Source organism: Phodopus roborovskii, unplaced genomic scaffold, assembly GCF_943737965.1.
Source record: "Phodopus roborovskii unplaced genomic scaffold, PHOROB, whole genome shotgun sequence".
NCBI lineage: Eukaryota > Metazoa > Chordata > Mammalia > Rodentia > Cricetidae > Phodopus > Phodopus roborovskii.
This window is the reverse complement of record NW_026126540.1, coordinates 28,647,968-28,720,056: the sequence shown is the minus strand read 5'-3', so window position 1 is coordinate 28,720,056 and position 72,089 is coordinate 28,647,968. Positions and strand designations below refer to the sequence as shown.

General features: G+C 40.9%; 3 protein-coding genes and 1 non-coding gene across 4 annotated transcripts; 3 read left to right on the top strand and 1 right to left on the bottom strand.

Annotated features, from left to right (window-relative positions):
* The first annotated feature begins 25,923 nt into the window (after positions 1-25,923).
* LOC127232970 (olfactory receptor 5V1-like) lies at positions 25,924-28,986 on the top strand. Its single transcript, XM_051199283.1, has 2 exons — positions 25,924-25,951; positions 28,259-28,986. The coding sequence occupies exons 1-2, from the start codon at positions 25,924-25,926 to the stop codon at positions 28,984-28,986; spliced, it is 756 nt and encodes a 251-aa protein (XP_051055240.1).
* A 13,519-nt stretch (positions 28,987-42,505) lies between these two features.
* LOC127232969 (olfactory receptor 1052) lies at positions 42,506-43,465 on the top strand. Its single transcript, XM_051199282.1, has one exon. It carries the CDS (start codon positions 42,506-42,508, stop codon positions 43,463-43,465), a length of 960 nt encoding a protein of 319 aa, XP_051055239.1.
* Positions 43,466-57,414: 13,949 nt separating this feature from the next.
* LOC127233005 (olfactory receptor 5V1-like) lies at positions 57,415-58,374 on the top strand. The gene has a single exon (XM_051199335.1). The coding sequence runs from the start codon at positions 57,415-57,417 to the stop codon at positions 58,372-58,374; it is 960 nt and encodes a 319-aa protein (XP_051055292.1).
* A 5,337-nt stretch (positions 58,375-63,711) lies between these two features.
* Positions 63,712-63,783, bottom strand: Trnak-cuu (transfer RNA lysine (anticodon CUU)). Its single transcript has one exon. It is a non-coding gene; the product is annotated as a tRNA-Lys (tRNA).
* Between the last annotated feature and the right edge of the window lie 8,306 nt (positions 63,784-72,089).

The following is a 72,089-nucleotide window of genomic DNA, read 5'->3' as shown; positions in this document are numbered from 1 at the left end:
AACACTTATACACCACAGGAGGAATTGAAAGTTACCCTAACCACATGTAAATTTCTCTAAAAACTAAGAATAGAACTATCATATTACCTAACTATACCACTTGAGAGCATATACCTAAAGGACTCTAAGTCAACAGACTACAGAGACACTTGCATATTCATATTTATTACAGCACCATTCTCTATAGCTGTCACCCATGCATGGTAATGCACATCCACCAATCAACCTTTGGGAAATGGAGGCAGGAGGATCAGGAGTTCAAGCTCATTTAGGACTTCATATTTAGTTTGTAACCAACTTGGGCTACATGAGAGCCTGTTTCAATAAGTAAATAACAAAGCAACTTTCTATCTTATAGAATCATTCGAGGTGTCTGTAAAACATGAATGGATACAGAAAATTCACACACACACACACACACACACACACACACACCTTGTCACAAACTATAGTCATGTGGGAAGAGGGAACCTCAGCTGAGGAATTGCCTGCACTAGACTGGTCTGTGGGTTTAACTGTGAGACAATATCTTGATTAATGATTAACATGGAAGGACCCAGCCTATTGTGGGTCCTGCTCAGGACCACTAGGTAACACAGTCAATTGAGCAAGCCGGGGGAAGCAAGCCAGTAAGTAGCTATCCTCCATGGTCTGTCACTCAGCTTCCTGCACTGAGTTCCTGCCTTGGCTTTCCTTGATGATGGACTGCAACTTGTAAGCCAGATAAACCCTTTTCTCCCCCAAGTTCATTTTGGTTAGTGTTTATTTGCACAGCAACAGAACAGTAAAGTAGAACATATACAAAATATTTTATTTAACCATAAAAAGAATGAAATTATGCCATTATCAAGAAAATGGATGTAATTCAGAAAGATGATTTTTCAAATACATTTATTTATTTATTTTACAGCCCAGCTGCAACTTCCCTTCCCACCTCTCCTTCCAGCCTCTCCCCCAACAACCCTCCTCTGTTCCCATCACCCAATTTAGTCTTCCTTTTCTGCTTAGGAAAGAGCAGGTCTCTCATGAATATTAACAAGTTTAGAAAGGGGAAGGTCACCCATGAGTATCAACAAAGCATGGTATATCAAGATGCAGCAAGACTAAGCACCCCCTACCCACCCAAAGGCAAGGCAACCCAGCATAAGGTGTAGGGTCCCAAAAGTCTGCAAAAGATGTTGAGTCCTACAAGAGGACCAAGCCATGCAACTGCAGCATACACTCAGAGAGCCTCGGTTAATTCCATGCAGGCTCTCAGGCCATTGGCTCAGTCTCCGTGAGGCCCCATGACTCTAGGTCAGTTGACTCTGTGAGGTTTCCTGTGATGTCCTTGACCCTTCTGGCTCTCACAATCCCATATCCTACTCTTCTACAGGATTCCCCAAACTCTGTCTGATGTTTGGCTGTAGGTTCACACCTGTCTCCATCAGTTGCTGGTTGACGCCTCCCTGATGACAGCTGCACTAGGCACAAATCTGGTTGCAGGAGATAGCCAGTTCAGGTTACATATCTGCTACTTCTGCTAGGAATCTAAGTCCTCTTTGTGGACATCCGAGAAATTCCCTTGCTCCAGGTTTTACCTGACCCCAAAGTGCCCTCTCCTCTCCAGTAGTCTCAGTACTCCAACCTGATCACCCATGTTTCCATCCCCACCCACAAAGTCTCCTCCGGTTCCCCTTCCCAGGGAGATTTGGGTGTCCTCTCATGAACCCTCCTTATTTCCTTGTCTCTCTGGTTCTGTGGATTGCAGCATAGTTATCCTTTATTTTACAGCCACTGTCCACTTATAAGCTAGTACATACTATGTTTGTCTTTCTTGGTCTGGGTTACATTACATCACTCAGTATGATGTTTTTTTATAGTTCCATCCATTTACCTTCAAATTTCCTGATGCCCTTGTTTCTGACAGCTGAGTAATACTCCACTGTGTAAATGTACCACATTTTCTTTATCCATTCCTGAGTTGAGGGGCATCTATATTACTTCCAGGTTCTGACTACTACAAATAAAGCTGCACTGAACATAACCAAGAAAGTGTCCTTGTGGTATGATTGAGCATCCTTTGGGCATATGCCCCAAAATGGTCTAGCTGGGTCCTGTGGTAGGTTGATTCCCAGTTTTCTGAGAAACTGCCACACTGACTTCCAAAGTGGCTGTAAAAGATTGCAGTCCCACCAGCAATGGTGGAGTGTTCCCCTTGCTCCACATCCTCTCCAGCATGAGCTGTTGCTTGTGTTTTTGATCTTAGCCATGCTGCCAGATGTAAGAGGGAATCCCAGAGTTGTCTTGATTTGCATTTCCCTGTTAGCTAAAGATGTTGACCATTCCTTTAAATGATTCTCAGATTTCTCTATTGAGAATTCTGTTTAGATCTATATCTTGCTGTAGAATATTAGTTTAAGATGTGTTACATTTGTTTATGCTGTAGAATAAATATTCCTTTATGTTTCATTTGTTTAACTCTGTGAAGCTATGTTACTTTGCCTGTCTAAAACACCTGATTGGTCTAATATAGAGCTGAACATCCAACATGTAGGCAGGAGAGAGGGATAGGTAGGGCTGCCAGGCAGACAGAATAAATAGAAGGAGAAATCTAAGAGAGAGGGGGTGGAAGCAAGAAAAGGAGAAGGCTAGAAGGACACACCAGGGATCAGCCACCCAGACACACAACCAGTCATGAAGTAAGAAGGAAAGCAAGATACATATAATAAAGAGAGGTAAAAAGCCCAGAGGCAAAAGGTAGAAGGAAAATGGGTTAATTGAACTTAGAAACTCTGGTTAGAAATAAGCCAGGCTAAGGTTGGGCATTTGTAAGTAAGAATAAAAGAGTAAAATAAAAGAGTAAAAAACAAAAACAACTACAGTACCCCATTTTTAAATTGGTCTATTTGGTTTGTTGATGTCTAGTTTCTTGAGTTCTTTCTATATTTTGGGTAGTAGCCCTCTGTCAGATGTGGAGTTGGTGAAGATCTTTTCCCATTCTGTATACTGCCTTTTGTCCTGTTGATAGTGTCCTCTTCCTTATAGATGCTTTTCAGTTTCATGAGGCCCCATTTATTAATTGTTTATCTTAGTGCCTGTGCTATTGGTTTTCATATATATATATATATATATATATATATATATATATATATATTATAACCAAGTCCATTTCAATGAAAACAAACATTTATAGACAATATTTGGGAATTTGAGCGTCATTCTTTCCAAACTACTTCCTGCTGGTAAGGGGCGCTGTCATGGGGGATTCGAAGAAGATTCAGAAATCCTGGCTGTAGTCTGTAAGGCTGCTTTGTCCAGCTGTTTTGAATGTAGAATCACCTGGTACTCTGTTTCAGGCGGTCTGGCTTGATCAAACCACTTTAGTCTGGAAGGAATCCACATCTTTTCATTTTCTGTGGAAACAAAAATAGAAGTTCTTTTCCCCAGTAACTTATCCTTGAACTTAAATTTTGGAGTCAAGGAAAGGAAAACATGTGCGACCAGGAAGATTGAGCCTGGTTAGGAATAGGAGAGAGAGAGAGAGAGAGAGAGAGAGAGAGAGAGCATAAAAGAGGGAGCCAATATTGGTTTGAAGATAAAATTGAACACAAAGAAAGGTCTAGAGAACTACAAGACTGCTGCCAACTAACAATTTGAGCTTCTGTGGAAAGGCTACCATAAATGCCCTTCCCGGAGAGTGAGATCAGCAGCAGGGAGAGTGAGATCAGCAGCCCGGAGAGTGAGATCAGCAGCTATTGGCTTTCTATTCAGGAAGTTATCTCCTGTGCTAATGTGTTCAAGACTGTTTCCACTTTCTTTTCTATTAGTTTTGGTGTATCTGGATTTATGTTGAGGTCTTTGATCCACTTGGACTTGAGTTTTGTGCAGGGTAATAGATATGGATCAATTTTCATTCTTCTACATGACAACATCCAGTTAGACTAGCACCATTTGTTGAAGATGCTGTCTTTTTTCCATTGTATAATTTTGGCTTCTTTGTTGACAATAAGGTGACAGTAGGTACATGGATTTACATTTGGATCTTTGATTTAATTCCATTGATCCACATGTATTGTTGGGTTTTTGTTTTGTTTTGTTTTACTTTTAACTCTTTGAGGGGCCCGCTACCTAGTTCTTGAGTAATTACATATGGAGACTTATTCTTTCTTACGAATGACCAGCCTTAGCTTGGCTTGTTTCTTGACAGCTTTTCTTAAATTATTCTGTCTTTTGCCTCTGGACTCTTACCTTTCTCTATTTCTTTATACCTTTCTTTACTTTTTACTTCATGGCTTGCTGTGTAGCTGGGAGGCTGGCCCCTGGAGTCCTTCTTCTTATCCTGTTTCTCAATCTTTCTTCCCAAATTTCTCCTTCTACTTATTCCCTCTGCCTGCCTATCTTTTCTCCTACCTCATAATTGGCCATTCAGCTCTTTATTAGACCAATCAGTTGTTTTTGACAGACCAAGTTACACAGCTTCACAGAGTTAAACAAATGAAACATAAAAGAATGCAACACATCTTTGCATCATTAAAGAAATGTTCCACAGCATAAATAAATGTAACAAATCTTGAACTAATATTCTACAGATGTGTCTGTTTTTTATACCAATACCATGCTGTTTTTGTTACTGTATCTCCATAGTAGAGGTTGAAATCAGGGATGGTGATACCTCTGGAAGTTCTTTTATTGTATAAGATTGTTTTAGCTATCCTGGATTTTTTGGGTTCCCATATAAAGTTTGTGTATTGTTATTTTAAGGTCTGTAAAGAATTGTGTTGGGATTTTAATGAAGATTGAATTGAATCTGTAGATTGCTTTTGGTAAGATGCTCATACTATTAATCCTGCAGATCCATAAGCATGGGAGATCTTTGCAACTTCTGATTCTTTCAGTTTCTTTCTTCAGAGATATACACCAAGTATATTATTTGAGGCTGTAATAAAGAATATTGATTCTCTGATTTCTTTCTCAGCCAATTTATCATTTATATTTAGGAGGGTTAGTGAGTTTTTTGAGTTAGTTTTGTGCCTAGCCTCTTGACTAATGGTGTTCATCATCTGTAGGAGTTCCCTGGTAGAGCTTTTGGGGTTGCTCATATATACTAACCTATCATTTACAAATAATGGTATTTGACTTCTTCCTTTCCAATTTGTATCCCCTTGGTCTTCTTTTGTTGTCTTATTGCTCTAGCTAGAATTTCAAGTACTATATTTAGTAGATATGGAGAGAGTGGACAGCCTTGTCTTATTTCTGATTTTAGTGGAATTGCTTTGAGTTTCTCTCCATTCAATTTGATGTTGGCAATCAGCTTGCTGTATACTACTTTTATTATGTTTAAGCATGTTCCTTGTATCCCTGATCTCTCTGAGACTTTTATCATGAAGGGGTCAGAAACACAAATGTTGTATGTTTTCTCCCACTTGTGGGTTATATAGTTACGTAAAATACTTTATTTGTAAATGGCATGGAAATGAAGCAAGCTTGTCTTGGGGAAAGAGGGACTAGTAGGTAGGGGTAGGGAGAGAAGAGGGGATGAATACAGTCACAGTGCGCAGCATACTTGAGTGAAAATGTCTTTGCGGAATCCGTCACTGCAGACAATGAACATACACCAATAAAAATAAAAGAACGTATGATAGTCTCTCTGTTGTCTCCCCCAAAGGTCCTATTAACTTTCCTTATCTTCCACAAAGCTGGCCCCTGAAATTAAATTTAAGATATCTCAGGACTTTTATTGACATGTGGTTTTGTTTTATTTTCAGTGTCAGTAGGTACATGGATTTATAGTGGCACCAACTGTAAAAGCTCTGCTTATTGTGGATTGACATTCCCTATGGACAGCTGTCAGAACCCCATGAGAACCACTTGTGTGAAACTCATGAAACTGATAAAACCTAGAGGATATGAAGCAGATGCTTCCACATTTACTGCTTGGTAATAAGATCACTGAAGGGTCTGTCAGAACCACAACTTACACAAAGGCCCTGTGAACCTGGCACAGAAAATACCTCTGCAATCACATCTGTTCCAAAACTGTTCGTTTAACCTAGGACCAATGCTACCCACCCACCCCCTTTTTTTAAGACAGGGTTTCCCTGGGCAGCTTTAGAGGCTGTCCTGGAACTAGCTCTTGTAGACCAGGCTGGTCTCAAACTCGAAGAGGTCCACCCACTTCTGCCTCTCAAGTGCTGGGATTAAAGGCGTGTGCCACCACCATCCGTCTCCAATGGCACATCTTTAATAACATTTACTTTTATTTTTAGTTACATTTATTTGAGTATCTGTATGAGGCTATAAGCATGTGGGTGTAGTTGCCTGAAAAGGCCAGAAGAGAGCATTGAATCCTTTGGAGCTGGAGTTACAGGTGACTGTGAGTGGACTGATGTAGGTGCTGGGAACTGAACTAGGGTCCTCTATGAGAGCAGAAAGCACCGTCAGCTGCTGAGCCATCTTCTCCACATCCCAATGTCACTTTTTAAATGGATTCTTACAGCCAAAGATTATGTTTCAAAATAACTCATGTCGTCTCTCTCATTTTGCTTTGACAGTCTTCCCCTTGTTTCAGTTTCCTTGACTACACAGACATCTTTCCATGGTGTGCAGATCCCAGATGACCTGTAGCTGCCATTAATCTATGCAAATCTTTTCCCGAGTATTTCAATTGATATCTACATATCTTACGTGGTGATGATGATGTTCCTTTGTTTCATGTTGATGGTATTCCCCAGGCTCTGCCCAGGCCAGAAGTCTAGCTGTCTCCTCTAGGTTCTAAAAGGCTTGGAAATAAACATTCTTAATAATTCTTGGGAAGGTTTTTGTTTTCCATTTGTACAAAAGCAAATCTTAACTTGGTCAACCCACAGTGACTGGGATAAGTTACAAGAGAACAGTACTAATGAGCTATAAGAGGGCTGGTTTTCAAGAAATCACACTGGCTCACCTAGCTTCTGGTATATCACAGAAGCTGGTGATTAAACAATGTAGGATACAGGGCATCAGTGGTTTCAGAGGAGCAAGGTTGCTAGTGTGACATGAAGTGAAGGCACCTGTAGCCAAGCCTGATGACCCGAGTTTAATTCCCTGGGACCTTCATGGTGGATGATGAGAACCAACTCCTGTAAGTTGTTTTCCAGTCTCCATATGCTGCAAGTTATAGGATGTGTGTGTGTGTGTGTGTGTGTGTGTGTGTGTGTGTGTGTAATAAATGTAATAAATAAGTATAACTCAAACCTATGTCTTCAAATGATCCATGATGTTAACCAAAGGCCTCCAGTAGACTAAAGTTGCCACTGCTTTGTCTCTCTTGGTGGCCTCCCTTACTCTCTCTGGTAACTGTCACTACCCTGGCCTGTTTTTTCAGTTGTGCACACCTGTTTTCTGTTGCAATTCATCCTACCCTCACATTCTCTCATCTATACTTCGTCTTCAGAATTCTAGCAGAGAGTGTGAATTTTTCTGTGTCCAGCAAGGTGATCCTTAACAAACTGCTAGGAAAATGAATAAACAGCTTTCACTTTGTGAAATCTGAAAAGCTGATCCTCCTCATCTTCTCTTCCCTTTCCTGCTCCTCCTCCCTCTGCTCCTCCTCCTTCTCATTCTTCCTCTCCTTTTCCTCTTCCTTCTCTTTCTCCTCCCTCCCCTCCCCTGACACTCGCAGAGGAAGAGGACAACTTTTGAAACTCAAAATAATCAATTCAATAGCCAAAAGGAAATATACAATGCTTTCCAAAGCATTTGGACAAGTTATCGGTGTCATAGTTATCAATGATTTGAAACCTATTCTGTCCCTGTAATTAAGATGGCTCCAGGGGGACCAATAGAAATATTTTTTCTCGACATTTCTGTAGGCAGGAGAATTCAGGTGTGGATGGACCATATGTTCAAATATTCTCAAATAGCTTACGAGTTAGGAAAGTTCAGGAACTACAGATATAATCAAGATGTACCTCAAATGTATTCAGCACACCACCTTTATTCTTCTTTCTCTGTTTCAGATAAGTACAGCAAAGACAGACTTTCAGTAGGGAATGTGCCCTTTGATTGATAGCCAGAGGTCAGACTTCTGCAGCAATTCTGATGGGCAAGTGCAACTTCCTGTTTTATCTCTATTGTTTCATCTTAAATTCTGTAAATGAGATGACGCAGATGAGCAGAACTGCAGCTCCCTCTCATCTGCATCTTATTAACTTTATGGGTTTCCTTTTTTGCATGATATTACCTAATTACATCCTTCAAAGACACACTGACATACCACTCTCCACTTTCAATTATTCACTCCATCGAAGGGAATCATGAAACATCCACCCCCTTCCAGAAAATCCACCCAGCAACTGGGTCACTGTGGGAAAAGGATGATGGGAAGCTGAGACTGCGAGCCCAATTAGGAGGTCTCACAGAGAGTCTGGCCTTGGCCCTGTTTCCATTCATGCCAATTTTCTTGGCACACAGTAGCTCAGTTCTTAGAGCCACAGACGCCCACACAGTATTATTACCCAACTTCATTGCTCATGTTCCTGCCTGAGCGTATTCCAAAGCATCACAGCATCTTTGGGATGTTTTCAAAATCCATTCATTTACAAAGAATCCTATTTCTCCTGATGTTTCATGGAAAGCACTGTGGCCTCTGAAAACCTTTCATGGAAGGAGATCCAGGCCTGCTTTAATGGTGTAGCCTCTTAAGGCATCTGGTATACCACTTAGAGAGAGGGTCATCTCTAGGCAGTAACCTTAGCAACATGTATTGTGCTCCAACATCTTTACTGTCTTCTTTAGGATTTTTCCTAGCCTGCTGTGTGCTGCTGGGATAAATACCATGACCAAACACAACTTGGGGAGTGAAAGGTTTGTATCACCTTACCCTTTCAGGTTACAGCCCTTGTTAAGGGAAGTTAGGGAAGGGATTTACACAGGAACTGAAGCAGACAGCATGAGGAATGTTGCTTACCAGCTGACTTTCTGTCCCCTCCTTAGCTAGCATATGTATACAGCCCAGGTCCACCTATCTAGGGATGGTCCACCTGCAGTGGGTTGGGTCTGCCTACATCAATCACCAATCAGGGAGATATCTCTTGAACAAATGCCTACAGGACAATCCCAACAGGCAATTCTTCAACTGAGGTGTCCACTTTCCAAGTTAACAATAAAGATTCACCATTACTGTACACACCCAGGAGGCCTGTCACACCAGCACCATACACACCAGGAGGCCCATCACACCAGCACCGTACACACCCAGGAGGCCGGTCACACCAGCACCATACACACCCAGGAGGCCTGTCACACCAGCACCGTACACACCCAGGAGGCCTGTCACACCAGCACTGTACACACCCAGGAGGCCTGTCACACCAGCACCATACACACCAGGAGGCCTGTCACACCAGCACCGTACACACCCAGGAGGCCCATCACACCAGCACTGTACACACCCAGGAGGCCTGTCACACCAGCACCATACACACCAGGAGGCCTGTCACACCAGCACCGTACACACCCAGGAGGCCCATCACACCAGCACCGTACACACCAGGAGGCCTGTCACACCAGCACCGTACACACCCAGGAGGCCTGTCACACCAGCACTGTACACACCCAGGAGGCCTGTCACACCAGCACCATACACACCAGGAGGCCCGTCACACCAGCACCGTACACACCCAGGAGGCCTGTCACACCAGCACTGTACACACCCAGGAGGCCTGTCACACCAGCACCATACACACCAGGAGGCCTGTCACACCAGCACCGTACACACCCAGGAGGCCCGTCACACCAGCACCGTACACACCCAGGAGGCCCGTCACACCAGCACTGTACACACCCAGGAGGCCTGTCACACCAGCACTGTACACACCCAGGAGGCCTGTCACACCAGCACCGTACAAACCCAGGAGGCCTGTCACACCAGCACCGTACACACCCAGGCCTGTCACACTAGTGCTGGCACTATCATACCAAGCTTCCTTCTGCCTTATCCAGGACACCTTGGCATCTCCAAGGAAACATTTATGATTCAATTGTTTAAGTAGTCTAAGCATTTCATTCTATCTGCCTACACTTCCCCTAAGTATTGATGATGAGTATATAGTCAGTTGGCTTACTAAGCCCAGAGGTTGAGAAATAAAATAAAAAACACAATATAAACTAAATGTGATCATGCACAGCTACTGTAATCCCAGTAGAATTGTTTTAGGCTGCCCATAATGAATTTTATGCTAACTTGGGTTTTGTAGTGAGACCTTATCTCAAAGAAAATAACAAGCACAGCATCACAGGAAAATGTGGCTCTGTTATTTGATGCGTGTGGAACTCACTCTGCTAACTTGCTACTCTAAGCCCATGCTTCCTTATTTGTAAACTCTACTGGATGCATGTAAGCCACAAATGTTAAATTTGGAATCGCCTCACCCATTCCCTCCCTGGTTGTGTAGCTTTTAGTCATCTTTCCCTCTCTTCCTTGATCTTTTTATCTACTACTCGTCTGCCCTGTCCTTTGCTTATTATCTTATGATTGATTGTCTAGAAATCTGAACTTCACACATGGCTGTAAGCAGTGTCATCTCTAAGTGTAGCCTCCTTCTTTTCCAGTTCTGTTTTTGCTGATGATAATATTTTGTTTATTTCTTATAAAAAACAAAGCAGTCCAGGGAATGAATAATTGCAGGCTAACTCCAATGGCCCATGGAAAAGTTTTCTAGACCGTAACTAATAGTAGAGACCCCTTCACTGAAAGCACCTGGCTGAGGCGCTCAATGGGGAAGACCCTAAGAATACACGCAAATCTACCTCAGTATCTTGATTACGTCTTCATTTCCTGAAGGAGGTTTATGCAAGTCTTGGCCATCTAATCATGCACAATTGCTCTGTGGTCAGGTAAATCTGAAGATGCTAAATGAGGATAGCTCAGACATGGGCTTTTGGCACATCCCAAGTCAACCCCCTCTGCTGCTGGGGGCACATTACATACTCCTTGGCTTTGTCAAAATGCCAACAGTTCCACACAGTTCAGCAAATAGTCTTCAACATAAGAGCTTTCTAAGCTGCTCCTACAACTGGAGTCATTTTCATGGCTCTCCTTGCCAAGGACATATTAGATGAGCACGACCTGTCTGCAGCTGTGTCATAGTTGTCTGCCATCTGGTCTCCTCCTCCCTTGGTCTGAACATTATAAACCACTAAGACACCCTGAAGATAGCCCAGCACACTTACCTAAAAAACTAATTTTTTGGAAGTGTTGAACCCCTAAGGAACACCGACTACAACATTCAAGAATTTCAGAACTGATCATCATATCAAACCTAAGAATCTGTAGGATAGGAGAAGGGGCTGAAATATAAACTAAAGGCATAGGAAAGTTATTGAATGAAAGAAAAGTAGATTTCCTAAACCCAGGGGAAGAATAGCTGCACTCAAAAATATAAGGGCATTTAGAACCCCAAGTGACACGAGCAAAGAAGACTATAGAACAAATGGCAATTTCTTTACAAATTAGCTTAAATCCATGCATATCACATCAGACTTCTCTGTTGCTATGACATCAATCTTTGTAAATGTAAATGTGTAACTACCAATGCACATTATTATACCCGAAAAAAAATTGTATTTTCAAATTGGTGAAAAAGTACTGCCCTTTGAAGAAAACTACAAATTAAAACAACCTATGACCTCTAATCTAGCATTACAAAAGATATTTTGGGGAATTCTATATACATAGAGAAAGAAAGTCACCAAAACAAGAGCACAAAAAAATGAATTTCATGCATGAATGAACAAATAAGAAGTAGGGAAGAATGAAAGATGTCCAGTGGCTGACCAGGAAAAGAACAAAAATGTCCAGGAATCAGCAAACATCTCTCAATAATAACCCTAAAACATGGTCTCAACTCAGCTTGAAAGATGCAGACTAGCTTATACCAAAGTGTGTGGGGGGGAATCATTTGTTCCTTGTAAGAGACAAGGGACACACATTCTGGAAGTGTGGTAACCAATATACCAAGCATGTGGAAACTAAGGACAACTGAGAGTAGTTATTCCCTTATCAGGGAAAGCCAAATTCAATCCAAAATTATTTGAAGAAAAAAAGGTCATTACAGATGAACAAAGGGAGAATACACCAAGAATGGGTAACAATTATTAAAAGAACTATGAGAAAACAAGAGGCAGATACACTAAATAGCCAAATCATCCCGACAAAAATTCTCATTCCTCTCTCCTTTTTCTCTCTTCCTCATATCCTTTTTGTTTTTACTTCTTCACTATAACCTCAAGAAACTTGAATGATCTTTAATAATAAGCCCTCCAGTCCTTAACAGTCTCCCAATTCTTTCTTCTTGGGAAATTTTCTCATCTTGATTTCTTTTCTTAGTTGATCTAATAACAATGCCCATCCTTACCCAGTCCATATCCCTGTCACTCACAATCCTAGTAACTAATGTTTCATTTAAACTATTCTATCCTTCCTTGTTTGTTCATCAATAACACTGGAGTTAACAAGAGCATTGCTTTTAACTGACCAATAAGACTTAACCATAGTGTGCCTGTGCATCAGTTGCATTTGCTTCTGCAGTTGATAGTCTATTTTGTGAGTAATATAGAGTTCATATGAGATGCCTGAGTATATGGACTCAGGGATTAACTTTTGGGCTATACACACAAACTATCACAACCTTGCCCCTTAATTTAAATATTGCAAATACTTTAATTGAATGAATATAGCTAATAAAATCTAATTAATGAAATAACAGACATATGGTTCAATTCAGTAATGTAAGAAACATAAAAAATAAAGTCAGCATGCCCCCCAGTACCATTTTTCACAGTAATGGTTTCCAATGAGAGTTAATTTGATAAAATCCCAGACCAATAAATAAATAAATAAATGGAAAAAACATAAAAAACATATGTTTAATTAAAACAAAGAAGATACAAACAAATAAACAAAATTAATTTTAAAAGACTACAAATAACTGGGTTAAGAAAGTCAATGCAGGATGTAAAACTGGAATGGGATAAAAAGATAAAAATACTGAAAAGAGTTAAATTGAATTTTTTGATGAAGAAAACTTAGTCAAATAAAAAACTCAATAGAAAGCTCACCCATAGAATGAACCAAATGGAAAACAGAATATCTAGTATACATGATAAGATGAAGGAATAAGAACACTGAAACATCAACAGAGATAAAACAATAAGGAAATATGAACAGAACACATGGGTTCCATAGGACACTGGTTTTTTGTTTTGTTTTGTCACCCCTTTTTACTTTTTTATAAATTTTATTTAAATTAGAAACAATCTTATTTTACATATCAATCCCAGTTCCCCCTCCCACCCATCCTGCCATGTCCTTCACTGACCACCCCATCCCACTGCCCATTCACTTCCCAGGGAGGGTGAGGCCTTCCATGAGGGATCATCAAGTCTGTCAAGTCATTTGGGGCAGGGCCTAGGCCCTCCCCAGTGTATCTAGGCTACGAGATATCCCTCCATGGGGAATGGGCTCCTGAAGTCTGTTTATGCACTAGGGATAAATACTAGTTTCACTGCCAGAGGCCCTATAGACTACCCAGGCATCCCAACTGACACCTACATTCAGGGGAGCTGGTTCTGTCCATAGGACACTGTTTAAAGACCACCAATTTGCAAACTATGGAGATGTAAGAAGAAAAAAAAATCAGCCTAAAGGCATAAACCACATGTTTAATAAAATTATAACAGAAAATTTCTCCAAACTAGAGAAAGACAAGCATTCCAGGGCTGGAAAGTATATAGAACACCAAGTAGACACGACCATGAGGGAAACTCCCAACATGTTCTAATTTAAACACTAAACACATAGAACAAAGAAAATGTTGAAAGCAGTAAGAGAAAAATAACAAATAAGTAATAGGTTTTTCTGCCCCTGCCCCATGGTAAGTTTCTCTGCCAATACATTAATCCAGATCAAGCTGAATGGAAAAAGTACAACAACAGGTATATTGAGGAAAGTAACTCCCGGGTGGGTTCTCCTGTCCCAGAGGTAGAGGCCAGGGAAGTTTTATGGAATGGAAGCAAGGAGTGATGACATGTCTACCACAAGTTGGGTTTGTGCCCAAGCATGGCCAAATGCTGAATGCTTATGCAGCTCACAACTTCAAGGAAGGAAGCTTCAATAGCTGCCAAGGATGCAGAACTGGATATTTTGGTGCCTGTTTGTTTGGAGACTGTACGAGCAGGAGGGGTTTGGAGAGAGGAAGGGAACAGAGCTGAAGCCAGGGGCTCCAACTGACAATAATATATAAAGGCCAAACTGTCAGAGGTATAGAAGTTTCTCAGCAGAACCCTGGAAGCCAGGGAGTATGCAGTCATGGATTATAAATTCTGCAAGACAATAATTGCCAACAGATTCCTATTGCTATAAGTGAAGGAGAAAGACCCTTTTATAATTAAAAGCCAACTGAAGGAATTTATGACCACTAAACCAGCTCTATAGAAGACACTCTTTAGGGTGAAGAGAAAAATAAACATGTCTATAAGACAAGAAAGAACATTCTAGAAGACTAGTAGAGGAATAAGGAGAACTAAACACTATAAAATCAACAAAATGACAAGAAGTAGTACATCAATAAGAACTCTGGATATTAATGGGCTGCAACGCTTAATCTTGATTGTCACATTGATTCCATCTGGAATCATTTCAGAGACATGCCTTTGGGCAGGTCTCAAAACATTTCTGGGAAGGATTTGCTCAAGAGAGAAGACTCACCTAGAATGGGCAAAACCTTCTGGGAACAGTCCACATATGAAGATCAAAGAGAAAGCTTGTTTGCATACCCTTTCTTCCTACTGGTGAGTGCATCTGTCTTCCTGTTGTTACTGCTATCCATTGATGGCCTCAGAACTCAGCTTCTTCAGCCTTCAACTGTGGACTGATAACCAGAAACTCTCCAGGAATCTTCCCACTCCAGTACCACTCCAGAAGGATAGTGAAGCCTTCAACGTGGTAGGCTGGCTAGTTAGCAGGTTCTCAGCCTCTCCAGTGTGCAGGTGGCCACTGTTGGACTACCCAGCCCCCTGCTGTGTAAACCCAGCCTAATAAGCCCCCTTTTATAATATATACATGTATATATCCATCCTATCAGTCCTCTTTCTCTAAAGAACTCTGACTAATACCCACAGTGGTTCTAGAGAAACAGAATAGTAAAGATAAATTTCTCTGTTGGGGCTGGTGGTGTCTGGAGCTGGCTCTCTAATTTGCCTAGTAGACACCTCTAGTAGTATGGAGAGCACAGATAACTCATGATGTGAACTATTTAACTTCTGTTCAAGACCTAACTCTTTTTTCTCATCTTGTGTTACAATTTTAATCCACCGTGGCTACCTAGATTTTTAGTAACATTACTCAAAGCCACTCATTCATCATGACCTCATTTGTCCATCTCCATCCCTTTTCTCCTGGCCTTCACTAAGGATTTGCTACGTGTCAATCATGTTCTGTTAATATACTCAAGTAATATTGCTTACTTTTAGATTTTAGGGAAGGAGAGGGAGGAGATGTGGTTCAAAAGAAAGATACAGCATCTGTCCATCCTTCAGGCAAATGATTTATTAATGCTGACAACAGCATTGATAAGCTGGATTTTATTTACTTATTTTATTTGCAGGAACTGGAGTAGATCCACACACACCTGATGGAGCAAGGCAACTTCTTTCGGGACCTCTTAAGAGTGGGTATGGCACATGGCAGATAATGCACAAGAGGAAGTAGGTAAAGGCCCCTAGATTAAGCTGAAAGATACTCCGCAAGTCCTGCTGGAGTGGTTGTTCAGAAAGCCCAGAGCTCATTCTTACATAAACAGTCAGATGGAGACTTACATACAACAATGGGCCTGGCTAATAGGTAACCTGAGGTACAGGACAGATGGGAAGTATAGCCCTGGTTAGTATGTGATCTATGATATGTGACAGCAGTTAGCCTGTCTCTGAACTCCTGCATGACAAGGAGGATAGAGTGTGTTCTTGTCCTGCTTGTAACCCTTTCTGTTTAGGGACTAGTGATATGGACTTTTCGTGTTTGGTTGACATATCTATGCTTAAAAAAGAACTATTGGAGACGAGTTTATTTGGTGTTCCTGGTTTAGCCCTTGTAAGAAGCAAAGAATTTAGTGAGTCTCTACATGAAATTTCTTGGTATTTGTGGAAAAGTAAAGCATAGAGTGAGGCCGGCTGTTTGCATAGAGTAATTGAGTTGGTTAGTTTTTTGTAAACTTGACATGAACTAGAGTGATCTGTGAAGGGGGAACCTCAACTGAGAAAATGTTTTGGCTTCTAGGCCAGCCTGAGGGACACTTTCCTCATTAGTGATTGTGGGGAAAGATATAAAAGAGCAAACCAAGAAAGACAAGAAGAGCAGGCCGGCAAGCAGCATGGCCTTTGCATCAGCTCCTGACTCCAGAGCCTACCTTGAGTTCCTGCCTGGACTTTCCTCAGTAGTGGATTGTATATTCCAGAAACAAAACAAAACAAAACAAAACAAAACCCTTTTCTCCCCCATGTTGCTTTTGGACATAATGTTTTAACACAGCAACAGAAACCAAGCTAAGACAGTATCAAAAGAAAAGAATGAGCTTCAGAGTTGAAATTTCTACAAGCCTAATGTATGCAAAGGCTTCTGAGTTTGTCTTAGAGAATGTTCTCTCTAGCAGTCATCTGGTTGAAGTTACCAAATTCCGAACCACAAAGTCTTAGCCTACGATTGGCTGACATACAATCCCAGCCTAAAAAGGTATCATTGGTTTAAATGGGGCATTGTTGGAAAGGACCTACAACAGAGATGGGTAGAAAGGCTATGATGAGGTCAAGGGCATCAAACTACAAGATTCTGATGGCTCGATTTCCCCTGAAGAAGTGCTCTCTCGAACACGCATACCTACTCCAGCCCTGCCACTTGCAGTACTATCCCTTCTTCCTTTAAACTTGCATTTTCTGAACTGGAAATAATCTTCCATGAAGGAGATGACATACAAGGAAATGCAAGTGCCACTCAAGGCCCTCTCTCTACATCCGTCTTTGCCTCTGAAGCTGTAACCAGATTGAAGAGTCAAAAGGCCTTCAGAGGTGAGGTGCAGAGCGTGAATCATGAGGAGATATGCTGTGAATGGAAGTTCCTGTCACACTTGGTTCCACAGCCCTTTAGTCCCAAATAAACACACAGAGGCTTATATTAATTATAAACTGTTTGGCCTATTGCTTAGGCTTATTACTATGTAGCTCTTACAACTTGAATTAACCCATAATTCTTATCTATGTTTAGCCACATGGCTTGGTACCTTTTCTCAGTGAGGCGTTCTCATCTGGCTTCCCATGTGTCTGGCTGGAGACTCTGTCTCCACCTTCCTCTTCCCAGAATTCCCCTAGTCTGCTAGTTCCACCTATACTTCCTGCCTGGCTACTGGCCAATCAGCATTTTATTAAACCAATATGAATGATAAATCTTTACAGTGTATAAGAGCATTATCCCACATCAGTGTGCCACATCCCTAAGGAACTTCTTGAGTTTTCTATTTCATTCAAGCACAAGAGTGGTGAGTCTGCGTGGAAATGGAGTTTAAGGGTGTGGGATAATGGTGGGAGGGGCATAAAACTAGATGGAGCTGAGTTCACTGGTACAGACTCACTGGGCAGATTCTAGGTTTAATGCTGCAGTTCATAGGATTTTCAAAGATGTTAACAATTGCTTTATCTGATTGGTTAGATGGAGTCAAAATATGGACTGCTTGAGTGAGCTGGAGTTTCTTGACACCCTTGGCTTAATGATGAAGGTAAATAGAAATGGTGGAGCAGATTTACCTTGTAAAACCTAATCCTCCACAATAGGAGGTTCTGGAGAATCGGCAGTCCACTGATATTCTTAAGAAACAAGTTTATGCCATGGCTCTTTTCTGTTCACCAGCCCTTACAGTGAAAGATGCAGATGCTCAAATGACATGTTGTAGGAGGACCATTCTTCCCACCTGCCAGGTCCCAAATAACTGACACAGAGACGATACTAACTATAAATGCTTAGCCAATAAATAGCTCAGGCTTATATTTAAACTTAACACATATTTCTTAACTATGCCTTGCTGCGTGGCTTATGGCTTTACCTGTCCTCCAGTATGCTTTGCTCCTTCTGCATTTCCTGGCAACTCTTCTGACTCTGCCCTTCTTCCCATCATTCTCACTTTAGCTTTCCCACCTAACTTTATCCTGTTTAGCTATTGGCCAGTCAGCTTCTTTATTAAACCAATCACAGCAACAAATCTTCACAGTGTACAAAAGGACTATTCCACAGCAATATGTCGAATTGGATACAGGGAAGCTAGAGCCAAGTAGAAGGACTGACTCACCAAAGACAAGATAAACATACTTACCATAGTGGACAGCATAAGCACAGTAATATTCATTATGATCTGACTCATAGACCTTGGGCATGGGGTATAGGTCCTGATTAGAAAGGATATGATTAGAAAATTGGTGTCAGGGAGTGAGGTGATTCGTGGGATCAACAACAATCATACTGATTTAGAGAACATCTTCATTAAGAAGCTATTACAATTTTAAGCATACAATTCCAAATCCTAATGAACTCAATTTCATAAGACAAACATTTACTGAATATAAAAATACAGATTTATCCCAACTCAGTAGTATAAGGTGATTTTAATATTCTACTCTTACCAAATAGACAGACCATCCCAACAAAAACCAGACAGAAGTGCTGGAGAGATGGCTCAGGCAATAAAGCACTGGCTCTGCATGTGTGAGGACCAGAGTTTTGACACCCGTATAAAAGACCCTACCCTTAATTGTAAGGGGGAGAATGATCAAGGAAAGCACCCAGTGTTAACCTCTGACCTCCACATGTGTATGTGTGTGCATGTACACACACACACACACATGCACACACACACACTACATATGTACAAATGCACATAGAACACACACATATGAACAGATACATACACACATATGCAGAGAGAGACAGAAACATTGTAGATCAAGTAGACAACATACAGGCACAGAATAGGCTGTCAAGCACTTTAAGCTTGGGCATGTCATAGAATTTTCTATAAAATAGGTCATATGATAGGATACAAAACATGTCTTAATAAATACAAGAAGAATAAAAACTATCTAAACACAATGGGATACAGGTAGAAAAACAGTGAGAGAAACTATAGAACACACAAAAACTCATGGAGACTGAACAACACATTACTGAATGATGAATGAGTCACTGAAGAAACCAAAAATGAAGTGAAATTTTTTTCTAGAATTTGATGAAAATGAAAACACAGTATACTAAAACCTATGGGGTAGTAGAATGAAAGTAAAAAACAAGAGAACTGTGCGTACCTACAAGTGCTTACATAATAAACCAGAAAGATCTCAAAGGAAAAACCTACTCATATATTTTGGGGGCTTGAAACATAATGAGCAAAACTCAAGATCAGAAGACTGGGCCAGTATATGGATCAGTGGATAAAGGTGCTTGCCACCAAACCTGATGATATTAGTTCAATTCCCCAGCACCCACGGGGTGAAAGGAGAGAAACAGCTCCTCTAAGGCATCCTCTTAACTCCACAGATGTACTGTGATACATTCTCTGCCTTTGAAATTAGTTAGTTAAAAAACAGTGGACAGAAAGAAACAAGGTCAGTGGAGAAATTAATGAAGCAGAAATGAAAAGAACAAGGCCAAAATGAGTGAAATAAAGAGATAGTTCTTTGCAAAGTTAATAAAAATGGACAAGTCCTTAGACAAACCAACCCAAAGAGAGAAAAGATCCAAACTAATAACATCAAAACACAAAAAGGAAATTATTACTATAGGTATCCATGAAATTCAATAAATCATTAGGACATTTCTTAAAAGTATATTACACAAAATTGGAAAAATCTAAAAGAAATGAATAGATCTCAAGGCTTATGTGAACTACCAAAACTAAACCGAGATGAGATAAACAACTTAATCAATAGCCAGTGATGAAACTAAAGCAACCTTTAGAAAATATTTCCCAACTGAGAAAGATGTGAGCCCCTGTGCATTCACTACTGAATTCTACCAGATCTTTAAATACCAAACATCGCATTTCCAAAAGTATTTCCTAGAATTGAAAGGGAAGGTACACTACCAAACTCCTTGCTTTGTGTCAGAATCACCCTGATATTAAACCCAGAAAAAGAAAATTAAAAATAATTATAAACCATCATAGAGCCCTCATCTAGTAGCTAGTGGGAACAGAAGCACACACCCACGGCTATACACTGAGCCAAACTCCTGGAATCCAGTTGCAGAGAGGGAAGAGTGATAAGAAAGGGGGCCAAGACCAGGCTATAGAAACCTACAAAGACAGCTGACCTGAACAAGGGGGAACTCATGGACCCCCAGACTGATAGCTGGGAAACCAGCATTGGACTGACTCAGACTCCCTGAACATGTGTCTCAGTTAGGAGGCCTGGGTAGTCTAAGGTACTTCTGACAGTGGAACTAGGATGTATCCCTGGTGCACAATAGGACTTTGGGAGCACATTTGCCATGGAGGGATACTCCCTTAACCTAGAGGCAGGAGAGAGGGCCTAGTCCTTACTCCAAATGATTTGACAGATTTTGATGATCCCTCCTGGAAGGCATCACCCTCCCTATGTGTGTGTGTGGGGGGGGGAATATGATGGGAGGGGGGTTGGGAGACATGGGAGGGAGGGAGGGATCGATATGTAAAATAAGAAAGAATAATAAATATATATAAAAAATATAAACCAATACCTGATGAGCATAAATGCAAATTTTCTCAATAAAATACCTGTTGTGGAATATTTAACTATGTAAAGATATGTTATATTTACTTATGGTACAGACTACTACTTTAAGGGTGTATTACATTTGTTTCTGCTGCCTTTATTAATGGTGTAAAGATGTGTTGTATTTGTTTATGCTGCATTTGCATAATTATTTAAGATGTGTTGCACCTTGCCTGCCTAAGGCACCTGATTGGTCTAATAAAAAGCTGAATGGCCAATCGCCAATAGCTAGGCAAGAGAGGGATAGGCAGAGCTGGCAGTCTGAGAGAAAAATTAGGAGCAGAAATCTAGGCAAAGGGGGAGAAGAAGGGAGGGAGAAGAAGGAGAAAGAGAGGGGCTTGCCAGGGTCCAGAAGCCAGGCACTGCTAGCCAGACAGACACTGCAGGAAGCAGGAAAGTAAGATGTACAGAGAGAAAGTTCCAAGGCAAAGGGTAGATAAAGAGATGCAGGTTAATTTAAGTTAAAGAGAGTTATCCAGGCCAAGCTAGGCCAAGCATTCACAACTAAGAAGTCTCCAAATCATGATTTGGGAGCAGGTTGGTGGCCCAGAAGAAAACGCCTGCTACAAATGCCTGCAAACATAACTCAAGAACAAGTTCAAAAGATAATCAGCATGGTCAACTCGGCATCATTGCACAGATGCAGGTATGACAAGCGAACACAAGTCAATACATGCAATGTATCCCATAAGTGGACTCAAGAATGATAGTTTTGTTAGATGAAGGAAAGGCTTTTTGACAAAATCCAATGTCTCTTTATGATAAAAGCTCTGAAGAAACCAGGAATCAAAGGCTGTAGATGGTAAGCCTACAGTTAATAATATACTAAGTGAAGAAAGGCTGAAAACACTTAACACTAAAGTTGGGAACAAGAAGAAACTGTTAATTTCCTCCCTCTTATTCAGTGTAGTATTAAAGTCTTACCTAGAGCAATAAGAAAAGACAATGAAATAAAAGGGATACAAATTTCAAAGTATCCATATTGGCAGATGATGTGATTGTACGCATGAAAGACCCTGAAGCCTCCATGAGAATACTCATAGAACTGCTAAACCTGTCAGCAAAGTGGAAGAATGCAAAATTAATTAATTTATTTATTATTTTTTTCTTATTTTACATACTGATCACAGTTCCCTTTCCCTCCCTCTCATGTCCCCTGACCCCCCTCCCATCCCACTCCCCCACTGCACTCCATAGGGAGAGTGATGCTTTCAAGGAGGGATCATCAAAATCTGTCAAATCATTTGGAATAGGGACTAGGCCCTCCCTCCTGCCTCTAGGTTAAGGGAGTATCCCACCATGGGAAGTGTGCTCCCAAAGTTCTTTCGTGCACCAGAGATACATCCTGTTTCCACTGTCAGAGGTCCCTTAGACTGTCCAGGCCTTCTAACTAAGACCATATTCAGGGGGTCTGAGTTGGTTCAATGCTGGTTTCCCAGCTATCAGTCTGTGGGACCATGAGCTCCCCCTTGTTCAGGTCAGCTGTCTCTGTGGGTTTCTGTAGCCTGGTTTTGACCCCATTTTCTTATCACTCCTCCCTCTCTGCAACTGGATTCCAGGAGTTTGGCTCAGTGTTTACTGTGGGTGTCTGTTTCTGTTTCCATCAGCTACTAGATGAGGGCTCTATGATGGCATATAAGTTAGTTATCAATCTCATTATCAGGGAAGGACATTTAAGGTAGCCTTTCCACTGTTGCTCAGATTGTTAGTTGGGGCCATCCTTGTAGCAAAATTAACTTTTAAAAAAAAAATCAAACCAACAATCTAGTAGCCCATCTAGCTATCTATTGACCTATCTATTATCTATCTATCTATCATATATGCCTATCTACCATATATATGCATGTGTGTATGCATGTATATTATATATATATATGAAACGTATTTATTTTTATTTTATGTGTCAGTATTTTGCTTACACATGCACCACATGCCAGCCTAGTGCTCATGGATACTAGGCAAGGGCTTCAGATCCCGGGAATTGAATTACAGAACATAATAAACCACCATATGGGTACTGGGAATTGAACCCTAGTTCTTTGAAAGAGCAGCCAGTGCTCTTAACCACTGAGCCATCTCTCCAATCATATATATTAAGAATACATGTGCTGAGAAATAAATCAGGAGAACAATCCCATTTACAATTTTCTTCACAAAAAAATAAGAATAAATGTTACCAGAAGTGAAAGATCTCTACAATAAAAATTTTGAAACGTTGAAGAAAGAAAATAAGAAACAACTAGAAGATAGAAGAGCTTCTCATGTTTATTGACTAGAATAATTAATATTGTGAAGATGGATATACTATCAAAACCATCTACAGATCCAATGCAATCTCCATCAAATTTTAGTGGCATTATTTACAGAACTATAAAAAAGCAATCTTAAATTTCTTACAAAAGCACAGAAGGCCCTGAAGAATTTGAGCAATCCTGAGTGGCCATAGAAAAACCCAGTGCCAGAGTAGCCCCATGCTTAAATTCAAGTCATGCTTCAGAGTCTTGACTTCAGCTCATGCTGCAGGGCCTTAGTAACAAAAGCACATGGTACTCCCATGAAAACAAACACGTAAATCAATGGAATAGAAAAGAAGGCACAACATAACCCCACACACCCTCAGTCACTAATGTTTGACAAACATGCCAAACAGATAGACACATTGAAGAAAAGACAGCAGCTTCAAAAACAGGGTTCTGGAAAAACTAGTTCTCCACATGTAGAAGAATGAAACAAGGATCTGGAGAGGTGGGTCAGCGGTTAATAGTACTTGGAACTCTTACAGAGGACCTGGGTTTGCTTCCCAGCACCCACACAGTGGCTCTGAGCATCCTTAAATCTAGTCCCAAGGGGTTAGATGACCTCTTCTGACCTCCATGGGACTGTGCAGTCAGAACACACATAAAATAAAAATAAAATAAATTTAAAATAAAAGAAGAATGGAACTAGAATCTTAAGTCTCCCTCTGTACAAAATAAACTTCAAGTGGATCAATACTTTAATGCAAAATCGGAAACTCTAAAACTAATAGAAGGAAACTCGGGAAACACTCCAAGGATTAGATAACCACTTTCTGAATGTCTCCAGCTACTCGGGCAGAAGTACCAACAGTTGACAAATGGAATTTCAAGGAATTAAAAAAGACCCTCATCCCTAAACCAGACACTATCTCCAACTGAAAACCATTTGCAAATGTTCCTCCCTTCAGGTCCTTTGCATATATAGTGTGTTTTTTCCTTTTGGTTTTGTATTTTTATGGGATTTCTATATGTGTGGACATGTGTCTTTGAGTTTGTATGTGTTTCTTGCAATTTTCCTTTGGCTTTTTTTGTTTGTCTGTTTGTTTGTTTTGTCTTATACTTGTCTGCTTGTTTTTATTTTATCTTATTTTTAGATCCCTGATTGTATTCTAACGAGAGAGAAAAAGAAAGGATATGAATTTGGATGAGTGGAGAAGTAAGGAGGATTTAGAAGGAGTTGGGGGAGGGGAACTGTAATCAGAATACACTATATGAAAAAAATCTATTTCCAATAAAAGAGAAATAGAAAAGCTTATGAACCAAAAGCAATTAATTGAGTGAAGAAGCAGCTACAAAACAGAAGAGAAATCTTTGCTAGCTATACATCTGACAGATGGTCAATATTTAGACCACACAAAGAACTAGAAAAACTGAACACCAAAAACCAAACAACCCAATCAATAAATAAAGCAAACAGTTCTCAAGAGATTAGATGCAAAGGGCCATTAAAGAAATGCAATATAAATGACACCAAGATGCCATGTCATCCCAGTCAGAATGACAGGTACCAAGAAAACAGATGACAGGTGCTGGAGAGGATATGGGCAAAGGGAGCCCTTATACACGCTAGCGGGATTGCAGACAAGCCAGCCACTATGGAGCTCAGTGAGAAGACTCAAAAAAAAAAAAAAAAATGTAGATCAAGCTCTATCAATCCTGGGTATTTATGCAAATGACTCTAAGTCAAGGTAACACAGACACAGTCATCAGTGTTCATTCACCATAGGGCTCTTCAGAACAGCCACTTTAAAGAACCAGCTATGAATATGAAGACAAGGTGGCTGGAAGCTGAGGAGGTGGCTCAGTCAGTGAAATATTTGCCAAAAAGTTTTAGGGCCCAGAGTCGGAGCCCCAGACTCTATGTAAAGAAGTTGAGGGTATTTGTGTGTGTTTCTGACCTCAGTCCTGGAGAGGTGGGGACAGACAGGGTTCTGAACCTCCTAGCCAAATATTCTGGTCTACTTGGTGAGCTCTAAGGCCAATGAGAGACTTGTGTCAATAAACAAAGTGGATAGCGTTTGAAGAATGACCCTCAAGATTGACCTCCAATCTCCCCTGGCACATGTGAATATACGCATTCCTGAGTACACACACACACACACACACACACACACACCAATAAAGACAAATTTAAGTGTGGCTCGTAATCATAGTGGAATTTTTCAGCCACAGAAAGGATGAAGCTTTGTCATTTACTGGAAAATGGATTCAACTGGAAGTAATCATATTAAGTGATTTAAGTCAGTCTCAGAAAAGCAAATATTGGATACATCCTCAGTTCTGTTCTTAAACTTTGTAAAGCCATAAAAGCATTTATGTGCGCCTGGCATGAACGTAGAAGTGAGATTCTAGGAGAACAGGGGGGACTAATGGGAGGGAGAATGGAAAGGGGGCATGCATGAATGTGGCCATATGTAACCCTACATAATGCAGCTTTAAAATCTCAGAAAAGTGATATTCAAGCTGACACCTGAAGAACGAGAGGGATCTAGCCTGTAAATTCTACTTATGGTTGGCCACAGGAATAGAAATAGACTCATAAATTGAAGTATATTTTCGAGAGAGAATCAACAGCTTTTGCTGAAGATTTAGACATAGGCAGGGGAAGAGAGAAATGAGCCAGCAAATGTCAGTCCCCGGCTTCCAACTGAGGGGGAATGTTGTGAAAAGGAAATTTAGAGGCACTAGCCCTAATTTTATTAAACACTTTATAGTGTGACTTGCAGAGTAATATTTCCAGAGGAAATCATATTACTAAAAACTTGTCAGTGATGAAATCTGCCTTCCTTCCTTACTGGAACCATATAACAATATGTTCAGAATGTGTAACCATGACACAAAGACAGAAGGTAAGGGTTGTTCGTGAGTATTTGTTTTATAAAAAGGGAAAAATGTGTAGGTTTAATTATGTACTGGTTGCTTCTGGGTGATTAAAATGGTAATGAATTAAGATGGAGAAAAAGCATCTCAAAAGGGAGCTTGAAGTGGGGATGTGGGCAGAATGGAGAGGCAGTATGTGTGCTGTGTGCTCTTATGTCAACTTGACACAAGCTAGGGTTTTCTGAAAAGAACAAGCCTCAATTGAGGAAATGACTCCTTAAGGTCTAGCTGTAAGGCGTTTTCTTAGTGATTGATGGGGGAGAGCCCAACTCATTGTGGGCAGGGCCACCCCTGGGCTGGTGGTCCTGGATTCTATAAGAAAGCAGGCTGAGCAAGCCATGGGGAGCAAGCCAGTGAGCAGCATCCCTCCATGATGCTCCCTCCATCAGCTCCCTCTTCTGGGCTCCTGCCCTATTAGAGTTCCTGTCCTGACTTCCTTCAGTGATAAACAGTGCTGTGAGATTGTAAGTCTAAACCCTTTCCTCCCCAACTTGCTTTTTGGTCATGGTGTTACCTCGTGGCAATGGAAACTCCAAGACAGTCTGTGCTCCCCAACTGAACACCTCCCAATATTCCATTGCTCTGTTATTCATTTCCTGATTTAATTTTCACAAAAGCTCTGTAATTCTGGCATTACTTCATCTTAAACACGACAAAACTCAAACTTTAAAAGCTAAGTAAATAGCTTAAGGTCAAGGTTAACAAGTGGCAAAATGATGATTTTGAAATTTAAATTAGATTAAACAGCACTGTCAAAGTCACAACCATACCCCAAAATTACTCAGACAAAGACTTGGGGAACTTTCCTCTGTAAAGGGTGAGAAAGTAAATATCTTAGGTTTTTGTGGGCTTTTAGATCATCTCCTGCTTACTTGCTCAGCACAGACACACAGCATGTAGTAAGTGAATGGGTGTGGCTGTAGCTCAGTTAAATTGTTTCAATATTAGCTACTATAGGCTGGCCAACTGCTCCATGGGTAAAGGGCTTTGCCACCAAGCCAAAGGACCAGAGGCTCATCATCACCAGAACCCATAGCTGAAGGAAAGAAGTGATTTCTAGAAGCTTCCCTCTGATGTCCACACATTTTCTGGTACAATGTACATACTTGCTCATGAGTGTGGGTGTGAGTTCACGAACACACACACACACACACACACACACACACACACACACACACACACTGTGATGGCTTTAGCTGAAAAAAACTGGTATTCATGCAGGTCCCAGATCCCAGCTTGTCTTTCTTCATTTATGGAGCTCCTAAATAGGAAATTGAATAATATAAATTTCCTTTTTTTATATATACTCTTTATTCTCTGAGAGGTAGAGCCAGGAGAAAGGAAGAGAAAATGGGGGGAGGGGCAGAGTATTTAAAAACTCTCTGATGAAGATTTAGCTTCCAAGTTTCTTCAAGCTGGCAAAATTCAGTTTCTTGTTGTGTGACAAAGGCTACCTTTCCCTTAATGGTTAGACCCTTTCATTTAGACCTAGCAATGGCAGGTTGAATCCTAGGTGTGGTCTGATCTCAGACTTCATCTTCCTCTGGGGAACAGTCTCTGAATTTGCATGCTGCTTTAATTAGATCAGTCACTGTGGTTTAAATGAGGAATGCTCCCATAGGGTCAGGCATTTGGGCACCTGGCCTCCATTGCTATGGGGATGTTGAGGAAGTGTAGCCTTGTTACAGGAAGTATGTCACTGGAGGCAGACCCAGAGAGTGAAGATTTGTGTCACTTCCAGTTTGTTCTCTGCTTCCTGCTTGAAGTTGAGGAGGTGAGCTCTCAGTTTCTTACTTTGGGAGCCATGCCTGCCTCCCTCTGTGTCTCCTGGCCCTGGTGGACTGTTATCTCTCTGGAGACATAAGCCAAAATACATATTCTTCCATACGTAGCTTTTGATGGTGATATGTTATCACAGCAACAGAAAAGTAACTAATACAGTTGCACTCAAATAATCCCAACCAATCTCTGAATTTTACTTTTTTATTATTTAAATTTTGTAGATGTGTTTATATGTTTCTGTGGAAGTATGTAGACTTGAGTACAACATCGACTAAACCAAGCTTATACAATTTCCTGCCACCTTGAAGCACAGGAACCATTCTTCTAGGCCTTGGTAGTCTTCATTCATTTAACTGTCATTTAACTTTTCTGGGAAACGTGAATACATCCAGACTTTCCCTCCATATCCCAATGTGTTGTTTCACCCATAACTCTAATTTCTTTGACACGAGCTATACCAGAGTCAAGGTAATACTAGAAAACCATGTCTTAAGACAATATTGTCTACCATATCTTGTTGCTTGTGACAGAAGCTGCCAGTGAGCATCTGTTGGCTGCCATGGCTTATGACCGCTATGTGGCCATTTGCCGCCCTCTTCAGTATCCAGTTTTCATGAGTGTGAAGGTCTGTGTCTGCTTGGTGACCGGGTTCTGGCTGTGTGGCTTGGTCAATTCTGTGACTCACACGGCACTGACAGCCACACTCACCCTGTGTGGACCCAATCAGATCAGCCACTTTCTCTGTGACATCCCACTGCTCCTGAAGCTCTCCTGCTCAGACACCTCTGTCAATGAGTCCGTGCTCCACGTGTCCAGTGCCACCATCGGCCTCAGCCCCTGCCTGTTCACTGCAGGCTCCTACATGCTCATCATCTCTGCCATCCTTAGGATTCCCTCTGCCCAGGGCAGGAGAAAGGCCTTCTCCACCTGTGCCTCCCATCTCACTGTGGTGGTGGTCTTTTATGGAACAGCCAACTTCAACTATGACAGACCCAGTGAAGGCTACTCCCTGGACATGGACATCTTAGTGTCTGTGCTTTTCTGTGTTGTGACCCCCATGCTGAACCCTATCATCTACAGCCTGAGAAACAAGGTCAAGGCCAATCTGAGGAAGCTTACTAGAAGACATAGATTTTCTGATGAGAATGTTTTTCTGAGAACATTGTCAGTTGTGGGAGAAGATGAACATCCCATGCAGGTTCCCAGTGCTTTCTCCATTTAGCCCCTCTTCACGTCTGTTCTGCCCCATCCCATGGGGAAAATCTTTATATTCCACACACTGATGTCATGTACGCTTGGATTTCCAATGAATTGGTGTTCTGGAGTGCTTTCAACACTGGACCCCAAGGGCCCTAGTCCATTAGCCATTACTTACATTTCCTAAAAACCTTCAGCTCTGGGAAACTGCTAATCTATTTTGTCTTTGTGAATTTTCCTATTCTAGGCATTTAATGTAAATGTAAATATGTAATATATGACATTTTCTCTCTGTCTTTTTTTAAACCTTTGGTACATGGTCAGTCTTCACCCATGCTGTAATGTGTATAAGACCTTCATTCTTTTTTATGCCAAACCATATTCTATCATATAGCTGCATGACATTGTTTCATTAATCAGTTAACTGACATTTGCATTTTTCCCATGTGCTTCCCATTATAAATAACATTGTTCAGATCGTGGGTTTGCTCTTGTACAAAGGAAAGGAATTGTCAGGTCATGTGGTAAACCTATATTCAATATTTCAAAGAACTACCAAATTGTTTTCCAAATTCTTTTCCTTCCTTCCTTCCTTCCTTTGCATGTCAGTGTGTGTGTGGGGGGGGAGAAACACCCATACATGTGTGAGGAAACCAGAAGAGCAAGTCCTCCTCCATCAATGTCCACCTGTTCCTCTGAGGAAATTCCCTTCTGAGACTGGGGCTCATTTCTTGGTTACTCTAGAATACAGCAAGCTCCTGAGCCCCAGCTACCAGAATCTCAGATTATGGGGGTTCATGGGGCTTTGCATGCTTTGTGGGTACTAGGATCTTAACTATGGCCCTCATGATTTTGTAGCAGGTACTCCTAATGGCTGAGCCATCTCTCCAGGCCTGATGGTCCCATAATGTCACATTACTGCCAACAGTGAATGAAATTTCCAGTTTCCCATCACCCTTGTTGATAGTTTATTACCGTGTGTGTGTGTGTGTGTGTGTGTGTGTGTGTGCACGCGCGCGCGCGCGCTCTGTGTTAGAGATTACCTTTGACATTCTAGCAGGTTATGGTAACTGGTTGTTTTCATTCGTATTGATCATAGTGTTTAATTAGGACCATTTTCCTGCTTCCCTTCCACATGGAGAAGAGTCCATGTTTGAGACTATATGAGCTTTAGAGACTGTATTAATTACTGTACTGTGAAAAAAAATCCTGAACAAGAAACTTAGGGAAGCTGATCTTTATTTTTGGTTCATGTTTGAGGGGCACAGTCTATTAAGGCATTGAAATCACAGTGACAGAAGCATGAGGCAGCTGGTCACTCTGCAGTGGTTAGAAGCAGAGAAACATCAGTGCTGGTGTTCATCTGCCTCCTTCCTATTTCCATTTTTAACTCAGTCTGGGATGCTACTTATTGGGCAGCGGTTTCCTCTGAAGTAAGCCTCCATCTTGGAGGGAAGCTCATTAAAACAGGTTATTTTAAAGGGAGGTGAAGCTTTCCATCCAGCAAAAAGTTCCTTTAGCTCAGAAAGGTACCAACTCAGTAGTTTTAGGATGTCCCTGAAGCAGACCAGATTTAGTAGGCCCCTCCCTCTCCAAGCATTCGTAATCTGTAAAGAATGCTGAGTGTGAGAGAGGCTCAGGCCAGAACTGTCTGGAAGAAGCAGAAATCGGCCAAGCTGCTTGGGAGAGTTGCAGATCTCATGCAGTGCCTAAACAAGATGCCCTCTACCCCAGCTCACTTCTTTTTTCCCCCCTCTTTAAATTTAAATTTGAAACAAGGTTGTTTTACATGTCATTTCCAGTTCCCTCACCCTCCCATCCTCCCCTATCACCCCCACCAAACCCTAGCCCAGATCCTTTCTGCTCCTCAGGGAGGGTGAGGCCTTCCATGGGGATCTTCAAAGTCCATCATATCATTTGGGGCAGGGCCTAGGTCCTTCCCCATGTATCTAGGCTGAGAGAGTAACCCTCTATGTGAAATGGGCTTCCAAAGTCACTCGTATACTAGGAATAAATAGTGATCTGTTACTAGAGGCCCCATAGACTGCCCAGTCCTCCTAACTAACACCCACATTCAGGTGGTCTGGGTGGGTCCTATGCTGGTTTCCCAGCTATCAGAATGGGGTCCATGAGCTCCCCCTTGCAGCTGATTCTGTGGGTTTCTCCAGCCTGGTCTTGACCCCTTTGCTCATCACTCCTCCTTCTCTGCAACTGGATTCCAGGAACTCAGCTCAGTGTTTAGCTGTGGGTGTCTGCTTCTGCTTCGATCAGCTATTAGATGAAGGTTCTAAGGATGGCATATAAGTTAGTCATCAATCTCATTATTAGAGAAGGGCATTTAAGGTAGCTTTTCCACTATTGATTAGATTGTTTGTTAGGTTCATCCTTGTAGATCTCTGGACATTTCCCTAGTGCCAGATTTCTACTTAAACCTCGAATGGCTCCCTCTCTTGCTCTCCACTAGTCTTTCCCTGTCTCACTCTTCCTGTTCTCTCATGCCCACCTCTCCCCTCCTCTTCTCCCCTTCTCTTTCTCCTAACTCCCTCTCCCCTCCCTCCATGCTCCCAATCTGCTCAGGAGATCTTGTCTCCCTTTCCCCTTCTCCAGAGGACCATGTATGTCTCTCAAAAAAACAAACAAACAAACAAACAAACAAAACAAAAAACAAACAAACCAAAAAAAAAAAACCCACAAAAAACAAAAACTATCCTTCCAGTTTGCTTTCTATTGGTGTGATAAACACTATGATCTATAGCAAGTTGGAAGGAAAGGGTTTATTTGGCTTACATGTTCCAATTATAGTCTACCATGAAGGGAAGTCAAGGCAGGAACCTGGGGCAGGACCCTGGGAGCAGGACCAAAGGAGAGGCCATGAAAGAACTTGCTTGCTTTGTTATACAACTTAGGACCACCTGCCTTGGTATGGCACCATCCCCGATAAGTTGGGCCCAGAAAATGTCCCACAGATATGCCTGCAGGCTATCTGATAGATGCATTTTCTCAGTTAGGGTTTCCTCTTCCCAGATGACTCTAGCTTGGTCAAAAAACAAAGCTAACCAGCTCACTCTCCAGCCCGCTGATCTGCCTGCATGCTATGCGGTGCTTCCTAGTTTTCTGGGTTTTGCGAGCTGTTACCTATAATCAGTAGACTTTTGGTGGTGTAGCTGTCTTTGAATAATTTCTACTCTTGTAACTAACTCCTCCAACTCCTCCACACACATTTGTATATAGTCTCCCTACCCCACCTAAAAAATTCATTGGTTCACCAGCTTAGACTTGGGCGATATCCTTACTTTTGTCTATTGTCAGGGATAGTGTCACACAACAGCAGTCTTTGGCACAGTGCTGCTCACATTCAGGATGTATCATCCCTCCATGAAGCCTCTCTGGGAACCTCACAGACAAACTCAGAGGTGTGTCTCCTAGGTGACTCCAAGGCCAGTCAAGTTAACAATAAAGATTAGCTTTCACAGATAATCAATGCTGCCTAATATTTTAAATAAAAAAATGATGGAATAAAAAAATTGCAATATTTTCAGACTCAGCTCTCTCCATTTGTATCCTATAGAGCCAATCAATGGTTGTGATTTCTTTCTTTTAAACTTTACAGGAGCAAACCATGTCAATACTCTTTTATGAACAATGAAAAGACCAGGAATTAGGAATAAGGCATAAGGGAGCTACTAAGAAGGAGCAGAAGCTTTCTACCCAGAAAAGCAGCCCTGCTAGGATTAACTAAAAGCTAAGAAAGCAGTGATGCTGTTAGAGATATTGCTCATATGCACACCCAACTTCCAGGGTGCTTAGTGTAAAGTCTAGGTCTATAGCTCTTGGACATGCTACTAGTCATTTGTACACTGGAGAATCCAATCAAATAAGCCTATGTGCTTGTACATACCCACTTGGGCAGAGGACAGGCAGGTCTTCGGGCTTTAGTCACCACAAATCCTAACAATACATTTAGGACTGAAATTCACTAACAAATGTCCCAAAAGAGATAGGGAGCTGTTCTCATTGCATGTTGGGAAAAGATGATTTTTTTTCATGACCTTAATGAATGCACAAGAGAGTTAATTGTTCTTTATTTCCACAGCTTCTATTTAGGCTGTTGCCCTTGTATTTGTGTGCTAAAGCGCTCCAGACAGCTACTGAGAAAGAGAGATTAGCCAGTCTGTTCCCTAAAGGTCATGTGTGGACCTTTATAAGTTGCCATTCCAGAAATGTGAAATATGGAGAAATCACAGGCTTTGACTCCTCTGTAAAGCAATGAATGTGCAATAGGCAGACTTCAAGGATGCCGGGTCATGATGATGTATGAAGGTCAACAGCCACTTCTACCAAAGCCCAATGTTGTGGAGGGCACAGATGCCCACTCACATCACAGCCAGAGACACAGGCTTTCAACAGATGCCAGTGGTAAGCAGTTATTTATTAACTACCACACATGAGAAAAACTGCCCAGCTCAGGATATCAACCCTGAAAAGCCAATTATGAAGCATGGTACATATTCTTATCATCCTTTCCATGACATTTATGTAATAGCAACAGTCTTAATATCATTTTTATGTGCATTAGTTACTAAAGTAGCAATAATAAAGCCAGAATTGAAATGACACTAGTTGTTTACTTATTATCCTAAGGGATTCCAGAATTCTTTAAATGAGATAATATGGTAGGAAATATGCTCACAGTAAACAATGTATAATACAGAGTACTAGTCATACTTTGAATTTGACAAACACAATTGTGGTTATAGTTTTCTGGGAAAGAAACATAAGGTCACATTCCTCATTTAATTCATTATGCTCTGACAGTAGGAGCAGACAAAAATTTGTTTAAATAAAATGTAATTGAGTTTGCATAACACTTGTAATCAGAAACCTTTTTATTCACTAAGCCAAGGGCTCTTATCTTGATTTCACAGCACACTGATCCTTGGGAGATATGCTGTGATCAGCTTGTTTGCTTAATAAAGCTCTGAAGTCTGCAAATTATTTTTTTGCTCTCCATCACTTTAAGGAAGAAATTTCCTAGACTGGGTTATTTTCATTTTCTCAATCACTTATCTTCTGAGATGATTTGGTGATTGGGAAAGAGAGAAGAGCTGTTTTTGCTTGGAGAAAGGCTGGCACTGTCACATGGTCACTGTGGGGGACTTGGCTCATAGCGAGTGAGCGGTAAGGTCTCACAGGCCAGGTGGCCATGGTGTCAAACTTACATGTTCAAGAGCTGTGCTCTTTCTCAAGTGTTTTTTGGACCAGGACTGCTGAGTAGGACTAACCATTATAGTTCAATCAAGTTGTCTCCTTTCAACCCCTTTGTTTCTCCACAGGTCTGGTGAAAGAGTTTAATTAACTAACAACTAATTAATTCTGTGTGTGCACGTGCACACACCTGCACGCGTGTGCATGATACAGTGTGTGTGTGGAGGTTGGGGGACAATTTGTATCCTCTCCTTTCACTGTTTGGATTCTGGGGGGTCTTAACATCAACCTGGGTAGTTATTTGATAGGCTTTGTACCTCAGGCTTTGCATCCTAGGTGGCTTCAGGTAGGCATGGAACTCAGGTACCACGAGAAATATACAACTCCATGGTGGCAGGGTCAAGGACCCAAGGGGATCTCTTACAAAGAGGTGATTGGAAGCCACTTCGATACTCTGACATATGTATCCACCTGAAGGAACTCAAATTTGTTGTTGTTGTTGTTTTAGGATCTATTTTCATGTATATGTATTGTGTATCTATGTGAGTATATGCCACATATAAGTGGATGCCCACAGAGGCTAGAAGCGGGTATTGGGTCTCCTAGAGCTGGAGTTACAAGTGGTTGTGGGGCTTCCCATATGGGTTCTGGGAACTCTGGTTCTCTGCAAGAGCAGCAAGTACTCTTAATCACCAAGCCATCTCTCCAGCCCCATGAGATAAATCTATTAGCTTAATCCTATCTAGGCTGTGAGCTGGTACAGAAGTATAATTTCCCATGGAGTTGCCCTCTTCTGAATCCTGAGACAAAATAAACTGTTTAAAAACCATCAGTCTTTATCATGATTGAGATGGGCACTCAAGAAACCCATGCCTGGCAAGTACTCTGTTGCTGGCTGCTAGGGCTGCCTAAAGATAGGGGCCATTGATAGAAAGTACAACGGCTAGTCACTCATTTTTTATAGTTATGATTCCAAGAAATGGAAATTGACTGATGTTACCAATAACTTTATTTGTGGTTGTTTTTGTTATTGTTTAGGGGGAGTATGGTTATTTGATTGAATTCTCAGAAATTTTGAAAAATTGTAGGTTTTTCCTTATTTTCACTCTTCCATTTCCATCTCCTTTCCGTCTCTTTCCCTCTTCACTTCCCGCCTACCTCCTTCCTGTTCATTCTCCCATTTCCTTCCTCCATGAAATGTTCTGAGTAGGACAGCATACTAGGATGATTATGGCCTTCAAGGTCAGATGGACACTACAAAATTCCAGCCCCAGTAGTAGTCCTTGTGTAACTTTAACCATGGATATGAAGATAGACATTCAGCATAGCATCTGGTACAGCATCAGTGTTTAATAAACAGTACCTACTGTGCTGCTATACCATTGTTGTTGCCAGTCACCAGACTTGTGGAGAAGACTGTGAGGGAAAGGATTGAGACCTTTCATGTGTCTCATTTGATCATTTCCACATGCGTATTAATGCAAGTGATGGGAAGACACACACCAAACAGGAGACACAGCAGTATTTATATGTTTGAGGGAGTGATAATTAATGAGGGTAATCACAAAGGCTACCTGATGAACAGGACATGTTCAATAGGATCCAAAAGGGAAACTAGCTACAAGAACAGGAGGATAGAGAAACGGTGCCCCAATTTCCCGTGGCTTCCACTGGAAGTCATGAATTTTGTTCAGAAGCCAAAGATGCACATGTGAGAACAAGAAGGCCAGTTAGTTCATCATCAAACCACAGGCCATTTGAGATGGGAGAGATCTCCACCTACCTCATCTGATGGAAATGTTCTGAATTTGCATGTAAAGTTTAATAGATGCTGAACTACATGCCATTTGAATATTTCATCTGGTCCAGCATGCTCATGTCATGTGATGGTGTACAAACAGTAACGCAGACCAAAGTGAAAGTAGTTTATAACCAAAGACAATGAATCAAGTTAGCCAAAACACCTAAAATCGTCTAGATTTTCTATTAGGAAAACTCTTCTTAATAGTGTGTGTGTATAATAGAAAAGCAATGTTCCTAGTGCCATGAAAATTAAATTTAAAATTATTGATTTGTATGACAAAATCATATATGAATATGCCATTTCCTTGTGTTCAACTGATTTAACAAATTACCTTGGCTTATTTTATGTCAGGTCTGTTTCCTTCAAGGACACAGACACTTACGATGAGCTGACAAAGCATTTCTTGAGTGCTAGCACTCTTACCTAAAATGTGCCCCTACTCATTGCCCAGTTTGGAAGATCCCAGTTGAATTCCAGTATGTTAAACTAGGTTTTTGTCATTCATTTGTTGAGTTCATCTTGTGGTTTTGATTGGATGTTTTTCAATGAACCTATTTTAATATTTAAAGGAAAACATACTTCTTTTAAACTGAGTTCAACAGTGTTTCTGTCAAACTATGCTTTTGTGTATGTGTAGACTGAGCCTAGGAAAACTCATTCTCTATCTACTGTGAAATCTAGTCTCACTTACTAGGGAGAGGAAGGTCATCACTATCAAGAAGAAGGTTTCAGATGGAGATCTATCTGTATGCAATGGAGTGTGGTTTCCAAGAGGTGCTCATACAAACTGTAGTGCACATGGGGAGTTGTTCACAGAGGCTTCCCATGATGTTAATTATTGTGTGAGGAATGTGGAAAATCCAGTGGATGTCACATCTCATGTTGTCCCCATCTACAAAAATTAGAGTAGCCAGTCAGATTAAAAAACAAAACAAAACACTATCATTGTGTTTCTACATCTATTGCATGTGTATATGACTGTATACATTAAATGCTTTGTATGTTTCTCAAAGATTGCCTTCAAGCCATATTTGAAGGTGTTTAAAACGAGCAGTGTGTGTAGTTTCAGAGGCCACGTTTAATTGTTGTTTTTAATCTCTGAGTATTAAAAGCGTTCACTTTCATAATTTAGTTATGCACAAATTATGTATTACTTGGTCTTTATAGTCTGCCTTCCACAAAGGTTTTCATTTCTTTCTCTGAATAACCTTCAACATGCACCTACAGAAGGGGAGTAAAGAATTTATCAATATTATCAGTTGAGAAAATACATGTTGCCAGGTATGGTAGCTCACTCCTTTAATCCCAAAGGCAGGTGAATCTCTGTGAGTTCCAGGCCAGTCTGATCTAGAAAGTGAGTTCCAGGATAGCCAGGGCTGGTTCATTGAGAAACCCTGTCTCAAAAAAACCCAAAAGAAAATGCATGTCACCATTCTAAGGAATTTACATCTGGCTATGCAGCTGATAGAGAAAACAGAAAAGTACACTTAAACAGTGTACATAAAACTTGTCTAAGAGGACACATGGTTCTCTGTACTCATAGCATGCTGCTTTACGATGGAGCAATGCCCACAGCTAACCTACAGGGATGGCGATGGCACACTATTGCAAAGCCTCTTTCTGGCATGCCTCTTACAACTGTAATTCCCTACAACTCAGGCAATTACAGGGCCCTTGCCTTTGCCTTCTCTTCTTGCTCTGTCTTGTAAATCCATGGCTTTAATAGTTCTCTTTAAGGCAAAGACTCTCAGGTTTGTATCTGAAAAGGCTTAGTATGTCTCCTGAGTGGTGTGTGTGTGTGTGTGTGTGTGTGTGTGTGTGTGTGTGTGTGTGTGTGTGTGTAGGGGGTGTGCTGTTGCCTACTGGGATGCTTGAGTCTATACCCCTCAGGTCCCTAGCTCTCCTCTCTCTCCCTCCTGACACTTGCTGCACTTCTTTAATATCTGTTTTAATAAATGATGCGGCCAATGGCTCAACCTGTCCATTGTCCATAGGACATAGTTAGGACATAGTCAGACCTTGACTATGTCCTAACCATTCACGGGCTTTAAAGTGTTCCCACCTTGGCTCCCCCTCTGCCAACTATGGCTCAGAGATTCTCTCCAAACTCCAAAGCCCGACAGGCAGCTCCAACTACAGACCATTCCATGTTGTAGTTCTCAAATGACATTTCTGGATTAAAGACCTCAAGGTCCTCTGGGGTGGTTTCCCAACTGTATGTCCCTTTTGGGATCACATGGAAGCTTCTATGTCTGGCTACACTTGTGTTTCCTGCCCATTTCCCAAAGTTGAAGATTTCCAAAAACCAAGCCCAGGTCCCTCCAAGTTGCCCTCACCTCGAGTATCCTCGGGTCATAACTGGTATTCCATGGTCATCTTTCCTATTACCATGCCAAAAGCTGGCTTTTAAGCATCCAAACATCTCCAATGTTTTCATAGGTCTCCGCGGGATTATTATTTAGCTATTTTATAGAACTTTGCTCACAGAGTGGTTTTGACACAGCCTTTGCATCCCTGCCCTGTTCATTGGTTCACTCCTCAGGGGTAGCAAAGGAGATCGTATATGAAGCAAAACTCCACTGGGCTTCTTAGAATTAGCTGTGGAATTTGACAGAGACCAGTCAGGCTGACACATTAGCTCAGTGCAATCAACAGAACACTCCAGGGACCAGGGATGTGGCTAAGTGATGGGACTGCAAACAGCGCTGTAATACCAGTGACTCACAGAGAAGGTGTCTAGCATCCCAGAGACCTCTGGGGCCTTTCTCCTATACACCTAAACACAAAAGACTCTCTCGCCTTCTACTGAACAAACTCAGGCTGTCTATTTTACTTCTGGTTCCCGCTGCTAATATTTCCTGGGTCGCCAACCTACTGTCTTCTCACAAATGTGCCCAGTAAAAATATCTCCAGTACATTAGGAGGGGGGTGTCTTATTTAGTGCAGTGCTCACAGAATTACTGACGACGTTTATGTCTCCAAATTAATCTCGATGAGGGAAGTAAGGTTTGTTTGTACATACATGAAAACACAATGGGCAGAGAAGTGATTCAAATACAGTCACAGTAGTCTGGAGGGGGGTGGGTAAACTACTGAGCTGTCCCTGTGGGGAGGAAGAGGGAGATGAGGAAAGTGGAAAACATTGAGGTCTTCCTCTAACCAATTATGTTAGACTTGCATCTGATCAACCCAAAAGGAACGCTGCATGAAAAAAAATACCTCTTGCTTTTCCTTTCCTTTAAAAAATTTTTATTTCGTATAAAGTAAAATGGGAAAATCTATTTCCACAAGGTTCTGGTGCCAAGAATTGAACCCAGGGCCTCAGGCTTGTTCTATCACTGAAATAAGATCCAATTTTTTTGTTCATTTGTTTCATTTTTTCTTATTGTCATTAGTGTTTATTTACCTTTTCATTAGTTTGGCAGCTAACAGTTTTCCTTATGGCTTCTTCATACATACTTAGTTCCAGCTGGTTCTCTCTGCCTCTCTTTCTGGGGTGTACCCTTCTGCCCCTGGGGTTTCCCTGTCCACCTCCCTATCTCCTGTGTGCTGTTGTATTTCCACTCTCTCCCTTAAAGCCTCATCTTTCATCCTACAGGCCCCTTCCTAGTTCCCTGGCCTGCGCCCTTATGTACTCCCACACAGACACACATATCTAACAATGAGGGGTAAGACTCCCCTCGTGAGTGAAAGTGTGCAATATTTTTCCTTATGACCTGGGGTTCCCTTGCTTAATATGTTTTCCAGTTCTGCCCACTTTCCTGAAAATTTCAGTTTTCCCTAAGGCTGAATAAGATTTTTATTGTGTATCAGCACCAAATTTTCTTCACCCATTCATCCACTGGTAGAGATCCAGGTTGGTTCCTTTTCCCAGCTGTTAGGACTAGCACGTCAATGAACATGATGCACAAGTACCTCTGGGTGCTATCTAGAGTCCTGTGGGTATGTGCCTGGGAGTGGTATGGCTGGGTCACATGGCAGCTTCATTTTTAGTTTTTTTGAGAAGCCCTCACATTGATTTCCATAGTGGCTGCACCAATTTACAAAGCCACTTTCAGTCAAGACATCTTCTTGCCCTACATCGTCACCAACATGGGTAGTTCTTTGCTTTCTTTTTTTCTTGGCCTTTTTTCTTTTTGTTATTGTTACACGTTTGATATACATAACCAACTAAGTCCATTTAGCGTTTTTTGCTTTTTTGTTTGGTTTGGTTTATGGTTTTTTGAGACAGGGTTTCTCTCTGTAGCCCTGGCTATCCTGGAACTCACTCTGTAGACCAGGCTAGCCTCAAACTCACAGAGATCTGCCTGCCTCTGCCTCCCAAGTGCTGAGATTAAAGGCGTACATCACCACTGCCCAATGTCATTAGTGTTGCTTATATATTTGTGTTTTTACAGCTGACCCTTTGGTGCTGAGTCAGGGGGCTCATCCCTGGAGATTCTCTCAGCAGTCAATGACTGCCTTCGTTTGTAGCTCTTCATCCAGGAGTGAGGCCCTGGAAGGGTTCTTCCATCCATGCTGTCAATGGTGTTGTCATTGTTCAGCCCTTGCTTAGGAGACCACATTGTTGAGATATCTTGAGTGGAGCTGTCCTGTCATGTACAGTCTCACAGAAGGTGACCCAGTCTTGCAGCTCTTATAATCTTTGTGTTCCCTCCTCCTCAGTGGCCTCTGAGTCTTAGATGTAGGGGATTGTGTTGTAGATATGTCATTTGAGGCTGAGTACCTCAATGTGGCTTTGTGGTTTTCCGAAATAGTCACCATCTGCTGTAAGAAGGAGTTAATTTGATGAGGGGTGAGGGCTACACTTATCTGTGGGCATAAGTACTTACAATGCATTGGTTTCTAAGTCTGTTTTGTGCCAATACCATTGTTTTCATCACTATAGCTCTCTCATATATCTTGAAATCTGGAATGGGAACACTTCCAGTGACTGTTCTTTTGCTCAGGGCTGCTTTGGCTATCTTTTCTGGGTCCGTGTGAATTTTACATTGTTTTAGTCTGTGAAGAATATTATATAGATTTTCATTGGAATTGCATTAAATCTTGTCTTAACTAGGGTTGTGATGAAACACCATTACCAAAAGCAACTTGGGGAGGAAAGGGTTTATTTCTCTTACACGTCTCTATCACAGTTTATCACTGAAGACAGACAGAGCAGGAACTCAAGCAGGGCAGGAACCAGGAAGCAGGAGCTGATGTGAGGCCATGGAAGGTGCTGCTTTCTGGCTCACTCAGCTGCTTTCTTACAGAACCCAGGAACACCAGCCCAGGGTCCACAATGGGCTGGGCCCTCCCACATCAATCACTAATTAAGAAAATGTCCTACCACCAGATGTTATGAAGGCATTTTAAAAGTTAAGGTTCCCTCTTCTCAATGACCCTAACTTGTGTTGCGCTAACATAGAACTAACCCACACAATCTGTAAATTGCTTTTGGTAAGTTGGCCATTTTCACAGTAATTCCACCAGTCCATGAGCATGGGATGCCTTTTTCTTTTTAATGACTTCCTCGGGCTCTTTCTTCAGAGAATTCAAGTTTTCACTGTAGAGGTCTTTCACCTCCTTGGCTAGGTTTACTCCAAGATATTGTGTTGTCTTTGAGGCTTTGTGAATGCAGGTGTATCAATAATCAGTTATCTCTCCCTTTGTAATAGTATTTTACAGTTTTAAGCTGAGATCGAGACTCTAAATGAAGGTTGAATATATAACTCATCAGTAAGGTGCTTGCTATGCAAGTGTGACAGCCTGAGTTCAAACCCATATCAAAAAAAAAAAAAAAAAAAAAAAAAAAAAAAGTCAGGGATTGGTGGCATGCACTTGTAATTCCAATGCTCAGTGAGCAGACACAGGAGGCTTCTTGAGCCTCACTGGCTAGCCAGTCTAACCTAATCAGCCAACCCAAAGTCCCTCTGAGAGACCTTGCCTCATGACACAAGGTAGATAGCTCTGAAGAAACTACACCCAAGATTACCTGTGGCTTCTATATACATGCACAAATATGTGTACATGTTCCTATCCATGAATATAGGTTCACACACACACACACACACACACACACACACACACACTTATGTGTAAAGTGAAAGGAAAAAGACCCTACAATGCAATGTGCTGAGAAGAACATTAATGTGGCCAGTAGATGACTAAATTCTTGTGATTATTTTTTGCAATGAAAATTCATGCCTTTTAGAGAAAAACTAGGTTTAAAATAAAAGGACAATAATGTAAGGGAAGGGTAGTATTGAGACTGTGAGACAAAGAGCTGACAACAAGGCAGTCATTGGGGAATTAATGTTGGCTGTCCTTGTGCATCCCTTTATTCTCACCCATCATCAACCATGCACACTTGTGGGAAGTCCTGGGGCTAAGTTGGCTCCACCAATAATAATGGTCACTTTAAGGCTAACGCCACAGCCCGCCCCCATCCAGACTCCTTTATGACTCTTCATTGGAGATGGCTCTGGCAATTTGGAAACATGTTTGACAGTGCCTCCAGCACATTTATTCTGGGTTCTTTGTTCTCTTTGTAGCTATGACTCTATTTGGAATGAGCAATCAAACACATGTCACAGAATTCATCTTCCTGGGATTTTCCAACCACTCCAGCCTACAGGGAATCTTCTTCCTGATCTTCCTGGCCATTTACCTGACAACTCTCCTGGGAAACACTCTCATGATGATGGCCACCAGGGTCAGCCCCGCCCTCCACACACCAATGTACTATTTCCTCAGCAACCTGAGCTTCTTGGACATCTGTTACACATCCACCACCATTCCGGTCATGCTGGTGAACTTCTTCAGGGAGAAGAAGACCATCTCCTATGAGGGCTGCCTCTCCCAGATCTTCTTCTTTGTGACATGTGCTGGCACAGAGGGTGTTCTTTTGGCTGCCATGGCTTATGACCGCTATGTGGCCATTTGCCGCCCTCTTCAGTATCCAGTTCTCATGAGTGTGAAGGTCTGTGTCTGCTTGGTGACCGGGTCCTGGCTGTGTGGCTTGGTCAATTCTGTGACTCACACGGCACTGACAGCCACACTCACCCTGTGTGGACCCAATCAGATCAGCCACTTTCTCTGTGACATCCCACTGCTCCTGAAGCTCTCCTGCTCAGACACCTCTGTCAATGAGTCCGTGCTCCACGTGTCCAGTGCCACCATCGGCCTCAGCCCCTGCCTGTTCACTGCAGGCTCCTACATGCTCATCATCTCTGCCATCCTTAGGATTCCCTCTGCCCAGGGCAAGAGAAAGGCCTTCTCCACCTGTGCCTCCCATCTCACTGTGGTGGTGGTCTTTTATGGAACAGCCAACTTCAACTATGACAGACCCAGTGAAGGCTACTCCCTGGACATGGACATCTTAGTGTCTGTGCTTTTCTGTGTTGTGACCCCCATGCTGAACCCTATCATCTACAGCCTGAGAAATAAGGAGGTCAAGGGTGCTGTGAGGAAGTTTATTAAAACGCATGGCTTCTCTAGTGAGATCAACAACTAGATTGTTTACCTGTCTTTTCTTTTTTCCTAGTACATTAAAACATTTTTTTTAGTTCTTTGATAATTTTGTACAATGTGTTTTGATCACATTTAAACCCTCTTCCACATTCTCCTAGATACACCCCTTTGAGCTACCTACTCTATTTTCTGTCTACTTTTTCCTGATTTTTTAACACCTATCAAGTTCGATATGTGCCACCCATATATTCTTGTGTGTCTTACCAAAAGCATCACTCTTAAAGAAAATGTTTTCCTTTCCCTGGAAGCTATCAGTTGCCAATAACTCCTTGACTAGGGGTAGGGCTCTATAGCTATACCCCCTCTCCATGCTGGGATTTGGGCTGTATTGAGCTTGCACAGATCTTGTGCATGCTGTCACTACCACTGTAAATTCATGCAGCTTCCCAGCTATGTCCAGAAAACACCATTGCCTTGTCACCACCGCTGACTCTTATGCTCTGTCTGCCTCATCTTCTGTAATGATCTCTGAGCTTTGGGAGGAGATATGATACAGATATCCCATTTATGTTGAACATTCCAAAATCTCTAATTCTTTGCACCTTGACCTGTTATGGGTCTGTGTTAATCATCACCTATTGAAAGTAGAAGTTTTTCTGATTAGGGTTTAGTGATATGTTAACCTATGTCTATAATGGTAAGTAATTTAGAATTGGTTTAATAGCATGTCCATTTATCAGACTAATAGTAGTAGGTTCTCCCCTAGGGCCTATGACAGACCTAGCCACAGATGCTGTGAATGGGTTTTAACTTGTAGAACAGGACTTAAATCCAATCATAAATAGATTGGTTATTCCCATAACATTTGTGCCACTATTGCAGCTGTTTGTATGCCTTTCCAGGCAAATTGTTTTCACAACTCTCAGGGTTCACAGATAGGTAAATATTGATGACTCCTTTTTACCTCCATAGCATGCACACCATCTTCTGGCATTATTAAAGTCAGCTGGTAGTGATTAAGTTCCAGGTCAATATTAACTTGAAATTTCATTATTCTAAGATGCGAGTATATGGTGTCTTCTACAATAGATTCTCACTATCAAGCTCTGGGGGGCTAATAGCACTGGCAATAGTCTGTAATGTTTGGAGATCTATCAGACATCAGTGGTCAACAATTGCAAAAGAGATAGCCCATTCCTGACACTGGGCTTTTTATTTATTAGCCTCTTATTGGCATGTTTTAATTATACAAACTAATGAGTTTCATTATGACTTCTTAGACATGTATGTTTTCATGTACCTTAACTCACTATATAGCCAAGGATGATCTTGAACTTCTGATCTTCCTCCCTTCATTTCTAGAGCGCTGGTATTATAGGCATGCATCATCATGCCCAGTTTATGTAAACATGGGGATTGAGCCCAGGGCTTTGTGCATGGTAGATATGCACTCTACCAATGAGCTACATCCCTAGCCTCTATAATCCTTTCTATCTATCTCCTTTGTTCCTCTCAGTCCTGTCTCTCCATTCCAAGTATGAAAGAAAATATGTGATAACTGTCATTGTGATACTGTCTTAGTTCTCTTAATATGATGGTCTCCTGTTCAACATATTTGCCAGAAAACAGAGAATTTCATTCTTCATTTCTGACTAAAACTCTATTGTTTATATATACCACATTTTCTTTACCTATTCATCTTTTGGGCAACTAGGCTAATTCCACAACTTGGCTTTTTGAATAGTGCTATAATAAACACTTGATATACTTTAAGAAGTATAAATAACCCACATCTAGTTGTAAATATTTAGTCAGAAGTAATGAAACTTATCATAAGGAAGTTCTATTTTTAAGTTTTTGAGGAATCTTCATCCCAACTTCCATGGCTGAATAATTGATTAACATTCCTAGCAATGGTGTATAAGGTTTCTTTTCCCCCTGCACTCCTGGCAGTATTTTATTTTATTCCTTGTTTGTTTTCTTGATTCTAAACCATCCTGACTGGATATGATATCATTATAGCTTTCATTTATAGTTCTCTGTTGGCTAAATACATGATTTTTTTTTTGATTGACCACTTGTACCTCTTTATTTGAGAGTGTCTGTTCAGTTCATTTGCCCATTTATTGACTGCTGAGCCACCACATGTATAAAAAATGAGGTATTAATGAGATCGTTGAGCTTTAGAGACACGACTTTTAGCAAGGCTTAATGTTTTATTTTTATTCAGTAAAATACTGCAAGACTTAAAACCTTACAGGCTCCCCTGCGCCCCCTCCCCGCCCCGATGTGCTCCATCCAGCTGCTGGATGGCTCTGCCCTTCTCTCCTTTAAAGTATGTAACAGAATCAACAGGTCATGAGAAACAGAGGGACCAAAAGTCAGGGTGGGTAATGGCATCGTGGGTACTGACAGAGAAGTCAGGAAACATCATGTCCAGTTCTAATTAAGAATGATAGAGCTCTAAGACAGCAGGTATGCTGCAGTACTGTAGTTGCAGACACCTGTCTAGGTAAGTACACATTTGTGCTTACATCTCTCTCTAATGTAAGGGGAAGCCAGCCTCGTGCGTGTAGCAGCCCACCACCTCTTAGCAAAAATCTGGAAGTGGACTTCATTTACCAATGTCCCAAAAGAGATAGGAAACTGATCCCCTCACTGAATACTTGGGAAAGATGATTGCCAAGACCTTAATGAATCCAAGAGAGAATTGCTCTCCATTTCTCCAATTTCTATTCAGTCTGTTGCCCTTGAGTTGTGCTTGCACAGCAAGGAGTCCCAGAACAGCTGCTCAGAGACAGATTAGATGGGATGTTCCCAAAAGGTTGGGCCTTTATAAATGGCCATTCTGGAAATGTGACTTGTGGAGAAAGCAAAGGATTTCCAATTCCTGTGTCAGGCGATGCATGTGCTCTGTGAAGATTCCAGAATGGAGAATCTCCTTCATGATGCTTGGAGGTCAACTATCAGCTTTTAACAAAGAATATATTTTCAAGGTAGGTACTAGTTTGAAAAGCAGCAAACCCCACACCAAAGTCAGAAATCTAAGGCTTTTGGCAAGAGTAGAAAGTAAGTGTATTTCTTTATTTACTGTCATTATTGAAAAAGATTTCAAGTATCCAGATATAGCTAACCCCTTATGAAAACATTGCAGGATATTATATGTATTTCCATTACAATTTTGGTGACATTTATGTAATGACATTTTAAATATCCTTCTGTATATGTATAAAGTTTTGCAATGATGCCTACAAAACCAGAGTGGATTTCACTTCAGAGATTACCTAGTATAAAACCCAAGAGATGCTTGCATTCCTTAAGTGAAATAGTGTGAGTGGAAAATTTATTTGTAATTAATAACATACAATGCTAAGTGTTTATCCTCTGCTTTTGAAAATCAGGGCAGAAAGAAATAATTTTCATGGAGAAAGCACGGGGACACATTTACACCAGGATCCTATACAGCATGATAATATATGCAAGCAAGATGTTTGTTTAAGAAAATATAATTAACTTTGTACAAATGGGTTTAGAAATATATTTATCCACCAACTAAAATGTATTTTTATTGAAATTTTTCATATAGTATCTTTTGATCACTCATATTTTGCCCTCCTCGAATTCCTCCCAAATCGTTCTCACTCCCAACTTCCCTACTCACCTAACCTTATGTTCTCTATCTCTCACCCTCTTTAAAAAATAAAACAAAACCATGAAACACATACACACACATTCACCAAAAAACAGGCATGCATATATATATATATATATATATATATATATATATGCGAAAGACCAATAAGACATGGGGGGGGGAAGCAAAATAAGACCCGAAAAGAGTCTACAAAAATACCATTGGGTTCATTTGTTCAGCTACGAGTTTCATCTTTTGTTGAAATGCAATGATGCTTTAGGCTGTGGGTGGCAAGCAGATTATTAGCATCCATAAATAAATCCCCAAGCTCTTGAGTGAATGATTTTACCCCACATCCTTGTTGTTAGAAATGTCATCTATCTGGAGTTTCTCTTCAATCATTTCATCCACAATCATTTCTCTGTGAAATGACTGTCAATTGGGAAAGCACAAAACAGAGTTGCTGCTTTCAGTTGGGAACTGAGTCAATGCCTCCAGACAGTCCAGTCTCCACTAGAACCGTTCTCTTGGGAGGGACTAGACCTAAGTCCCTCACAGACCAAAAGGTCAGAGCCACATTTATGTCCACACCAGCCATTAAGTCAGGTCTATAGGATATTTGCATGAGAACTGCTGAAGAATAACATCCCCCAGCATTCTCAAATCCCTGTCCAAATCTTCTAGTGGTCACTCAAGGCTGTCCTTAAAGAACCTTTTGAGATCTCTAGTCCAGAAATGTGCTGGATAGATCTTTATTCATCAGACTCCTTGAGCACTCATTCACACAAGGCCTTTTTCAGTTTTTTCCATGCAGAATTTAAAAAGCCAAGGTTAGACCTCAAGAAGTTTTCACTCAAGATGGAATGTGGGGCTTCAGGCAGGAAATCTGTGCACTATTTCTAGAGGTAGTCAAGTAGGGGCTCTCTAGCAAAAGATAAACAGGCAATAACTTTAAATTGCACAAAGTAGCATCAAGATTCATGCTTCAAATTGTGTTTTATCTTCCTATTAGATGGGATCAAGGATGAGGGCCAGACCCTGGGTTTCTTCATAATACTAGCATAGGGCTACATTAGACACTACAGCAGAACTGGATAGATTTAAATTGAGACTTAATCCATATCAGGAAAAGATTGCGAACAAGAGCTGAAAGGAAATAAGAACTCATAATTTGAAGAATGTTGTAGCTCAAAGGCTCTTACATATCAAAGGAAATAGTTATTTGTCTTCCCTTTCCCCCACATACATGGAGAAGCACAAATGAGGTATGAAGTTCTGGAAAAATTAAATGCTGGCATAAATTTCTGAGAAATGTTGTGAATTCGTTGAGACTTTTAACCCACTGGTTATTAGTAGGTGCAGCTCTGCCTGTTAGGTGGGACCAACCCAGGCTCACCTACTAATGTGTGGTCCTCGGACCAGCTGCATAAGTTTCACCTGAGAGCCCATGAGCGCTGCAGGAGATTTACACCAGCATTTAAGGTAGAGCAGTAGCATTGCAATATGATTGCTGAAGGTTCCATCTGGTCCTTGGTACCCATGTTAATGGAACTACACTGATCTCTGGGCCCAGCACCCCCCAAAAATAGCTTTTGTAATCCATAGAATACATTAACTTTGCTACAAACACTTGAAATCATTTAAGTTTTCAATTAGATAAATTGGTGTGTGTGTGTGTGTGTGGTGGTGGTGGTGTTGGTGGTGGTGGTGGTGGTGGTGGTGTGTGTGTGTGTGTGTGTGTGTGTGTGTGTGTTCTAAGTAGGTCAGCAATTTACTGGACTATGAGAATTAGATTTAAAGTTTTTAATCATTGCTTTGTGCTACTGGAAGCAAATATGAATAGATGTTTCCCTAATGTTCTGTAAGGGCTTCACAGTCACCAGTTTCATGTTTCGTTCTTGCCCATTTTGTTTCCTTTGGGGAAATGAACCCCTTAAGGTTAGTCAACAGAAAATTTCATTTATTGCAAAAAAAATGTCTTTTAAGACCTCTAGGGTTATTTATTTTCCAGTTTGTTTATATTTAGGTTTGAAAATTATGCTTAACTTCAGTGCCAACTTTCTATTGAAATTTAAATACTTTAAGCTCCTTAAGGCCCTAAAACTTGGAATTTCTAATGAAAGCTGTATTGGCCTATTAATCATGTGCATTGAATTCTTAGAACCAAAGATAAGAATTCTTGGGCTTTGAAGACTACAAAACAGTTAACAAATATACCATTATCCCTAGCAAAATATTGCCATAAGTCATGATTGTTATGAAATAAACTCTCTCTGCACCCCAGTTTCTTTATTTGCAAAAATGAAAATGGTATCATCATCTCATATGTAAGCCCAATGAGTCAAAGCATGTATATGTCATAGATATGATTCACTTGAAAGATTATCACAATATATGCATTTAGGCGCAATATTATTATTTACTGTATTCTTTATTCTCACTCAATTTGGAAAATCCCGGCTAAATTCAGGTACACAAAACAAAGTAACACACTGAGTTTTTTATTGGATAGTTATACTAAATTCAATTTTAATTTTTGCTCCTATTTTCAACAGGCATTAGTTGAGGGCTCCATGGAGAAGTTAGTTGTTGATCTCACTCACCGGGAAGAGCATTTATGATAGCCTTTCCACGGAAGCTGAGATTGTTAGTTGGGAGCAGTCTTGTAGTTCTCTCGACCTTTCTTTGTGTTCAATTTTTATCTTCAAACCAATATTGGCTCCCTCTTTTATGTTCTCTCTCTCTGTCTCTGTCTCTCTCTCTCTCTCTTTCCTGTCTTCTATTCCTAACCAGGCTCAATCTTCCTGGTCGCACAGGTTTTCCTTTCCTCCCCCTCATTTTCTCCTACTTCACTCTCCATTCGCTATTATACAAAGCTTTTTTAAAAGCCAGGCAGTTACATATACTGAAATACCTTAAGAAAACTCACTCTCGGGCTGGAAAGATGACTTAATTGTTAAGAGCACTGGCAGCTCTTCTAGAAGACCCAGTTCAATTATTAGTACCCACATGGCAGCTCACAAGTATCTGTGTAACTCCAGTTCCAAGAGATCTGAGATCTGGCACCCACACAGACATACATACAGGCAAAAGCACCAATGCACACAGAAATGAAAATTAAAAATCTTAAAAGAAAAAGAGAAGAAAAGAAAACTCTTTCAAATCCCCTTTTCTATTACATACACACATCCTATGACTGTGGAAGTAAGGTCACTATTACAGAGCAGACTGCTTACCCTCAGGGCCCCTGAACACTGTGCAGCAGCGTGTAAATTCCAAGGGTTGAATGTGTGTGCATCGTCTCAGAGTGTCACCTGCAAGAGGTGACACTGTCACATTTTGGTGATGATTGTTCAACCTAGTTGCCCTATGCTGACAGAATCAGCATCAGGGATAAGGAAAACTGGTCGGATATCACCACCTACTGCACCTCATTCCTGACCCAGGAGAAATTAGATTAGCTAATGTAATCAGTGGAAATACAGAGATACAAACACATAATGCCACATGAAGGGAGTCCTCAGGAATTGACAGCAACTAATTAGCAGTTTCCAAGAACTTTACAGTAGACTGTGAAACTTCAGAAACCGTATTTTAACACCAGAAGCTGATGCAGGACGACTCTAAGTCATGGGCCAGTCCTACATAATAAGAACTTACCTCAAACCAAACAAAAGGAAGAAACATTTATTTCTACACCCTGAATGATTATTTACACTTTCCCAGTTTAGATTTCCACAACTCAGGTTGTGGAAGTAAGATACAGCCAGGGGAAAATGTGCTAAGGACTTTGATTTCTTTCGGTGTACACATCTGGACATCTTCCTATAACAGGAGGTACCATTATCTGTAGTTTTCATATGGAAAGCACAAACAAAATAAATACCTGCCACTGATTTTAGAATAACGTGAAGTTCATCTGTGCAGCTGACAGAAGAAATCACGCATGGCATAGGAATAAGAGAATATTCAGGTCCCAGTGCAGTTTGTGTTGACTGACTGTAAATCAATGTTAACAAGGGACACGCTCATTAGTTAGGGAGACTACTTAGGGACCGCAATGCACGCAGATAACCTAGACGAGTTGGTGTGTTTAGTCCTTCCTCAGCATGTGCTCAGTACATCTTATAAATGTTAAACTCTCAGCCCTCATCTTGGCCTTCCTCTCCAGCTGTTCCATCTGCTCTCCTCAGGGCCTACCCACTGCTGTGGCCGCTGCCTTGATGATCAATCTCAAACCTACATCTGCAATTCTAGCCTATTTGGAAGTAATGTTTGTGAATATCCCGCACTGACTAGCATTCAACATCATTCAAATCTAATCTACTGTGTCCTCCTAAACCCACTACATCCCATGCGATGCCCATTTTAACAAGTGATCCCAAACTGATTGGTGTCCTCCCATGTCCTTGTGGACTCTACAGTGTTTCCAAGTTGTTTTTATTCTGCCCCCCCCCCCCGAGCTCCCAGATGCTATACTTTTAGTTATGGACCATTTCATTTTGCTCTTGCTTTAGCATTCAGAAGATTCTCTTGGACTAAATAAAGCAGTTTGTATCTGAGGCACTGGAACCATGAGGGACTCTGGTCATTGGGTTTCACAATTTCATGCAAGATTTAATGAATGGATGTTTGTGAGTTTTCTAGATGTGCAGGATTGTTTGTTTGTTTTCATGTTCTCAAAGCTGATGATTTTCTTAAACTCAAGATGTTTCCTTCCAGATGTCCCCCACTTTCAATCTGCCCCCATCTAAAGAGTTGTCTATGGTCCTCTACTGTTGATATGCTGTATTCCTGCCTATTCTCACAAGACATTGTCAGCTGCCTATACAAGAGGAACAATATTTTCCGAATCCCTACAACAGAAATATTTAGCTGATTTTGTCCTCATTGACCTTGCTCAAAAAGACAGGCCTGACAGAGCTTCACACATTTTGTTTCTATACTCAAGAGGCTGGTTGCCTCTGGAGTGGCCACCAATGACATTTTGGTTAAGTATCACTCACAAGGCTGTTAAGAATTAATATAAAGGTTAATGGCAATATAAAGCTAGATTGGCTTAACAGCTCCTGGAAAACTAGCAGGACTCTCAATGTTTGAGGCATACAGAGGCAGGGGCTTCCAAGACCCAGAATCTAGAGGCAATGCCGCTCTCATAGAAGTTCACTGATATCTCAGAGACCTCAGGATCCTCACTTTGCAGCAATCAAGCCAACAGAAGTCCTTTGAATTTGCTTGGACTTAGATGATTAGATCCATATTGCTTTCCTTGAGATTTCCACCTTAACATCACCTGGGAGGCCAACTTTCCTTCCCTTAGCTATGGACCAGTTTTCTCAGACATGACTTGCTTAGTCAATGAAATATACAAAATATGCATGTGCGTATTACACACATACACACAACATGGCTTTGTATGGGACTTTGTTACCCGAGTCCCATTTGCCCACCAATCACATTCAATCCCCCAAATAGATCATTGTCAGGAAAGAAGTAGATGTCATTTGTAAAGTGTGTTATGTACTGAATTATGGTAGAAAAGAAATAAATAATGCCCCCTCCAAAAAGGAAAAGAAAGTATTAATAATTAAAAAAAAAACTAAGCCTGGGTCCAACCAATCTTGGGAGGAAAACTGCATTAAAATTTGCCCTATTTTTATTTTACTCTTTATCTTATATTGAAAATTCAAATTATACTTTTCACTTGGTAAAATTGTAGGAGCATACATTGATAAAATATTACACATATAAACCACCAAAATTAAGATACAGGACATTTTCCTCAATCTAGAAAACACCTTCATTCTCTTTTCCAAATAACACCATTTCCAAGTTCTAGAAATAATCACTTTTCATACTTGATCATTATAGCTTAGATTTAGCTACTTTTGAACTTAATTTAAAGGAAAAAAAATACATCTATACTTTTAGTGCTGGCTTATTTCATACAACAAAAACGTTTAGATTTACAGTGCTATTAATGTTTCGGTATTTTGTGCTTTTTTAATTGCATTGATTATTCTACTTTATAATATGCCACAATTTGTTGTCTATTCTATTGATAGACATACCATTTTCTTGGACTACAAGATGTCATACCAGATTTTGTGTGAGCTATTCATTTTACTGCGACTATTCTAAGACTGAAATCACTAAGTCATAGAACAACTATATTTGTAACTTACTGGAAATTGCCAAGCTACTTTCAAAAATTATTGTATAGACTTTGATTCTAATGGAAGATTTGGAGATCCAGAAACAATGGTGTTTCCATCATTATGACAACCTCAAAAAAGTCTGATGAAAATGCATATCAATATCTTTTCTTGGATTTAGTGGAGAATTGAAATTGCAAAGCAAATAACTAAACTGAAATCCTGAGAGACGCCAGCAACCAAAATAATCCATGTATGTTTTACCTAAATTAGAAGAACTAGATGCCACACAAAGTAATAAGATTCAAATAAGAATAATTGGTGAATTCCTAGACAAAATACAGATTAACACTAGAACATGGAGTCCTTGAGAGCCATCTGAGATGGTTTATGTGCACTTTTTAATTTTTCTCTATGAATTCTACCAAATGCTCACAGGGAAGACAGGGAGGCATTCTGGGAATGTGTCTTTCAAGGTGTTGTTTCTTGTAGGGGCTGAGGATGGAACAAGGCAAGACTCCTATCAGCCACACTTCATGTTCATATTTCTAAACATGAACTGTTTTGAATAAGAGAACAGAAATTGTCACATTAAGGTGCTGTGAGAACTGCTGTGTGTGGGAAAGAGAACAAGCAGATAACAAGACCTAACCCTGAGGGAGGAGAGGAATACACACCAGGTTCAGTGCTACAGCTGAAGAAGAGGCAGGATCACTTGGAAAGGCTGTGCACCCAGGAAGGGTTTGAAGATTCCAAGGCTGAGGCTCTCCTGCAACAGGACTCTCCTGTTTTATGCGGAAACAGTCTATGGAAGAGATTATTTCTGGAGAACGGGGAGCCAGTATATCCAAAGCCAAGTAGAAGAATACATGTGGATGGATACACTAGAGTAAAGTACACTCCAACTGACCCTTGTGACATATTCAGAGTGACTACAAGAATAACAGACTTCAAATTTAACCCAGCTACTGTCTAGATTAAATCTCATAAGAAGTGTCTCGAAAAGGAAGAGCATCTTTAAGCACAAAAAAGTAACCTCGGGATCTGTCTTTTACAATTTGACTAGCTTTAACCTAAAAGTTACAGTGCATGTTTCTAAAAGTAAGGAAAATAGTTTAAAGAGACAAGATATATATCAGAACTAGACTCAACTATGAGAGATTTGCAAACTATCTGACAAAGACTTTCAATAATTAATAGACTAATGACTATAATGGAAACACTAAAGAGCATGTAAGATAAAATAGGTAATTTCAAAAGAGATTTTTTTTTAAATTATTAAAAATACCAGAAAAAGAGCAGCAACATAGAGAAAAAGATAGCATATGTACTGGCAAGTTTGACAGAGTAGAAGAAAGCATTGGCGAACTTGGAGACAGGTCAACAGAAATTACCCAAAGTGCAAAGGAAATGATTAAAAATTTAAACAAGAATGTACAAGAGACATGAAATAATATTAAGCTGTCAAAAATACACAGAATTATAATTTCAGAAGGATGAGAAATATGAACACAGCAAAAGAAATATTTGAAGAAATAATGGCTGAGAACTTTCCAAAATGAATGACAGATACCACCAAACAAGATTACTGCAAAAGCAAAAGCCTAAGTATATTATATTCAAACTGAAAAGAGAGAGAAGAAGAAAGAGAGAAAGTAATTTTAAAGGTAACAGAAGAAAAAATAGCTGACACAGTACCATTCTTAAGAATTACAACAAACTTTTCATCAAAAAACTACATAAGCAACAAGACAATGCCATGACCATCCCTAAAGCAAGACAACAATAGGCCCGTTAACTCAGAAGATAGCCTTCAACAGTAGGACACAGGATTTTCTTATGCAAACAAAACTGAGGGAGTGTACCAGTAGCAGGTTCTAAAAGGAATGTTAAAGGAAGCTCTTCAACTACCATGGTGTAACAGCAAAAGAAAGATACCTGGAAATCCCTAAATATTTAGACAGTAAACCAATACATTTTATAATAATTTGTAAGACAAAGAGAACATTTCAGAGAAAACTTTCAAATATTTTGGATGGGGTCAAAATAATTCAATATGCCAAAAAGCCAAGTTTTAAATTTTATATCTTTAAGGAAAGCTTATATTTAACCAAACATAATGTAATTCCATACTTAAAATCCCAGAGTTCTGGTGGCTGAGGCAAGAGGATTGAGAGTTCAAGACCAGCTTGAGCTACATCTGCTTATCTACCATTATGCCAGAAGAGGACATAAGATTCCCCTATAGATTGTTGTGAGCCACCATGTGTGTACTGGGAATTGAACTCATGATCTTTGGAAGAGCAGTCAGTCTTCTTAACCACTGAGCCATCTCTCCAGCCATCTTGGGCTACATAGCACATTGAAGTTATACTGTGAGAACTTGACTTTAAAAATTTAAGGGCTGGTGATATAGCCCAGTGGTACAGCACTTCACTAGCATATGCAAGACTCTGGGTTTGATTCTCAGCACCGAAAAAGACAAAGAAAAACCTGTATCTAAAATCAGAAAGCTGTAGAGGAAAAGCCAAATTAAGACAAATCAAAGCAAAGAAGCAACAACAAAATTAAATAACAAAAAAAAAAAAAACAAAGATAAACTAGTTCCTTCAAAATATCAATAACATTAATTAATACTTTATACAAATTATTTAAAAAGATTGAGACACAATTTATAAACACCAGGAACAAAAGAGAAGTGGTAGATACTGTCAATCACGGGCTATTGCCATGCTATGCTCATTAGCCCTTCAACATAGGGAACTCAAAGGCTCGCTCAAGATGAAATAGATAGTCTACATAGTTCTATGAATGTCTGACAACTTGAATTTGAAGTTTAAAACCTTCCAAAATGATGCCTGCCAGGCATACATGAGTTCATTGCTGAATTTAAATAGGCATATAACAAAAATATTAAATGTATATAATATCTGCGAGAAAAATCTAAAGGAACTACCTAAGACATTTTATATAGGTAGATTTTCCTCATAACAAATTAAGTAACTACATTACAAGAAATAAACTGTACACCAGTATCATTTCTCATGATATAAATACTTCACCAAATAATCAGCAACTAGAATTTAGAAGCATATAGGAAGGATGACATAGCATAGTCACTGAGATCAAGCCTAGGAATGCAAGGCTGCTTCCACATTCAAAAATTCTATCCATATAATATCAATGCACTACAAAAAACACTAAACCATCCAAGTACATTTCAGTAATATTTTTAGAAGATTAAATATGTTCTCGTGTTTTAAAAAAAAAAACAAAAACATATTAGTAGATGGGCCTGCATGTGGTCTCAGGAGCAGAGGAGAAAACAAAACTCGGAGTTAATTCCCCAGCACCAAAACACACGAACACAAAACTACTTAAAAGGACTGCATAAGAGGGGCTTTCCAAATCAGTAAAGAATAGTGAGCAAGAGTAATGTCAAAGACACAGATTATTAAGGTAAGGTCATGTTTCTTTTTCCAACAGTTATGTAACAAACACCATCCATATCACAATGCAGTGAACAGACTGAGGGATGGAGCGGGTACTGCTCCACTCCAGCAAACAACCGGTGGAGGAGTTCAAGCCATAGTTCCCAATGCCTCTTGCCTTTAAGACTGACAGAAATCAATGATTCAACAGTGACTCAAAGATAAGTGCAAGAGACCTCAGAGAAAATTAGTAATTTAGTTGGCTAAAATGTCTTATAAATGCTGAAGAGATCTAAGTTCCTATAAAAAATGACATCAACTTACTTAAATGGCTGACTTAAAATTCCATTCTGGAGAAGCAGTGAGAAATGGTCTCAGACATTCTGTGTGCATATTCTCCTCCCAAGATTTATAGTGAAAGGAAGGGAGTCATCTGAGTGTTTAGTCAACATGGATTTGAAATTGCTTTTGTGTTATAAAGTAAGACACATGCAAAGATTTTAAAAGCAACTTTCTAGGTTAAGGAGGTGATATGGGAGACTCAGGGAAACACAGGAGTTAGAAATTTGCTGTAGATTTTGCACAAGTCTACATTTGTTCTTACCAATCAGCAGCTGTGTAAAACCCCTGGGAAATCAGCAGACACTCTCTTCTAAGTCTTTCCCCATAGTCCAGACCGCAGTTTACTGTACGTGGCTCTGGTAATTCAGAAACGTGTTTGACAGTGTCTTTAGCACATACTTACTCTGAGTCCTTTGTTTTCTGTGTAGCTATGACTCTATTTGGAATGAGCAATCAAACACATGTCACAGAATTCATCTTCCTGGGATTTTCCAACCACTCCAGCCTACAGGGAATCTTCTTCCTGATCTTCCTGGCCATTTACCTGACAACTCTCCTGGGGAACATGCTCATGATGATGGCCACCAGGGTCAGCCCTGCCCTCCACACGCCAATGTACTACTTCCTCAGCAACCTGAGCTTCTTGGACATCTGTTACACATCCACCACCATTCCGGTCATGTTGGTGAACTTCTTCAGGGAGAAGAAGACCATCTCCTATGAGGGCTGCCTCTCCCAGATCTTCTTCTTTGTGACATGTGCAGGAACTGAATGTGTCTTGTTGGCTGCCATGGCTTATGACCGCTATGTGGCCATTTGCCGCCCTTTTCAGTATCCAGTTCTCATGAGTGTGAAGGTCTGTGTCTGCTTGGTGACCGGGTCCTGGCTGTGTGGCTTGGTCAATTCTGTGACTCACACGGCACTGACAGCCACACTCACCCTGTGTGGACCCAATCAGATCAGCCACTTTCTCTGTGACATCCCACTGCTCCTGAAGCTCTCCTGCTCAGACACCTCTGTCAATGAGTCCGTGCTCCACGTGTCCAGTGCCACCATCGGCCTCAGCCCCTGCCTGTTCACTGCAGGCTCCTACATGCTCATCATCTCTGCCATCCTTAGGATTCCCTCTGCCCAGGGCAAGAGAAAGGCCTTCTCCACCTGTGCCTCCCATCTCACTGTGGTGGTAGTCTTTTATGGAACAGCCAACTTCAACTATGACAGACCCAGTGAAGGCTACTCCCTGGACATGGACATCTTAGTGTCTGTGCTTTTCTGTGTTGTGACCCCCATGCTGAACCCTATCATCTACAGCCTGAGAAATAAGGAGGTCAAGGGTGCTGTGAGAAAACTAGCTGGAGGATGTGCCTTTTCTGGTAATAGCAATGTCTAGAGAGTAATCTAACAATTTGTTATTGTAATGCATCATTGTCATTTACAAAGTTCATGCTTCAGAGCCACCCAAAAAGAAAATCATGGAAAACTCATAACACTTAAGTCAGTTTATGATTTTGTGTTTGGATGAATTCATTCATAGCTACCCTAGGATGCATGTGCCCCATGGGCCACGTGTTGGGCATGCCCCAACCAGTAGTCTTCAAATTGGGGCATATAATCACCTGGAGAAAATTCCATGTGGGTAACAAACCTGTACAGATGGTAGGACCTGGGAGAATGGAGTCAATAAATGGGAAAGACTAAAGTCTGCCGCAATAGCCTTTATTTAGAGCACCCAACAATTTGTATTCTGAGGATTAAGAAGAATCACATGAGTAAAGTGTACAATCACAAAGCTAAGCTGCATGTGGCAAAACTGTTGTTTTTTTTTTCATAGAGGCAAATAAACAAAAACAATAGCCTGCTGCAATGAGCAATCTGAAGTAAACTCTCACATATCTGCTACCTCTGGGAGGAACACAAACACACCTTGAACAAGTCCATGTTTTGAAGAAAATGAGATCACAAGACTCTTGTCTTGCTTCCTGGACTTTTCTCACAAGCACCCAGAATTCTTCCCACATGACTCCATTCTTGAAACGTGTTCCAACTTCTCCTTTCTTATTTTCTAAATGTAGGCTATCCAGAGTGATTGTAGATAAATCTAATTGTCATTTGATGCATGAGTATCTGTAAGCAAGCAAATTATAAACATAATGAATAACATTAGGACAGTGGAAGCATTGTATATAATACTCTGTCACCAGGAATGGAGATCCAAACTGTGCCCAGTACTATTGGTTACATTATTATATGGATCAGATTTAAAAAAATCTAAAGAATAGCTTGAAAAGAGACCCTTATAATTAGTAGTTCTGCTCTCTTGTAGAACATAAGCCTACATTTGTCTTTAATAGGAATGCAAATGTTATGATAGCCTAATAAAATAGGAAGTGATTTAAATCCCAAAGAAAAATTAAATTCAGTTCCTTCCCCAGATGAGTTAATGAGTCTATTATGGTCACCGGGTCCAATCAAACACAGAGTCATTAGTAAGGATAGCAAGAGCTGGATCCATCCAATCTACAAGCTGAAGCACAGGAGGATCAGGAACATCAGACCAATATGTTAGCTCAGAAGCACTCATAGACGATACGCAGGTCAGAGTAGATAGCATTGCTAGAAAAATATTCTCAGGTGGCACAGGGCTCTGTGTGCTTCATAGAATAATTTCTTCCTTGTGCAGAGGAAGCCGTAACTTGGTCCCAGGTGGGCAAACTAACTTCTAATGATATGGTCAATATCTCCTTTTGCCCTTCAGCCAGAGGTGTGTTGTCTTTCTGATGACTCCCACTGTCTACTTGCCCTATGCCATTGTCTTGATGGCCTGGGGCCAGAGGAGTTGAAAAGGAATTCATGTTTCAATCTGCAATGGCAGATGCATACCTCTTCCCAATTTTCTTCCGGAGAAGTAAAAATAAAGCAGGCTAATGCATTAGCTTGCCTATTTCTTTCTGCAATAAAGCCAGGGACATTAGAATGTGCATGAGTCCATTGGTGGAAATAATCCTATAACATAAGCAGAATCTGGAGCAATATTTAAGCATTTATGAGTTAATTGTAAAATGACTCCAAACAGCCAGTTCCACCTGTTGGGATGAGGGGGGAAATGTATTAATTGATTGATGAATGTCTGAACCATAAATCCCTCCTATACCCTTAGATTGGCTATCAATAAAATAAGTACTTTATTGAGTCTGTGTATTGGGAAAAGGTTGGACATTTTTGTAATCACAAATCAGTTCATATAAAGAAATCCCATAGCTTACCAGTTGGATAATGATTTTCTATGCTTCTATAAAAATCTGTGAACAAAATTTGAAAAGCCATAGAGTTCTGTAACACTTTTAAAACACTCTTAATGTTAGTTAAGAGTAATATAATACAGCAAGGATCAAACCCGTATAATTGTTGACACTGAGTCCTCTCCTGATTTACTAATTGAACAAGACCAGTAAGGTAAGAAGTTAGTGTTTTATGGCCTTTACCATGTGAATAGATCCATTCCGAGGGTTTGTTCTCCTGTGCTATGGTACCTGTAGGGTACAATTCAATTTAAAATAAGTTTAAAGTCTGATGGGGGATGTTCTTCTGTGTATATGTTTCTCTTATTGGTTGATGAATAAAACACTGATTGGCCAGTAACCAGGCAAGAAGTATAGGCGGGTCTACGAGATGAGGAGAATGTGGGGAAGAGGAGAGAGAGGCCACCAAGAGATGCCATTCTGCCAAAGGAGTAACATGCCAGATTATGGGTAAGCCGCAGCCTTGTGGCAATACATAGATGAAAAGAAATGGGTGAATAACTAAGAGAGAGTTAACCAATAAGAAATCTAAGCTATCAGTCAAACAGTTTAATAATTAATATAGCATTTGTGTGTTTATTTGGGGCTAAATGGCTGTGGGACCAGGTGGGACAGAAACCTCCATCTTCAAAAGGCAGTGAAGGATCCTCATGATACCCAAAGGCTCTTTCAGTCTGGATTCAAACAGCTGAAGTTCTTCCTTTCGCTCTCTAGATAATATGGGAGGACTTCCCTGTGGTGATGTGTTATTTATGATTTATTAAAGCTTGCCAGAGGATTCAGAAAGCAAAGCCAGCCACAAGCTATAGAGGTCAGGCAGGGGTGGCAAACACCTTTAATCCCAGGACTCAGCAGACAGGCAGATGGATCTCTCTGAATGTAAGGCCACCCTGGACTACACAAGATTGAAGAGTAACAGAGCTCATGCCTTTGGTCCCAGCACTTGAGATCACAAGCCTTTAATCCCAGCACTAGGGAGGTAAAGACAGGAGTGGTAGGTCTGGGCAGAGAAAGGAATAAAGGGAGGAGGAAACAGGTAAACAGAATTGCCATTTCAGCTTGGTAGAGATAAGATCTACTGGCTTGGCTACTTAGCTGCTCTGATCTTCAACTTGAAGCTTGGACCCCAATATCTGTTTCTGGGTCTTTTATTTTTCATGCTACACTTTCCAACACTGTCTTTCCTTCTAGAGTTTTAAATAGATGGGTTGGTGCACATAAACATTTTGGTTATGTTGAAATTGCACTGGAAATACCAAGCACAGCTCCTTTTCCCTGCATGCCCTACTTCACATAAGTTGCAAACTTAGCATTTGCACTTCTAAATCTTCATCAGGAAGTGAAGAGAATTCAGAGTTAGATTAGTCATCAGTTCCTCACCCTATGCTTTGGTCCCCTTCAGCCAGTGGTGGACACCTACTTAAAGGAGCAGGGCTGAGAGAGTTGTCACTGGCATGGTCATGGGTGGCGATGGTTTAACTTTTGATTTTGCCTGAGGGGGGGATCTCTTTTTTTTTTTTTAACCTCTCTTACCAATTTTAATATTTGGTTATCCAGTTTATACTTATTCAAGAAATTAGCTATATCTTTCTCATGATTAATATCCCCTTATCTTCCTTAAATATTTTAATAACATCCAAATCAGTGTCCAAGTGACCCAAAATTGAACAGGAATCTTTCCTCCTTATTCATATGTCTTTGCAATATTCTTTTGAACTCTGCCCCATATTTCTTCATCTAAAGTTCCTTCTTCTGGAAACCAAGGATTATAATCATAAATATTTTGTAATCTAATAGTTGCAATTTTAATAGTTGTGCTTCTTCTTTCTTAAAAAAAAAAAATCACAAGATCACTATAAGGCAGAGCCTGTCCTGGTTTCTGCCCATTATTCTCACTCAACCCCTCCGGGAGAATCCCCACTCTCTTATCTGGCAGCCAACTTCAGGTCCTTATCCATGGAGGCACTTGTTTGCTGCTCTAGAGTGGCAGTGGGACCTAGAGGAATGACACAGACTAAAGTCTGATACAATAGCCAACTTCAGAACATCTGACTACCCTGAGGATTAAGGAGAATTGCATGAGTAAAGTGTTCAATCACTAGAGCAAGGTGAATGTGGCAAAACATGTTTTCTGTGATGCATATAATCACATAAAAACAGCCAGTTGTAATGAATAATCTGAAGTAAACTCAGTCCTATGCTCTACACCAGGAAGAAGTACAAAAAAGACATTCCAGGAACAATTCTGTTTTTGAAGAAACTGCGATCACAAGACATTTGTCTTGTTTTCTTGGAGTTTTCCAGCAAGCGCCCAGAATTCACCTCACATGACTCCATTCTTGGATCGTGTTGGGACACATGGGAGTTTCAGCAGATACTCTGAAGGAGTCTTCGTTTGATCTGACGCACCACTCACTGGAGCTGGCCCTCCCCAGAACTCCCTTCTCCCTTCCCCATCTTCAGGTCAGGATGTGACACACACCTTGTACTGGTTTTCAGCACCATCTCTGTCCTTCTGCTTTCTTCTCTACATCGCAGGAATAGAAAGAGTGGCAACCGTATTCCTAGGCACTATTGCCCACTGGCTTCCGTTTTGAATTCTACCAACAGGAGTCATGTGTGTGATAGTAGAAAGAAAAAGGAATGAAAAACTAACAGGAAAAAGGAACTCTTGTGGCCCTCACAGCATCATGAAGCCACAGACCCTTGGGTGGCAGTAGCTCATGCATGCTGTTTCCTATATAGTAGCATCTGCTCCTAAAACATAAGGAATGAGAACGGTAGCCAGAGTGTTTCTATGAAGACTGGAGGTTTCTAAGTAGAGGGAAGTGTTACCTACACCATGTCAAATCTCTTTACACTGAAATGTCTCTAATAGCATTTTATTCCCACCATGAATGCTACTGTATTGTTTCACATTAGGAATGCTTCTAGGAAGCAGCCTCTCACACATGGGCTATCTGCCCTGAGCTGGAATGTGGTGGTGATGCTACAGCTAATAGAAGGTGGGAATCGATAGCTTATGATGTGCAATAGTGAGACAGAGGTTCAAGGTTGTCATCAGCTGATGGGAGATGTCATTCTGTATATGTTTCTCATACTGGTTAATAATAAAGCACTGTTGGCCAATAGGAAAGGAAGATAGGAGGGACTAGGAGACAAGGAGGAAATAGGAAGTAGTAAGGAGGAGTCAAGATGGAGAGTCTGGAGAGAGCTGGACGCCAGCCGCCTCCCCGGTAAGAGAAGGCCATGTGAAGATACATAGAAATGGGTTAATAATTAAAGGCAGAGCTAGCTGATAAGTAACAAGTAACCGGGCCAACAGTATTGTATCAAATACAGAGTCTCTGTGTGTTATTTGGGGCTGGTGGCGTGGTAGCAGGACAAGACCGGGCAGCAGGCGGAAAAACCGTACTCGATACAGATGGCGCCCAACGTGGGGCACGAACCCACGACCTGGGATTAAGAGTCCCATGCTCTACCGACTGAGCTAGCCGGGCCCCCTGAAACAGTCGCTGATGATCCAACATTCAAAACAGCTTGGACAAAGCAGCCTCGAAGACTACAGCCAAGATTTCTGCAACTTCTCAGGATCCCCCATGACAGCGCCCCCTGTCAGCAGGAAGTAGTTTGGAAAGAACGACGCCCAAATTCCCAAATATTGTTTATAAATGTTTGGTTTCATTTAAATGGACTTGGTTATAAATGGTTAAGGATCACAACCAATATCTTTTTAAAGGTAAAAAGGGGATTATGGTATAGATATGAATACTTTGTTTTGGAATGGATTTTCATTTATTGATACAATTTAATGTCAATTTTGTGAGATGTGTATTTCTCCTCTTGTTTAGGTATTGTGTTTATATAGAAATATAATGTAGTACAGATTATAGATAATTACCTATGATAGTCAAAGCTTAGAGTTAACTTAGTTAGGTTTTCAAGATACACAGAGATGTATTTGAGATAGATAGGCATTCTTCAAACCTTTCAAAGACCTACAGAATATGGCATTTAAAATGGTTTAGGGTTTTCGTGACAGTGAGACATAATTGCTCTTGGCAATACCACCTGCACCAGAAAAGAAGATGGACATTGAAGAAACTCGTTTTGGAGTTTGCTTCCAGTATGGCAAGACTAGCCATTTGGACAAGATACTCCTCTTGTCTGCACTGTTTGACTTTGTGATGTATAAACTGGACATGCAGGACCCACAGTAAAGTGACTTCTGATTCAAGATGGACATTGCTACAGAGATCCTGCTTCATGGAAGAGTCTGCGAAGCATTATGCAGGACACAGACAAAAGTGACTGACAAACTGCCAATACAAGAAGACAGTTTAAAGTTTCCTGCATTGCTGAAGAGTCTGCCAGACACACTGTGGCCTATGGGCTGAAGATGGAAGATTACAGAAGAACTTCGGATGACCAGGCAATGAGTTGTCTCTGTCATTTCTAGAGCTTATATATTATCCTTCTGTGGTCTTTGAAGGAGTTGAAGACAGATAGTTATGGTTATAGTTTTCATTAGTTAGGATTAAAGATAAGTTACTTAGACTTTAGACACACAAAGATAGAATAGATGATGAAATATTTTCTTCAAATCTTGCTAAATGTTAATGGACTAAATATTGTTAACTGTGATTCTTACTTGATAACTGTTGTATAATATATTTTGCTATGTTAAGGTTAAAACCCTTCTTTTTATTTAGACAGAAAAGAGGAGATGATGGGAGATGTCATTCTGTATATGTTTCTCATACTGGTTAATAATAAAGCACTGTTGGCCAATAGGAAAGGAAGATAGGAGGGACTAGGAGACAAGGAGGAAATAGGAAGTAGTAAGGAGGAGTCAAGATGGAGAGTCTGGAGAGAGCTGGACGCCAGCCGCCTCCCCGGTAAGAGAAGGCCATGTGAAGATACATAGAAATGGGTTAATAATTAAAGGCAGAGCTAGCTGATAAGTAACAAGTAACCGGGCCAACAGTATTGTATCAAATACAGAGTCTCTGTGTGTTATTTGGGGCTGGTGGCGTGGTAGCAGGACAAGACCGGGCAGCAGGCGGAAAAACCGTACTCGATACAATCAGCCATCCTCTGAAATAAAGTTTCCCTTGAAATCCAGCTCTGGAATATCGTAGACCTCTGTGTCGGGTGAAGACTACACTATGGTTGACAGACTGCCATTGTCCACTGCAGCAGGGTGCTTGTAGGAAGAATAGGACGGGCTTGGGTGTTCTATTTCTCTTTGAAATCAGGCCAGACGATCAAGAACCATTTGCCTCTTGAAACTGACAACAGTAAAAATTTGTATGTTAGACATTTCATTACAGTGACAAATTCCTGAGAAAAACTACTTAGAAAAGAAGATTTCTTTTGGCCCACAGTTCTGGAAACTTCAGCCTTCTGGAGGCAAAACACAGTGACAGTGTGGCAACCTTGGGTTTTCCGGGAAGCAAAGAGAAGGACAGGGAGGAGGAGGAACAAGCCAGAGAACAGATAATTTTCAGGGCAAGCTTCCCTCACTGCCCACCACCTTCCAATAATTCCATCAGTATAAATCAGCTGATGAAACAGATCACTGATGGAGCAGAGCCCTCAAAATCCAGTCACCTCTTGACTTAATCATCCAACCGGAGACCAAGACTTCAACATAAATCTTCCCCAGACACTTCACACACCGTAACACCATGAACTGCAGAATTATGAAATAAATGACAACTCCACAATCTCATCATGTCCGACAACTCCACAATCTCATCATGTCCATTAGAGCATTAACAGAATTTGTGGAACACCGTTAACAAAAATAAGAAAATACAACTAGATTTGGGCAAATACAAGAGCATTAAAAACTTCCGTTGACTTTCCTTGTCCTCAGGAGGGGCCCTTCTCCCACTCTCTGAGGAGACCCACTTGAGGTCATCAATTGTCTTATAAGTAATACAGATTCTATTTAAGATGCTCATCCATGTTGAATTCAGCATGCAATAAAGATGCCGATACACACATTACACCGCTGTTTGTCAGGACCAAGTTATACAATCAGCCTAGGCATACATTCGTGAATGAAAGGACAAGGAAATGTGGTATAGACACACAATAGAGTTCTGTTCAGCCATAAAAAAGAATACAGTTCTGTCATTTGTGGGAAAATATATGGAACTAGAGATCATCGTATTTAAGAAATAAACCAGGCTCAGGAAGGCAAATACCAGTTTTCTCTTGTATGTTGAATGTAGACATTTTTTTGAATGACATTAAAGTAGGAAAGGGACTATATGGAAAAGGGGAGACTAGTAAAAGTAGAAAGGAGAAGAGGAAAGGTTGATGTGGTAATTGTGATCAAATTGTATACATATTTGAAAGTGTCAGAGTGAAACCCATTATTTTGTACAAATAATATGTACAAATAAAATTATGGGTAGTAACATAAAGTATACTCTAAAGTTTTGTCAGATTCCAAATAAAATGTCAAGATTTCAATGTTTTTGGTAGAAACATTGATAATATGAATGCTAACAGATTTCTCAGATGCTGGACCAAAGTGGAAAAGGCACTGCATGTCCGTCCGTTTACATGGATGCACTCAGTGGGAATGCTGGAGCTGAACCCTTGTCCCCAGCAGTTTGGAGGGACTCTGTAATGGCATAACTCTCAGGAAGGTGAGATGTCAAAGTATCTCCCATATTATATAAAGGATGGAATCCCGAGGTTTAGGGATATAAGATTGTTGGAATGTGGGAATGGAGAGATGGCTTGGCACTCATTGCTCTTCCAGAGGGACCTGGGTTCAATTGCCAGTACCCATATGGTGGTTCACAACATCTGTAACTCCACTTCCAGAGGACTGATACCCTCTTCCATCCTCTTCCAGCACCAGGCATGCATGTAGAACATGAGCACACATACAAGCAAAACACACATGAAAATGTTGGGGTATGAATTAGTTTAATTAGTTACTTTTCTCACTGTGACAAAACACCTGGTAAGAGCAACTTTAAGGAGAAAGGGATTTTATTGGTTCATAATATAAGGGTACTGTCCATCAAGGTGGGCATACATTTTTTTGTGACTCTTATCCTAGTCCCACTAAAACAGTCAAGGAAGGGACAGAGAACATCCCCTTGGCCAAACCTTCTGCAAAATTCATTGATAAATGGAATACCAGCATCACTGTACAGCTTATTCTGTCTGTCCGCCATAGCCTAATAGGTATAATTGTTGAAATAGGATCCCGAGTTTCAGAAGGGATGTTGGAAAATTTTTCTTCCTGGTCTGGGGACCATGCAACACCTACTCTGTCCCTCTAAGATCTCAACAACAACCAAAGTTCAGTTCCCAGGAGTGTGGGGACCAATGAGTTTATCGAGCCTACTTACAGAAGCTGGATTCGGATCTGCTTACAGGAGTGTGGGCTACCCTAAGCAGCCACACTGGAAAGCCTTCACTGGATATGAATGATGGCTTCCCCATAGCCACATGGATGGAACTCCCTTCTGAACAGCCTTCTGAAGTCTCTATACTTGAGCTGAAGACACCAAAGCCATATGCAATTAGGGCAGAATTGCAAACAGCTGCTTGTGAGAACTGACTGAATTCTCTCAGCTGAGGGTCCAATGAGTCTCCCTATTCCTCCTTCTCTGGGGGAATGTCAGAAGGCAACAGGCCTGGTTGTGATGATGTCTTGCAAGCGGCACAGCTGGCCTGTTGAGCTGGTACTAGTTTGACTAGGAGAATCATGGGCTGAACAATACGGGATGGTGGGATTTAAAAGTGAAAGAGGTCATGTAGCTGAGCAGGAATACAAAAATTTAATCTGCTTAGACATTTGGTAGGGGCTAAATATTGTGGTATCTGCAGATCTAAAATCAAAATGCAACTAAAATATTACCAGTTAGGCATTTTTATTTCATGCCGAAATCAACATGGATGAGCATCTTAAATAGAATCTGTACTACTTATAAGACAATTGATGACCTCAAGTGGATCTCCTCAGAGGGTGGGGAAAGTATGTCATTGGAGGGGTGGGACTTCAGGATGTCACAGCTTCACACCATTCCCATTGCTCAGTCCCTGACATGTTTGTGGTTCAAGATGTGAGTGCTCAAGTCACCATGCCTCCCCAATATGATGGTGATAGATTGTGGCCTCTGAACAGTAAGGCCCAAATAAATACCTTCTTCTATAAGGCTTCCTGGTTACAGACTTATATCACAGCAACAGAAAAGTAACAGGATAGTCTTCAAGAAGTGAGCAGGCTCAGACAGTTTGCTTCCCTGGTTGGCAAAAGCATGGGCAGGAAGTCTCCCGCATGGGAGCTTAGAAGCTCTGGACCTGCCTTGGCTCCACACACAGGAAGGATTTAGAGACTTGGAGACTCTGAATGTTAGAATGGATGTATGATTTCATATCTACTCACCTGCTGGGTGAGGAACCAGAGGACATGATGGTGGAAACTAAATATATGAGAGAGCAGCCCCAGCATTCCTGAGAAGTGACCTTACAACAGAAACTATGGCAACCGAATTACCTGAATGCAGTTAGAGTAATTGTATTAGGGGATATCACGGACCAAGTGGTGGCATGGGCCATCAATGTCAAGTGAGCATGCTTATGGTAACAGATAGAAGACTTGAGGCAGCAATCCCAATAGTCTATCCTGTGCTAATCTGTGACTTTAGTTTGGCCATACTGTTCCCTGAAGTGAACTGGATAAAAAGTCTGCTACAGTTCTACTTTACAAGATAAAAGGTCTAGGTCAAAGAGATACACTTCAAACCTGAACTGTAAAAGACAATCAAGACTCCTCCACCAGCTCCTACAATGAAGCCTGTTTGTGTTCCTAGACCCTTTGAATGATGAAGAGGCTGGGTCTCCTTACAGAAGAACTCCAAACAACTACAAAAAGTTTATGTAGCTAATCTCTCTCCTAACTTTCCCCAAAGGTAACTTTGACCAAGGTAACTACATCTGGAGAACAGACAAAAATCAGATTGAGGGGGGAACTACTAGGTGTTGCCTGTGGACCTCTGGAAGGACACAGATTCTAGGTGAGTCAAAACATCTCTGCTGACCACAGTCAGAGTAGGAGTTGTGAAAGAGAGCTGATCATGGCAGGCCATTTCATGGTATGACCAGTGGGTCCCAAACTCTTCCTGTGCGCATTTCCTGCTCCTGGAATGCATAACTGAATAGAAACAGTAGCTGACAAAGCCTTTAAGTTTTAAGGCATTTATTTTTATATTATGTGTTATAGATATTTTGCCTATACACACACACACACACACACACACACACACACACACACGTCTGTGTACCATGTGCATGCATGGTGCTCAAGAAGGCCAGAAGAGGGCATCAGATCATCAGATGGTTGTGACCTGCCATGTGGGTTACAGGAAACAAATGCAGATTCTCCAGAAGATCTGCCAGACCCAGTGCTCTTAACCACTGAGCCATCTCTCCAGCCATGGAACCTTGAACTTGTCTTCCTGACCCACAGAAGGAAGGTTACTATGGTGGGAAATGACAGGTGGAAGTCATTACAACTGTCTCCACCTAGAAAAAGAGCAAAGCAAAGTCAATGTTCATTCCTGGTAGGATTGCAGAGACCAGTGTCACCATCAAGGACTTGATGGTGCTGTGGTGGTCATTCCTATCACATCCCTACTCAGTATATCTATTGGGTCTGTGTGACTTGTAAACTTAACTAGACAGTGACACTGACCATAGCTGCTGTGGCAGATGTGGTGCCATAACTTGCACATATTACCACACCCATATTTTTTTCCTCTGTACCTATTATTCAAAGACCACATGAAGCAAGTGCTTTTAGCTAGTAATGAAGTGATGCCAACCTCAGGGGCATTTCAACCTGTTAGCACTGTGCTGTAGTTTACTTCATCTTGATCATCTTCCCCTTCTGCATGACATGTTATGTTGGGTTTGAATGAGCATGATCCCCAGAGGCTCATATACTTGAATGATTGGCTCTCAGTTGTTGGTGAACTGTTTAGGAAGAATTAGGAAGTATGGCCAGTGGGCTGTTCTTCTAGAGGACCCAGGTTCAATCCCAGCACCCACATGGCAGCTCACAACTATCTGTAGCTCCAGTTTCAGGGGATCTGACACTTTCACACCAATGCACATAAAATAAAGTTAAATAAATTATTTTTTAAAGTAAGATGTGGCTTTGTTGGAGGAGTTGTGTCACTGGGGTGGGGAGGAGTTTGAGTTTGTAAAAGCCCACACCAGGCCTAATCCTTTAATGCTTCTTTAAGTGTCTCTTCAGCAGTGGTAATCAAGATACATGTTAGCCCAATGCATTGATGTTATGACTGGACCAAGTGAACAAAAATGTCAAATTAATCAACTGCAAGGCATTTGTATATCCAAGGGTAGGAAATAAAACTGAAAAAAAGTTCAGAGGCCTTCTGCATTAGAACAATGCTGAGGGCCCAGTGGTGTGGGGCATTTAAGAGTTAGCTCCTGTAAAAGGTAAGTTATCAAATCTGCCTTCTGCTACAATGGAAGGAGGAAAAAGGAGGCAGAACGCAGATGCAGGTACCTGGATGTTGGTGGCAAAGTATTCCTCATCTGTGTGTTACTCTGGGTCATTTACTCGGTTCTCCAAAAGCTTCTAGGTTTGGATGGAACCCTGCAACAGGCTCGTTTCCAAGCAATATGCTATACACTTGAGCCCTATGAGTCAACAGTCCCATAAGGCTTGATGAGCCTTTGGATAATGGTGCTGATTGAAGCCTGTGTTGAGATCTAATAGGTAATGAGGACTACAGCTGCCATGTGCAATGGCCTCCTTGTTTGCCCTCTGTGTGTATAAAGTCAATAGATATGTCCTCTTTTTCTCACTATTCTTTATAAAGAGTGTCAGTGAACAGGACATTGTGATGTCTTTAGTTACAGAATAGCTAGATAAAATTGTGATTCAAGAGAAGTATTTTGAAATGAGGGTGTGTTTGGGGTGTTAGTCAGGAGTACTGTGTTACTGTTGAATATGAGTTTCAGTTGGAGCTTAAGGACCTGTGTGGCTGCTGATTAATCAAAGGAATAAATTTTGCCAGTCATGCCAGTTGGTATTCAGCACCCTCCTCCCCACTTAATGACCTTCTGTAGCATAATGAGACAGATGGAAGGGACCCAATTCTCTCTGGAGGGTTGGGAAGTGTTGTGGAACATTTGATCACACTATAAAGCCCAAGATTTCGTTATTTAAATAAAATCAACCATAGGTCAAGAGGTGGAGCAAGCAACCAGTTGACCGAAAGTAACCTATCTTTATTAGCCACCTGGGCACCATCTGTAAGGAGTACGGTTTTTCCACCCGCCGCCCGGTCTTGTCCCGCCCCTGCACCAGCCCCAATTAACACACATAGACTCAGTATATGATATAATTCTGTTGGCCAGTTACTAGTTTCTTATCGGCTAGCTCTGTCTTAAGTATTAACCCATTTCTATGTATTTCCACATGGTCTTACCGAGAGCGGAGGAATGGCATTATGTTCTCTCCAGACTCTCCATCTTGACTCCTCCTTTCTACTTCCTCTTTCCTCCTTGTCTCCTAGTCCCTCCTATCTTCCTTTCCTATTGGCCAACAGTGCTTTATTCATTAACCAGTATAAGAAACATATACAGAATGACATCTCCCATCAGGTAAGTCTGGAGGTCAGAGAGAAAGAGAGAGGTACAGGAAGTGCAAGGGAGGGACATCCAGTTGGAGGAGTGTTTGTTTCAAATGGGATGGGCGAAAACTCTGAGATGATAGCAGAAGCTTTCTCTGCCTCTC

Bases quoted from the DNA above. Each gene is read 5' to 3' on its own strand.
- LOC127232970 (XM_051199283.1), top strand. From the start codon at position 25,924: ATGTGTAACCATGACACAAAGACAGAAG. The intron at 25,952-28,258 runs GTAAGGGTTGTT...CCATGTCTTAAG, and splicing joins CCATGACACAAAGACAGAAG to ACAATATTGTCTACCATATC.
- LOC127232969 (XM_051199282.1), top strand. From the start codon at position 42,506: ATGACTCTATTTGGAATGAGCAATCAAACACATGTCACAGAATTCATC.
- LOC127233005 (XM_051199335.1), top strand. From the start codon at position 57,415: ATGACTCTATTTGGAATGAGCAATCAAACACATGTCACAGAATTCATC.